Here is a 72,089-nt window from a genome sequence, read left to right on the forward strand (position 1 = left end):
CTAGCAATGCTCAATAACAAGGCAACCAATGCCAAATTAGAGAGCGCAATTACTTAGCTACATAAACTAAGTAATGTGACTAACAAGGTTACACAAACCAAATTAGCCACGCAAGGGAGCTACTTCTATGCTACACAAGCATGAAGGTAATTAGCAAGCTACACAAGCTAACTAATTACAAAAGCAACAACACAAGCTTAATGTATATGAAAGTAAATGCAAGCTTGTGTAACGGAGATGCAAACTAACGGGAAGAACAAGGTTGACACGATGATTTTTCTCCCGAGGTTCACGTGTTTGCCAACACGCTAGTCCCCGTTGTGTCGATCGCTCACTTGGTGGTTCGGTGGCTAATTAACATCACCCGCTAAGCCCGCACGTAGGGTGCCGCAAGAACCTACCCTAGAAGTGAGGGTAGCTCAATGACATGCTTTACTAAAGTTGCTCTTCACAACTCCCGCGGGGCGAGCACAAGTGCCCCTCACAAGCACTTCTCTGGAGCGCCGCACAAGCTTTTTGCAGGCTTCAACGGAGACCACCACCAAGCTGTCTAGGAGGCGGCAACCTCCAAGAGTAACAAGCATCATCGGCTTATAACTTGATCACCTAGTGCCACTCGATGCAACCTCATGATGCAATCGTACTAGAATCGCTCACTCACACAATCGAATGATCACTATCAAGTATGTGTGAGATGGAGGGCTCCTAAGCACTCTCAAGCATGGACACAAAGTCCCTCGAGGTGCTCAACCCCAGCCATGGCCGAAGGCCACTTCTATTTATAGCCCCAAGGGCTAAACTAGCTATTACCCCTTCACTGGGCAACTGTCGGGTCGACCGGACGCTTCGGTCGTGTTGACCGGACGCTGGACCTCAGCGTCCGGTCGCCCGATGACAGCCACATGTCATCTACGTTCAACGGCATTCTTCCGATCTCAACGGTCATCTTCTGACCAGACACAGCAGCTACAACTGACCGGACGCTGGACCCTCAACGTCCGGTCGTTTACAGTAAGGTACCGACCTTGACCGGACGCGTCCGATCGCATGTGATCGGACGTAGCCCAGCGTCCGGTCACACTCTAGCTCCTGCGTCACCATGCGTTAGCCTGATTGGACGCGCCCTGCCAGCGTCCGGTCACTTCCAATGCCAGCGTCCGGTGCATCTAGTGAGACTCTGTCTTTTCTGTGTAGGGCGCCGGTGGCACCGTCGGACTGTCCGTACTCTACGGGCGAACACTCCGCCGGTGGAGTTTCTTCACCAAGTTGATCCACATCAACTCCAACTCCATCTCCTTTGTAAATATGCCAACACCACCAAGTGTACACCACTATGTGTTTGTGTGTTAGCTTTTCACAATCATTTTCCAAAGGATGTTAGCCACTCGACTTGCCACGCCACTCGATCCTAGCGACGATGCAAAGTTAGATCACTCGAGTGGCACTAGATGACCGATATGCAAACAAGTTTGCTCCTCTTGATAGTATGACCATCTATCCTAAACCTGGTCAAAAACTTCTCTACACACCTATGACCGGTGAAATGAAATGCCCTAGGTTATACCTTTGCCTTGCACATTCCATTCCATCTCTTCCAACGTCGATGCAACACATGCACCAACACTATCAATAATGATATGATCCACTCCATATCATCACGTGATCATACTGGTTTATCGATCTTGACTTTACTTGCTCTTCACCGTTGCCATCGTCCATCGGCGCCAAGTCTTGCTCAAGCTTCACCGCCACGCGGTCCATCACTCCAAAGCCTTCGACTTGCCCTTCACGCTTGCAACCGTTCCATCAAGCCAAGTCTTGTCTTTATCTTCTCCACCTTGATCACATGATTCAATGTCATGTCTCATGTGCATTTACGTTCCTTCATTATCACATGTGTGAGCTTTGCAACATCTCCAAGCCATTTTCATCTTCATGGCATATGTTGCTCACACACATGTATCTGTGGACTAATCACCTATGTATCTCATATAAACACAATTAGTCCACCTAAGTTGTCACTCAATTACCAAAACCAAACAAAGACCTTTCAATGGGTACGGAAGGAGCGGCGAAGGAGCAGCCGGTTCGGCGTGGGCCGTGGGTCTTGCACGCGCGCTCGAGGAGCCAGCGACGACGGCGCAGCCTAGGCGAGAGCTCTTGTGAGGTAGCAGGGAGCAAGGAGCAAGGAGCACCAGCGCTGCGGGTGCTTGCCATGGCGGGTGCTAGCAAGGCAGTGGCAAGCAGAGGGAGGGAGTCGAGCATGGGACAACGCGGCTCGGTACGCATGCGAGGGAGAGGGGCATAGGGACGGTGGCCCGGCGACGGCGCTCCTAGGGCTGGGGCGCCTCCTCGGCACAGCAGGAAAGGAGAGGGGGGGGGAAAAGCAGCGCTCGGCTCGGCTCAGAAGAGCAAGCAGGAACAGAGGCAGAGAGGGCAGAGAAGAACGGTGCAGAGAAGAAAAAGGCAAGGAAACTTGAGCGAGTTCGCCCGAGCACGTGGTCCGGTCGGCGAATCAGAAAAGGACTGGACAGTGCAGCAACGATGTTCTGCTTCACAGCGAGAATAGAGAAACTTGATTTGAGCGAAGCGGGTGAGCAGCGGAGCTGGACAACTTGGCGTAGCAGAGGCGACAAGGACAAGCAGAGGCACACATGGATAAGACCGCGGCAGTAGAGACAAGCAAGGCAGGCAAAGAAGTAAACGCAAAGGCCGGAGAGCACGGATGCAGACGGATGAGTAGACTTTGCAAATGCAGAGCCACAACGAGAATGAGACAGCGATCAATAGCAGTGCCAGGCGAGTACGCTACACGCCAGAAAAAATAAACGAAGCTACTGCGCTCTCTCTCGTCAGTTCATGCTTATCAAAATGAACTCATGAGTATATATATACATCGTTCTATTTATTAATGGATTTTATTTTATTTATAAGAGTTGCTTTTCATGCTTAATTTAACAAAACAACCTTACGCTAGCATCGTCGTTCGACGTTCCTAAATATCTTTACGCACTGAATACTTTAACTTGGCGTTGATTCGAATCCACAAAACTAAGTCACACATGATTCCCTTATCACTTCGAGTATGTTTTAAATCAAAAATTCCGAGAACTCGTTTCGAAAATTTTTACTTAGGCCTAAATCGCGGTGTTGAACGAGCTCGTAACACCAGGGGTGTTACACCTCCCTGTACGCAGCAACACGCCTCCTTTCCTCCTCTTTTTTGTACTCCTTTTCTGCAGCCTCCTCTCTGCGTCTCTTCTCCATCATCTCCTTGTCCTATGTCTTCCACCACAACAGTTTCTATATCCATTCTTTGTCTTCAGACTTGATCTTAGTATCGATCCACTGCTCAAAATCACAGAACGGTGAAGGAGTTTGCAACAAATGTAATTGTTACAAAAAAAAAATCATGCAAGATTTCATATGACACAAAATAATTATTACACAAAATCAATTCATCACCATCTTGTTAATGAGGCGTTGACGAAGTGTAGGCTCAAACGTAAAATTGGAACACATCCAGTACCTCTGCCTATACGTGTCCTCGTCATCGGACTTGGCTATCTTGCAAGGATCGTTGTAAAAGCACATGGACACTGGAACACCACTAGGCAGAGGCAGTGGGTCGAAAGCATTTCCGATCATCTGGCTATAACTACAATTTAACCAATTTCGTTCTAAGAACTGAAAGCAATTAACATTAAATCATAAACCTAGGGTTTCCTATTTGATGCACAACAATGAACCCATAATATAACAACATGAGCTGAGGTTATCTTGGTTTGTTAGCTTTTTCACGTATTGGCATCCTACGATTATATAATACAAATATTAAAAATTGCATGAAATTCTAAGTAATGACGATTCTTAGGTTGAAAAATCCGACTAATATATACCGAATCGATACGAAAAAACTAGAAGGGAGAGCGATGATGCCTTGCTCTTGAAGATCTACGGATCAAATCAAAGTTTCCAACGTTCAATATACCGATTCGTGAGGTAGGGACGAAGTGGGGAGAACAAAAACCTGAGAGGAAGGAGAAAGAAAAGGAAAGAATCATCGGCCAGAAATGTTGGGCACTAGTTTAAAACACCACCTTCGGCGTCAATGACCCTACTGCTGAGGTGGTTGCCATGCCACCGCCACGTATGTGTCGATGCCTACATTGACCCAAGACCTTGGCGTCAAATGCTCTAGGCACCGAGATGTGTAAGCTCGATGTCAATAACGTCGTCGAGACTGAGGGTTCAGATTTTGAAAGCATACCTGCAGAACACATATTTGTAAAAAAAACTTTGAAAAAAAAGGGGCAAAAAAACAAAAAAATTCGGCAGCTGAGGCCGGTGAGAAGAAGAGGCCGGGTCCTCGATCTCCCTTCGCTGGCTACTCCGGACGGAGGCGAGGGTTCGTTGCGGTGACTGCTGCTGCGGCTGCGGCGGCAACGACGACGGCCCCAAGCTGAGTGCGGCGAGAGATCCACGTCCGCCTCAGCGCCTGAATCCTGGAGCCTCGACGACAGATATCAAATCAGGTATCCTCCCCTGTCCCCTCACGTTCTTCAACCTCACACGGGATGGAGAGGATTTGACATGTTCATTTTTTATTTTTTTTATTTATTTTTTGCTGAACACGGGTGCAAGAAGTTCTGGCAACATGGTTTACCTGCTGCCTGAATGTTTGTTATTGCCTCAGCATGGCCATCTTGATGTGTTCCTTCATCTTTATCTCTGCCCACCCTACACACAAGTATCAGCTCGCTGGGCTGGACAGTGTATCTGCAACACGTAGAAATGGATGTGAGATGCTAACACATTTGCATTACGATTGCTACATGCTTGGTTAGTGTGATCCCTCAGCTATCATGTTGCTAGGCTGTGATGGTAACAATTTCTTGTGGTGAACTAAATAAGTTACTGAATATTTTTATTCATCTTTGATTTGAAGAGCTCTTCCCTGTCAGATAAGGTACATGGTACGATGGGGCATTTAATTTGTTGTAGTAATAAGTTGAATGAGTATCCAAAGATATCATAATAAATGTCGTGCTACATTGTTGTAGATATATGCAATCTAAGCATCAATTTAGAATTTGTCCTATGTGCTTGTACACCTGCAAGTGCACTGTTCTGAGAATCGCCCAAAATTCTGAATAAGAATATGGAAGCAGCCGTAGATTATGGGACTTGATATAATTCTGGGTCATATGACAGAAATGAGTTTTCATTTATAGCACTTCTCTTCATCAGAACACAGTGATAGATTTGTATAGAAGCAGAACACAGTGATAGATTTGTATAAACCATGTTTCCTGCACCAAGAATATATTTCTGTTTGCATAGTGCTGATGCAATAACTATGCACATCATCTGTTCTGTGTTCCCTCCCTTGTACTCTCCTTAGAACATGTGGTATATAGTTGGACTCATATGGTCCATTCATCTCCTATGTTTTATTTCCGTACATCATTCTAATTTATGCCACCGGATTATCTATTTATATACTATCATTCTCTGAACAATTTAATCTTGATAGTTAAAACTCAACTGAAAGGTGTGTAGTGAGATCATCATGAACAATTTAATTTGCATTGCACATGGTAGCCAAATTGATAATCAGAGTAGGAGGAATATAATCAATGGCAGCCTTTCAGTTAGCAGCAGGTTAGCAGATTTTAAGTAGTAAAATCTATGTGACTGCTAACTTGCTGCTTAGCAGGTTAGCAGCAGCAGAAGCAGGTTAGCAGGTTAGCAGCAGCAGGGCCTTATCTAATCACTGTGCTGTTGATCATGGAGATACTTTTTTTTTTGAATCTATCATGGAAATACTAGGGGTCCGCTTGGTTGGGCTTTTGGCTTTGGCTTTTGGCCCCAAAAGCCAAAAGCCCAACCAAATGGGCTGTTTTTGGAGGCTGCTTTTTCAGAAGCAGCTGCTTTTCCGTAGTACATTTTTGAAAGCTGGTTTGACCCTGCTTTTGGCTTTTGCTTTCTGCTTTTCGAAATTGGTGGAATAAAAAGCTTCTTCCATAGTTGTTTCAAGAGAGATAAAGATAGAAGGTATATTTTATACTTGTTTAACCTAAACAGCTTTCAGCTTTTCTACAGCTCACAGCCCACAGCAGTTTTCCCACAGCTCGCAGCCCACAACAACTTTTTCCCACAGCCACGGTTCAACCAAACACACCCTAGGTAAACTTTGGATGTATCTGAAGTGTGAACCCGTCGTGGCACTAAAATCAGATTTGGTGTCTAATTTAGTAATTTCTGAGCTCAAAAGCTGGAGGCAAATGAGTTGCTCAGTTGTGATGCATCTGAAGTATGAATATGGTCATGTTTGCTTCTAGTGTTTGCAGTTATGAATACCACCTTCTAAATATGCAAATACAGCTTTAGCCCATGTAAAAATGTACCTAGCTGCATGGAAAATAACTACAATACAAGCTCTTAGGTTTACTATCACCAAAGTTTGTTTATTTAGATTATACAATGTATTTTATAACTCTATATATTTTGTAGGTTAGTGGCCGCAACATTTAAAGATCATGCAAAAAATCGAAGCATTTACTGGTGGAGGAGTATGAAGTCACACGATATTATTTGATGCTAGCAGTTCCTTCAACCATCAGTCAACTGTTTTTAAACATTATTTATGTCCTTGTATTTGAGCTTAGAAGAACAGTATGAGCATGCCAACTTTGTTGGATCCTATTTGAAGGAGCTATGTCGAAACGACATGCGAACTTTTTTTGGCCCCTTGCAACGTTGGATATGAATTTTGTTAACTTTCAGGATGAACATGTCTTGTTTTCAAATTTTTTATATGCTCCATGTCATGATTGTGCTTACTGGCTCACTGTTATGTTGTCCAGTAGTCACTGCTGCAGACTTTGGTCATTTGGGATGTCAGCAGAAGTCATCCTTGTGTTTATTTGATGTCACTGCAAACCCAACGTTGGTCAGTCAGCAGACTTCAGCTTCGGACTCGGTCACTACTGGACTTCGGTCATTTGAAACTAGTGTAGGTGAGTAGGTGACACAGCCTTCAGCTTGGGATATGAGCGAACGCGTGGTTATTCTGTTCAACGTAGATAAACTTTTTACCTTCAACCCAAACAGCGGATTCCAAGGGGAAAAAATATACAATTGTATTCTTGTGCACTAGAAATTACACCTGTAAATCAATTACAGGTCAATAAAAATACCATTCTGCCAAACAGGACCTGAGTCTTGACGGTTTGTTTGGCTAGGCCCAAACCCGGCCCATCTACGTGGATGAGACGAATTCCCCTCGTCCGGCTCATTTTCGTGATCCAACGGCTAGGAAAAGCGGGAGAGGGCTGGAAAGGCCGAGCGAGGCTCGATGGCGATCAGGACGGCAGCGCTCCTCTTCCGCCGCGGGCCGCCGCCGCCGCCGCAGCTCCAAAGCCGCTACAACAGTACTTCGCTGGTCTGTCCACCGCAGTGGGGCACGTTACTCTAGACGATGGCGGTCGCATTGGCGGTGGGGAGGAGAACAAGAAGCGGTGGGTGGAGCTCCCTCCCTTCGCACCGCTCGACGCCAACGCCGCCGCTCGAGCCATCTCTCGGGGAGATGGTGGGGAAGGAGCATGCTCCAACGCCACGGCTATCAGGTGGGTCCGGCGTTGCTGCCCACACCTGCCGGCGTCGCTTGTGCAGAAGCTGTTCCGCCTCCGCAAGGTGCGCGCACCACGTTCTCGACCAAATGCTCCACTGCCTATCCTCCTCCTTCAGTTACTGCGCGTAGCTTAGAAATTGAAACATGATAAAACTTCATGTTTGTTTTGTGATCATCCATGATTAGCTCTGTGCTTGGTCCTCGGGGCAGCCATGGATTTCTAGTTGTTTTACTTAGCATGTGCAAAAGAATTCTAATTTTTTTGTACGGATGGGTATGGATGAGCGTGTATACAAAATAAAAGCCTTACATACTGGAACCCCTCTCGCATCGGATGCAAATTTGGACCTCATGCAGAAGTTACACTTGGCAGTATGCTCACACAACCTTTTAAAAGAGGAGCATGAAAAATCATAGAAATTGCAAATATGTCTCGTTGTCAATTAAATACATGCACATCTTTCCAAACGTTACACATTCTTATTCTGCTTTCATCAATATTCACTTAATAGAAGGAAACTGCATACAGCCTAATTTCTTCCAAGCTGAGTGTCCATGTGAGAACACAAATATGTACTAGGGATTTTTTGTAAGCATGTGGAACTTCATGCTGTTCGCATTATTTTCTTTGGTAAACAACATTCTAGAGCATGCTGTTTTGTAGGTAATAGAATCCCAAAAGTATTGATGCTAAATACAGTAGTTTAGCATTCTATTTTTGTGTTTTACTTTTCATGCTAAAAGTTATATGTTAAAAATATAATTGTATGTTTTTTAAAAAAGTTGTTTTTGGAAAATCTAATTCCCCCCCCCCCCCCCCCCCCCCCCCCCCCCCCCTAAACTTTTGAGCAACTAGTTATAGTATTTTTCTTTTATCCCTTGAGTTCTGCTCCACAAAGTTACAGTTTTTCTCCACTAAGAAGATATTTCTTTCCCTGTGTATCCACTGTTGCAGGTGAAGAAGAATCTTGTGACTGCTGATACCTCTTCAACAGACAGTATTGCCCAGCAACTCCGGTTGAGAAGGGTATTTCACTTATATGGTTTTACATAACATTTTTTTGTATCATATGTACTAGTTTGGAAATTGGGATACATCATACATTGCTGGCATATGCACAGTTTTAAGAAAATATGTGAAGTATGATATTCTTTGAAATAAAGTAAATCTGTTATATGAGTGAAGTATAACTTTAAGGGGTGTGCTTCTTCAGTGATTTTCTTAAAATGGTTTATGATCTTAAATCAAAGTGATTAACATTAAGGTGCAGCAATATGTGTTCCCTACACACGAATTTCTGCTCTTCACGTTAAAAATGGTAATTAGATAAAAGATTTGCCTTCATCTAGTATAGGAACCTATATGTGTATGTAGCCATCAGCTTGATTTAGGGCCATTTGTGGTGGTTGTGCTGCAGTGGCAGAGCCAGGACTTTTGTAGAGCCTAGGCGAGATGCAGCATAATACTAAGGACCCGTTTGGCAGGGCTTCGGCTCCTCTTAGGGCCTATTTGGGACAGCTCCTCCACTTAAAAAATGAATCTGGATCTGGGATTCACTGTGGAGCAGCTCCACTAGTAGATCTGAGATCCACCATGGAACTGTTTGGCTACACAACCAGCTCCAGATCCACGCAAGGGCATTTTGAGGGGAATGACCAGATTTGCCCTTGGGATAGGCCCTACGTGTCATTGTCTCAAGAATGCTTCTTCCAGTCTTCTTCCTCCTCCCGCTTGGGCGCAGGCGCGGCAGCCGCCGGGGGCGTGGCCCGGCCGGCTGGGGCGCGGTTGCGGCCCCCACAGCAGGCGCGAACGCCATTCAGATGCAGGTGAGCCGTACCCCCCCCCCCCCATCCATGGAGCGGCCTTGTCGGGGACGGCGGGCGCGGCCTCGTCGGTGGCGGGTGCGCGACCTCACCGAGGGAGGTTGTGGCCAGCCGTGGCGGGCACGACCTCGCCAGGGGAAGAGTGGCCGGCCATGGCGGGCGGGGCCGGGAGGGCGCGCGGTGGCCGAGAGTGTGCGCCCAGGGCCAGGCGGGCTCGCGGTGGCCGTGGGGGTGGGGCTCGCCGGCTACAGTGGTTGGGGAGGGGCGCGCGGTCGCTGGGGCGACATGCGAGCCACGGTGGGAGTGAGGGTCGAGTGCGTGGCCGGGAGTGGCGAGGATGCAGAGATCGCGACGGGAAGAGAAGGAGACGGAGAAAAAAAATAGAACGAAACGGTATCTCTGTGTAACTGGTGGCAGTGGTTGGTAATTTTCCCCAACTCCACCAATGTGAGTTTGGTGGAGCACCCCTTGAGCAGCTCCACCAAAATGCTGAATCTGGCCCTCAGATCCACTGTTTTGGTGAATCTGGATTTGGTGGAGCTGGACCGTTTGGGTAACTTTTCGTGGAGTGGGGCTGTTTTTGGTGGATTTGGAGCTGGTGGAGCTGTCCCAAACAGGCCCTTAAGGTGGCTCCAGCTCCTCACGTGGAGTAGCTTTTCTGGTGGAGCTAAAACCGTTTTGAAAAACATTTGGCAAAAACAGCTCCAGTGATAGTATAATTTGTATCAGGTTTGTGAGCAGGGGCGGAGACAAGGGGGGTGGGCAGGCCTGGCACCCCTAACATTGTATGGTTTTCATTAGTACATCTTATTAGTTCTCACTAATCATTATGAACTAGGTGGTTCCCTGCACGTTGCTGCGCGAATTTAAAGATTTGTTTTAGATGAACTCTATGAAGGAAAGGTTTTAAAAAACAAAAAATACATAGAAAATGAGGTAAGCTATGCGTATCTGTACCTACTAAAACCATAAGAAAATTAATATAAAATTCTTCAAGATGGATCTAATACCTGTAGCCTAAGTTACCTGGAGCACATGGACAAAAGCACTCATGCATGTGTCAGAGTTTGGGTCAGTGGTTCTTGTTTGGTGAGGACACCAACACTTAAGAAGCTTTTGTGTCAATCGTGTGGCTGCGCCTTAGCAAAATACAGATGCCGAACGGACGTATATATCTGCCATGGCGATGAATTGATAGTCTAGAATATTGTTGGAGAAACCCAGCTGGATATATTCACCGGGTGAGCCTGGGCACCAGCCTAGGGTGGCCGGGCCTTGGCTCCGCCACTGTTGTGCTGTGCTGCACTATGCTCGGGATCTTTACTAATGCTAGTAAGGATTTTCTGTTATGGATCCTAAAAAGATGCTCACAACCAACTCTCACAGGCAGATCTAGAAAGGAATAAGTACTTTGGAAAAGGCCACCGCAATGTTAAATGGATCCTTGTTCTTTTGGGTTGGTACACCGAGTTGCTCCGCCAAGCATTGAATTTTGTGGACTTTGCACTCAATCTTTGCACTTGATAATTTGACACTTGATGTATCATGGGCATTTGGTTCATGGGGCCACATGTTAGCGAAACAATTGATTAGTCAATCATCACATCCTTGTTCCCTTCAATTATGACCTATCTTCCCATGGTACTATTACTTAAAAGAGGAACTTAGTAACTTGTCATCATGGTTTATGATTTTGAAAGACACAGTATCAATCACTGACCAAATAATGACATGGATTGGTGATATTAGCAGCAAACTTTCAAATGCTTCAGCTTTTTCAGAAACTTTCATTTAAATTTTAGCAATTATCAGTATTTTCTTTGTTATTTGAGGAAATTTGTGGAGCCACAAATCTTTCACATTGTTTTCTTCTTTTTTTTCGTTCCTGTGACTTTGTGCCTCCAGTATTTTTTACATGGAACCATATTTTATCATCCCATATCACTAAGCCTTGTTATTTTATACTGCATCCTGCATACATGTATCATGTTTTCATGTAGTTATTGGTCTATTGCCAAAGAAAAGATTTGCATGGATGAAGAATGGCCAATTGTATTATAAAGTGAGACAGTCTTCAGTTGTAGTCTAATGAGGTTATAGAGCACAATATTTTACTAGTAACTAAGTCCTCTCTTGCAGTATGTGACCTTGTTTTAACTGTTTCAAAGGTTTCAGCAAAAGATGAACTTGTGCCTGGTGATATTCTCTTTCTACCTGTTAACATTCAAGAATCTTCTGTTACTGAGAAGACGAAGAAATTTGGTAACAAGAATGAGATTGATTTTCTACGCAGCCTTGAGATCTACAAGGTGTAAATCTATATTTGTTTTTCAAAGATATGTTGATTAGCTTGGATGGTAAATGATCTCATTGGCATCTGTATTTTTTTTCAGGATAGGGCCATCATCGTGCTCAACAAACCACCTGGAATGCCAGTGCAAGTAGATAACTTTATACCCTTAAGGCCTTAATAATCTGCAGTTTACAAAAATTTCAGAGCCTATTTGAAACATTTTTGCTTCTTAATTCTGAAGGGTGGTGTTGGCATAAAAAATAGTATTGATATACTGGCCCCGATGTTTGAGGACGGTTCTTCTGAAGCACCTCGGCTGGTGAGTTCTGGGTGCTGCAGTTGCTACTCACTTGCACTGCTCATGGTACATGCATCATATTGTACAAACCTGATATATCACCATGGCTAAAAAAAACTTATGAGAGTAGAAGGGTTAACCAAAATATCATTGAAGAATTCTGAAAGCGTAGTAGATTGGGTATAATGTGTGGGATGAATTGCATTGAGACTTGGGGGGGGCAAGTTGCCTCCCCAGATACATATAGCAATACCGAATTAGAATCCTAACTACCAAATATTACTCTAACATCCCCCCGCAGTTGTAGCGGGGGCATCACAGACAGTCAAACTGGAGAAGAAGTTACAGACTAACGAGTTCTAGGGCCCTTTTTAGAGCTTTATAAAAGCAATTTGTAGAATTTGAACATCCAAACATAATTAGATATTTCATTAATACCAAGTTAAATAATAGCCTGTGAAGATGTTCTGCTAGCATTCTATTAATCCTCATCTTACAGTCACAACCAAGAATGCAATGACATTATTATTAGGTGATAATACATGTGGTTTTAGGTGATAATTTACATGTAATGCTTTTGGAAATGGACATAACAACTGCCAAGAACATCATTATTGCAAGAGTGTTTTAGGTCCCTCCACTATTTCTAGGGCTGGATATCAATGCTAGGAACCTGCTCTCCATGTCAAGGTCGCGAACTCGCATAAGCACTTGAAAGCATGGTAATTGGTTCTTAACTAAACTTCAAACATTGATTCAAGGACCTAGAAGAAATATAGCAGCTATTAGTCTATCATCTCTGTCAACATGTATAGCACTAGCAGCTTGCTTATGTAAGGTACAGTTTACAAACAAACGCACCTTGTGAGGCATTAAATTTGATGTACTAGAGGAGTTATTCTGCTTTAGTGATAAGTCCAGTAATCTAGGAGCTTGCTGTAAGAATCACAGACATGGGATGACACGTGGACCCAAAGACAGGCTTATTTGGGTGGCATTGTTATATAAGCCACAACCTATAGATGGATGAACTGGACTGAAATAATCTGTCATTTTCCTTTCTCCTCCAATTCTTCTACATCCATGTGTTTCTTCTTCCGGATCCTTCTGGTTCTCTCATATCTTATGTTCCTATCCCAAACCTCGTTTTGTTCCCAGTCAGTTTAGCACATCTCTTGTGATATTAAACTATTTGAAAGGAATGGTCTCTTGTGGCTCGTGAAGGTTTTGACAGTTCAAAAGCCATTACTGCAATGAAACAAACAAAATATATAGATAAGGCATTATGGTAGGGATCATAAGAAGCCACCGGCTAGACCAGTATTACAGAATACAGATTCTAAACTATGGTTGACTAAAAAAAAACTTGACCCTGGGGTAAGACCTCCCATGAGGTATTGACGGAAAGGTAGAAGATTCTTTTCCTGTAGGGTCAAGAAAAGGCCATGAACCCTGGCAGGACGTGCCGCTAACGGTGACGATGCGCTTGCAGCCTGCTTATCACACTGCAACCGTTAGTGGACCACGTAGTTCACTGAAAAAAGTACAAGGAGTGGCTTTTTTTGGTGAGAATGGGGAGTTGAACTCCCAAACTGTAGGTTGCACTTCTGCTTCCCTACCACTGCGCTAGGTGCACGTTCTCAACTATGGTTGACTCAGAGAAACACATGATGGCCATATGTGAATTTGTCAAGGTAGAGTAGGTAGATCAATCTCAAATTAGTGAATGCTATGTTCTGGTTCAAACTGGCAATGTCATAATTACCCTCATTTTAGCGTTAAAGTAGCATGCTTTCTGATTATACAAGCTCTCTCTGTATTCTTAGTTCCTCAGCAAAGTGGCATTACATTGGTGCCACTTCAACAACTTGTTTGAAAGTTTATGCATGACTTGCTTGTTTCTTAGTATTCTTTTTTCTTACTTCACAAGGTCCACAGGCTTGATGGGGATTGCAGTGGCGTCCTAGTTCTGGGAAGAACTCAACTTAGCACTTCCATTATGCATGCTATATTTCGTGAGAAAACTGCTGATGCTTTAGGTGATGTAAGTTATTAAAATAATATTACTCTGTTTTGCACCATTTTTTGTATTCTTATTCAACTGCAAGGTTATTATCTTCTATGTATCTTGACAATATTGTCCATTATGTCAAGGGTACTCAACAAGTACTGCAAAGAAAATACGTTGCACTTGTTATTGGAAGACCTAGGCATCCCAAGGGTTTATTGTCAGCTCCACTTGCAAAGGTTTGTATGGATATTGTTACCTTGTCCTTGCTAGTTTTATCTTTTCTTAATTATAGGACAGAAAAATGTGCACAGTTCAGTGACAATGGAATAACCTGAAATTCTCTTGAACAACAATCTCAAACTAGTAGTATTTCTATATCTGAAAGTTATTTGATACTCTACAGATAGTGGCGAGTTTTCCATTTTTTCTTGTTTGTAGTGGTCTCACCATTGTTCACACGAGAGATTATATGAACAACTCATACTTGCTAGGTCATCAGCTGTTATGCATATTTGTCATTTTTAACTCATTTTTGCAATTTTTCCACTGAAAGAAAAATTAACTGTATATGCATTATGCAAATCAGAATCAGGGATACATGTTTGACTTGCCATTGAGATGTGATAAAACAATATAAAAGTGTTATAGATTTTTTTAGGGGAATATAAAAGTGTTATAGATGACATATGATAGCTGGCCCAATTGGCCGCTCGTCTGATATCCTTATGGGTCATGCGCCCACACGTAATTAGGATGGTTATTGGGTAAATAGGAATAGTACCATGTTGCTCACCGCCTATGAGGCTCAATGCAATCCATCAATTTCCATGTCATATTCTTGCTTACAAAAAGTATGCTTCTGACAATATCCCTTGAGGTACACTAAAGTAAGAAAATAAAATAAAATAAGGTTTCCTCTCATTTATATTTGACAATACAGTCCTCCACAAAGTCATTCATTGCCAAAGGACATTTTAATGGTGAAATTGGAGTTATTCGTTTTCCTGGTAGCAGGAATTAAGTTGCAGTTTCTGTGTGCCAAGTTTTTCCCTTTTTTCTTGTTTGTTTTGGTCATTCAGTTAATACTGACAATTTGATAAACTTTGGTTCTCATGTACTCCAATCCATTACTACCTAAATTTCTCATAAAATGATTGCAATTGTATGAATCTTATCAAAATCTTGGTAAGTTCTGTTTCAAGCTAGGCCAATTTCCAGCTTGTTACGAGCTACTTGTTGGAGTTTGACTATCCATGCATTGATAATGTTCCTTTGTTTGCACCTTTGTTCTTTCTTACACTCATTGCAGTCAGTGACCGACTGTTGGAGTGTTAGTACAAGATATAGAAGTATTATCAGATTTTATTATTGTGTCTGTGAGTAAGCTTGAAGTTCATGTTTATACATTGATATCATCAACTTGGCTTCCTAAAGCCTGTGAAGTAGCACTATAGACACTCAGTTGGCATTTTGGTATAACTGTAGACATCAGTTAGCATTTTTCTATCATTGTATGCATATTATTGCTTGAGAATAAGATGGTTGCCCTGGCGAATCAGACCAAAAATTCATAAAGCAACTTGTAGCCAGTAATGTTTTTTATTTGCTTTTCAGAATTTGATCTGGAGCCTGTTGCTTCATTCTTTGTAATATCAACATAGTATTTCTCTTATTTCATTACTTATCTTGGCCATCCCAGTTCAAAAGATTTTCCATTTTGGGTGAAGTATGATGAAAGATATGTAGGTCTCATCCATGTACTTTATTTTCTTTCATCCTCAGTGGAGATACCAGTGCATGCAAACTTGCAGGAGTTTCTTATCTGGGAAAGAGAAGTCCATTTGAATTTTGACATTCTCAACTCAAATTGTGCCTATTTAGCCCAAGACTACAAAACCGTATACTTATGCCCCCTGAGGTGGTTTTTGTCACTTCTGACTGATGAAATGTGATTACTCAGCAAATCGAATCTCTTATGTGCTCTCCCACCTCAAGAGATGCACTCACTGGGCCCCTCAAAACCTTGATGTTGTTCCTGTGTGGAAAAAGGCAAGGGAATAGCTATATATACAACTGAGTCGCCTGATGCCTGTACGACCATGGCAGCATGATCCACTAATCTGGTGGCTCATCCAAATTCTTGTGCATTGAACGAGCCTGTGAGTGCAGTGAGAACAGAGTTGTACAATATAGTCTAATATATAGCAAGGTTCATAAAGGGCCTGCTTGGTTCGCAGCCGTAGTGTGCTTTGCCAAGTCTACGGCGGCAAAAACCTCCTGCCACAGACTAGTACAAAAACTGTGGCGCACCATACTTTACTAATCAACCAAACAGCAGACTTGATAGGTGTGGCAGCTTTACCTGTGGTGGTGGCTCGTGGTGGTGGGCAACCAAGCAGGCATATAGCGTCAAACAATTAAACTGCTCTACGAAGCCCCAGTTAGGTATGCTCACTCATGGGATTAAATATGAGCCTTTTATCCCGTGTGCCATTACAAAAGATGATTCTGACCTACAGGCCACTAAAAAGTTTGAACGCATCCTGGTATTATGACGCTAAACTTTCTTGCCTTCCACGCCATTCCATCCACTTTTGGAGGTAACGTTGGCTAACAGTGCTGAGAAAAGACTTAAATGCCCTCAGGCCTGGCCAGAGTAGCTGAGATAAAGTTCTATTTTCCCATGTGCCACTCTCTAGCTGAGTGTGTGGGCACCAAACTGATTGTCCGTTGACCATTTTTTACCTCACTAATTTAATTGGTATTTAAATTATTTGCAATATTTTTTAGTTTTAAATATCACAAATTTGATAGTTTTAAATATCACAAATCTGGTGTCCTATGTGACAAAAGGGTACCACAGAAGCTAAAAGGCAAGTTTTATAGGACGACGATTAGACCTGCTATGTTGTATAGGTGCTAGAATGTTGGCCTACGAAAAGACGACTATGTTCAACAGATAAGTGTCGCTGGAAATGCGTATGTTGCGTTGGATTTGCGGTCATACAAGAAGGGATCGAGTTCGGAACGATGATATACGTGATAGATTAGGGGTAGCACCAATTGAATAAAAGCTTATCCAACATCGGTTGAGGTAGGTTTGGACATGTCCAACGGAGACCTCCAGAGGCACCGGTGCAGTAGTGGAATCCTAAGCCAGGATAGTAACGTGAAGAGAGGCAGAGGAAGACCGAAGTTGACTTGGGTAGAGGCAATAAAAGGAGACTTGAAAGGATGGAATATACCCAAAGACTTAGCCTTAGATAGGAGTGCTTGGAAAACAGCTATTCACGTGCCTGAACCTTGATTGCTTCTGCTGGGTTTCAACTCTAGCATACCCCAACTTGTTTGGGACTTAAAGGCTTTGTTGTTGTTGATAGATAAGCATTCCATGTCCACCGATCCAGAAAGCTGCAGAAGTAGCGCCTGTGCCTGATGTGACTTGCTCATGCGTCTGCTTTGCTGCGTGAGGCGAGGACTTCTACGCCTGCCGTTCCCAAGGTATTGCTCCACGGTGGCAGTCGTACGGCCACCACCTGTGCGCCGCCGACGAGAGGGCCGCATGCCGCGCTACTCAGGCCGGTTGGAGGCCGCGCGCTGCCCTACTCAAATAGGCAGACATGGCTGCCGCCCACCTCCTAGATGCTGTTGCGATGGTGGTGCTGCCTCCGCAGGAGACCATTCATGGGCCGCTGCGGTGGTCGTAGACCTCTGCCGAGTACACCACCGAGGCGTCGACCTGCACTTGGCTGCCACCATCTCCCCCATTCCTTGCCGCACCAAAGTCTGACGCAGCTACGCAGTACGCACCTTGGCCTCGCCCCTGTTGCCTGTTCGGGTATCCCGGTTACCCGAACAAGAACACTGAACACCCGAGATACTCATCGGTATCCAGCATCTAGTACACACCATGCACGACACGTCTATAGCACCCCAGGCTGGCGAGCTCCTCGGCGAACACATTGCTGAACTCCGGCATGCTCTCTGGTTCCTGCAACAGCGCGCACGAGCGCGTGGGCCCGCAGGTCAGCGGTCATCGGTGAAGCTAGCGCCATCGCCCTCGCCCTTCGTGTCTGTGTCCGCAGCGCCGTCGCCCTCGCGACGTCGCCACAGCCACACCGGGGGAAGGCAGGCCAGGAGGAGGGAGCCGTCAGCTTTGGCGTTGTCGAGCTTAGCCTTTGGGCAGCTGTCCTCGTTCTCGTCCGTGTCCAGGAGCAAGCCGCCGAGGTCGGAGCGCTGAAGGCAGAGGATGCGCTTCACGAGGCCATCGGCGAGGAGCGCGTCCACCACCTCCTTGCAGTCGTAGTACCCGACGCCACCAACGCGCCGACGGGACCCATGAGGACAGCAGCCGTGCAGCCGTCGCTCGCCCGCGGACAACAGCCGCGCCTCGAGCTCCGCAAGGAGCGCGCGCGGGGGCGTCCGTCCTGTCGCCGCGCAGCAAGGCCACGAGGCGTGCGATGGCCTCGCGGTCGACCCACGCCTGGATCTCGCCGGCGACGCGCTCGACCGCCCTCTGCGCACCGCACCGGCGGCACCGCGCGCGCAGGGACAGGGAGCCGGAGCACAGGTCGAGGGAGCACGATGGGTTCTGAGCCGACACAGGAAGCGGCGCAGGGCGACGTGGTCGGGGTCGCCGGCGAGGAGGTCGTCAGCGCTGGCCTCGAGCGCGAGGAGCGCCTGCAGCGTCGGCCCGCGTACCTCCCTGGCCTCCACCCTCCGCGCGACGTCGTACCGCAGCGCTCGCAGCATGTCGAGAGGATAGGGTTAGGGAGGGGGCATTTTGGACATTCTGACTCACTGGACCCACATGTCAAGGCTCCCGAACCGTTAAAACAAAACAGAACATGGACGGAATGGCGTGGAAGGCAAGAAAGTTTAGCGTCATGGCACCGGGTGCGTTCGAACTTTTTAGTGGCCTGTAGGTTAGGACCATCTTTCACGATGGCACATAGGTAAAAGGCCCATTAAATATGTTACGTTCATTCTTATATAGGTAACCTTCTGAAGATATGTATCAAGCGGGCTTGGTGCAAGCGGTAGAGTCTTACCGGGCCTGGTGCAAGCGGTAGAGTCTTACCGCCAGTGACTGGAAGGTCCCGGGTTTGAGTCGCGGTCTCCTCGCATTGCACAGGCGAGGGTAAGGCTTGCCACTGACACCCTTCCCCAGACCCCGCACAGAGCGGGAGCTCTCTGCACTGGGTACGCCCTTCTGAAGATATGTATCACATGTGACTTGCATCTCATTTAGAACCAGTTGATATACCTGCCAGTGAAAATTGCACCTTTCCTGCTCTACTTTATACAACAGGCGATTTTCCACCGGTACTTAAAACTGTGGTAGCCAGCTGGACTCGTATTTTGAACTTCATGTGTTCAATTCCTTTAAAAAGGATAGGAGTGTTCTCACTTCTGATGCATGTTTTTAAAGTTTCATACAGTTATTTTTCAAGACATTCTATTGCCCCAAAATAAAAAGACTTTACTGTCATGCTGAGACAACATATATTTCATTGAAACAGTCTCTTCCATAGTTCCATGATGTAAGATGGTGACGAAATTTGTATAATATATAGAAAATGTTTCTGTTCTATGTACAGGTCAATCAACTATGCGAATTTTAATCATGCATGTGGGTAATTGCATTATTGATTTGTGTTAGGTGGAATATTTTGGTTTCTCTGAAGTTTATCAGTGAGTTTTGGTTTACCTTTTGGAATAGAACTCCAGTATGTCTGTTTGGCTCAAACCTTTCTTTCTTTTCCTACACCTTTTGGAACTCTGATCTATCTTAGAGCTCTTCTTCGTCTTCCATATGGTTTGTTCACCCACTATACTGATTGCTGTTTCCATCAGTATTTTATGGTTGTGCCTTGCACTTTCATAGGTTGTATTACAAGATGGCAGGTCGGAGCGTCTGACTGTTTGCGCTGGTCCAAATACCGCTTCTGTTCAAGATGCTTTGACAGAGTACCGTGTGATTGAGTCTTGTCCTCAAGGTAGGCAAGAAACAAAAATGCATGTTGAGGAGCAAATGCATTTTATTGTTGTACGGATAAGTAAATTATTACTGCTAGCAGTGTCATTTCAAAATGGAATAAGGAGCATCAGATAGTGTAGAACTCTGGGGCCACTAAAGCTGCTGATAAAAATAATGTCAAACAGATATCAAATCAGATGTGAATAGAAACAAATCCATTCAAGGAAAAGTCAGAGGCATTAAACTGTAATATAGTTTTGGTATTATTGATGAACATTGATGATGTAGGTTTATGTTTCCCAGTGTTATAACGTTAGGTGTCCTGGATGATGATAGCCACTGTAAGCTTAGCAAACTAAGTAGATTGCTGAATTATGATGCATCATTTTATTGAATATTGTCGTCCTTTTTTAGTGATGGGTTTGGGATATTGTTAGTAAGCAGCAAAAAATGTGATGCAGTGAAATTGCTTTTAGTTAAGGAAAGTCCATCCTAATATGGTGTGAAATTACTTCACATATAACTGTTATTGTGATTCAATAATATTGAAGTTTGCTAATGATTTTAGGGTACACTTGGTTAGAACTATTCCCTCGAACTGGGAGGAAGCATCAGGTAATTATAAATTTATAATACTCCTATGTTAGTTATCTCTGAACAAACTGGTTTCGTTGTACTTACTTGCAAGGTACCATGATCACACTAACCACTCTGAAAAACTCTCCTTTTTATTCTTGAACTGAGCCAGCTCCGAGTCCATTGTGCGGAGGTTCTGGGAACACCAATCGTTGGGGATTACAAGTACGGACGGCAAGCGCACCAGAACTGGACGCCTCTTCCCATGCCGCAAACAATCGATGAGGAAATGCTCAAGAAAAGGAAGCTTCCCTTTGGGCTTGCTTTGGGCGGTGGAAGCGTAGCTGAGCAGCAGCCACAGCTGCATCTACACTGCAAGCATATGATCCTTCCTGACATCTCAGCAGCAATGCAGCAGCTGCAGTCTTCAGATCCTGACCATGATTTCTCTGATCTGGAGAAGCTGAGCTTTGTCGCGCCAATGCCGTTGCACATGCGTTTGAGCTGGAAGATTCTGATGTCCATAGGCAAGTAATGTTGTCATTTCTTCTTTAGGCATGCCTGCTTGCTGTGCTTTAAGACATCGCAGAAAGCTTAGAACAGCCTGAAACCCTGAATTTCGGCTTTTGTAGTAGTGGATCTCTACAATGGTGAAAGATGTTGATAAATAGAATATTCTTTGTTTTCTTTTATTTTCTGGTTTCCCTCCAGAGAACTTTTCATATAATGCCGCATCATGTTGAGTAATCAATGAACAATGATACAAATTCAAGGATTCGATTAATCTGAGGCAGCCTGCATCATTGTAGCCGTCTGGGAGGTTTTGGCGGAAGCCGCCTCTGCCCTCTGGTGCACTGCAGCCACAGGGGCGAAATGACCCTCTGCTGCAGTGATAGCTTTCCTAGGTTGTTTTCCTAACGTGTGTGCGTTTTGAGTATTTTGACAGAGCGAAACAGCGAATGTTGAATTAGTAACTCCGGTGTGCATTTGAGTGCGTTCTTCTAAGTTGTGGTACTTCTTGATGTTTGTATTTGCAACATTTTTTCCCCTCTGGTTAATATTATATGATATGATACGCAGCAGATTTGGGCCAAAGCCAGTACGAAGGCCTGCGACAGTCAACCTACTGAACCATCTTGCACCTAATTCGTGTCACGTCATTGCAGCAATAACATGTGCCAAAATATTTCACAAACAATGACACGAAGAAAATAACAGTGTCATCGTTAGGTCATCCCACTCTTTTACCTTCCTGATGACTCAGTTTGACATTACCCTGTTCGATTCCATGACTACTTTCCACTGGATAAAAGAACACATTGCAATGCAGACAGAAATAATAGCCCTGATGCATATAATAACTACATCAAGTAATACAACAATTTAATTACATCAAACTGAAAAAGGTCCAGCACAAAAAAGGTTGGATGCACGTCCAGTTGAACATTTCTTGTTTAAACTACTTCAGTGGTTTCAATCCGAGTGAGGCTCGTAGCTTGTTCATTTCTATGATCTCAGGGTCATTCGGGTCCGGAGCATTTCCTTCACCCTTCTTCTCTTTCTTTTCCTTCTTCCTCTTCGGTTCCACTCTTGAGCCACCGTCCTCACCACGTCCTCGAGGACTCGCACTGCCACGACCACGCCTCCTGCGGTACTCTCCATCTTCCCGGTCTCTGTCCCGTCGATCTCTGCTCCTTGAGCGGCTCCTGTGCCTGCCACGGTCTCTGTCTCGGCGCTCCCTTTCCCTACCGTCCCTCTCCCTGTCTCGATCCCTGTCACGATTGTAGTCATCATCTCGCAGGCGGTGACGGTCTCGATCCCTATCCCGGTTTCTGTCTCTTTCACGATCTCTATCTCGGTCTCTATCCCGCCCTCTCCCATAATCCCTATCATAATCCCGATCTCTATCATAATCTCTGTCCCTGCAAAATAGGCATAAAAGTGCATGCAGTTATTATCTACAGGTGTTTAAATTAACAAACATCAATAGTCACTGCAATCACAAGGAACCAAAAATCACAAATTAAACTTATTCAAGATATCAAAATCCCCATGCCAAAAGAATAAGTAGTCCTCATCATCTACCAGTAGAGGTGCAACGAAATTACTAAATCTGCTTTACAAGATAATTAAATGGAACAAGTTTGATTAGCAACATAAATGGAACAAGTTTTTATCCTTAACAGTCATGATTTACTAAAAGCAAACAAAATCATTGATATAACCACTGTTTAGCTGGTCACTAAAAACATACGACATAATCAATATAAAATCCTATACAGTATACATTTTTATACATGACAGAAATAGTTTAGAATTTCACAGAAACAAAAAAAAAATCTAAACTTTCATGATAGCAAACAAGCTTATTACTTCTCAAAGCCTGAAATGTGTCGGTGACATAAGCTGGAAAACATGCAAAAGAAAGGAAAAGAAATAAATGCAATGGGCTAAAAATGTGAACTAAAACAAGAGCAATGAAATTCAATAAGCAAGATATTTGATTCAAGATTATTTATGACTATGTATCTGTTTGGCTCATCATACTTCTCACTGCACACTATCAGTGCAGAGAAACCTGGCAGGGCCACGATTTTCATTGTCGGAAGTGGTATACCTACCAATGGCTCTTGATATTAACATGCCATGGCAGTAACACTGATATACAGCATGCAATGATGCAGCAACAGCTTCCGGTATATGATATATCAAGAATAAGAATCAAAAGCATCTAGACTAGACTTCACAAATTAAGAATGATATTTTGATACATCATCAGAACATCGTTGAAATTTCAGCTTCTTTAAAACCAAAACAAGCAGATATCCTTAGGCTCGCATATTGAATGCAAGACGCAATATTGATGCTAGACGCATTAAGCAGTTCAAGAAACAGTCAGAATAATTCAACAGGAAACTCGGTATATGAGTGCAGTGCAGTTCATGAGGAGTATACCTGTGAATGCCTTTCATGTTTCCTGTCCCGGTCCCGGTCCCTATCCCGTTCCCTTGTAGGGCTCCTTCCACGATGATTATCCTGAAAAGATGATAAAAGCTGATTTCAGCAAGCCATTAATAAACTTGGTAGATTCACTACAGATTCTCTTCTAAATTGCTCACATTTTCACGACCAGTTAGGTTCATCAATTTCCATAGGCTGTTCCTCCTTGTCTTCCTCTTCTTCCTCAAAATCATCCTCAAGTGCACTTCTTCTCGGTTCCAGAGTTCCAGACGCTTCAAGAACCCATCTGTTCAAACAATCCAGAAAATGCCATACATGAGACAAAACTGAGGCATTCAAGACTTTTTAAATATGAGTACACCAATGTAAAATGCCACAAGCAAATGAGTACGCCAATGTAAAATGCCACAAGCAAAATAATTTTCAAGAGCACAGGCTTCAACTAAAAACAAACCTTTTCTGGATGCGAGGCAGGGCTGTATCACAGGAGTAATCCTTGGTCAGCAACTCATCAATGAACTCATCAACATGGGTAAGTGTGAACCCTGAAATGAAAATGAAATACCCATGTAAATGCAGGCCCAAATACTAACCCCTAGTTTCAATTATATTATAACTGTCAGTGTGAAAAATATCAGAGTTTTGAGGAGGAAAAAAGAAAGCTGTAAATTCAGGGGACACTGTAGCATACGTCCATCGCTGAGCTTGTGCCTGATCTTGCGGTAGTCGTTGTAGAGCGGCTCAAGGTACTGGTAGACGTCAGCAATGGTGCCAGTGAGGCGCAGGTAGAAGGCCCCGAGAACACGAACATACCTACAAGAAAACACAGAACAGCAACATCGATGCTGTGTCAGTTAAAAAGCAAAGGAAGTCTTAAGTTATTCGAATGGATTAAAAACACAGTACAGGAACCAATTTCCTACAATGTTAGCGGAGATAAGGAAGCGAGCGTACTTGTAATCCTCGTTCTTGATGAACTCGACTACGATGTCCTTGTCTGGTTGGATCTGCAGCATCTTGAGCGCGAGGCAGAGGAAAGGGGTGGGCTTGCGGTTGCCGCCGTAGGTTCCGCCGGTGTGATCGAGCTCCATGGCCTTGTCGACCAGCGTCTCCGCGGTGAGGCCGAAGCATTGCTCCTTCCAGTAGGTGCTCTGGTAGATCTTGGTGCGCACGATCTTCTCCACCAGGTTTTGTGGGTTCGTCCCGTGGATGCTCTTCGCGAGGGGGTCCGTGCGGTTCGCCATCGCTTAAGCGCCCGCGCCCGCGGCGCGCTTCGGTAGCGGCGACCAAAGGCGGCGGCGGCGGTGACGGCGGCGGCGGCGGATGTGGCTGGGGATTGGATTGGGGTTTGCAAACAAAACCCTAGGAGCTAGCCGGCAGTGCCAGTGCCTGCGTAAAGATGGCAACGGCCCCGATACCCGATGGGTATGGGATCCATTAGAGGACGGGGATGAGATCATATCTTTACCCGCGGGTATCTAAATGGGCAAGAATTCATCCCGACGGGTATAGCGGGTACGGAAACGTTCCCTGTTTACCCGTCTCCGTTACCCGTTGGGGAACCCGACTATTTGAGCTGTCATGCGAGTATTAGGCCCAAAGAAGCGCAACATAGGTATTTTTGTCCAAATCTGAACAATCATATATATAGTTTGTGTGTTTTAGGAACCCTAGTTCATTTTTTCCTCACAATCTCCGCCTGCAGCACAAGAACTCCGGCCTCACGAGCGCTCGTGCCCCTCGCGTCCTCAGTTTGGTCTCTCTACCACCTTTGCTCGTCCTCCTCGCAACCTCGCTCCTTCTCCTCGGCATCTCCGAGACTCCGACACTTATACCCGAGTGAAGAATAAATGTCTCCGATTGCAAAGCTGCGACCCCAAGTGTCCTTGTTTATCGGGTATACAGTACCCGTCGGGTATCTGTTACCCGACCGATACCCGATGGGTACGGGGATGGGCAAGAATCTATACCCGAGACAGTTAACGGGGACGGGGACGGGATGAATTCTCCGTAGCGGGGAAGAGAACGTTCCGGTGATACCCGACGGGTACATCCCCGTTGCCATCCTTATGCCTGCGGCAGGCGAAGCTAAATGAAAAAGAGAGGAATACTCAAAAGAGAAACCGGCCTTGTCGCAGCCCGAAGTCGGTTGGGTTCGACCAGAGCCGAGAGTCGGACCGTTCGCCGATTCGGTGCCATTTGAAAACTTCTGTATTGTGTTTTTCAAAAAAAAAAACTTCTGTATTCGGTATCACCAGAGCTTTATATAAAATATATATTTATTCAGTTTCCAAAAATATAATAGTTGGTTCAGAAACAAAAAAAAGATGCATGCTTCTAAAATAAAAGTTGAAGCTAAATTATAGAACAAGATTTTAAGCCAGTTTTCAAATATAAGAGCAATATACAATGCAAGGTGTGAATGGAAAATAGCAGCCACTACATTGAACTCCAGCGCCGCTCATGGACGGAAGTTAGAGCAACTCCATAAGACTCTCTATATATTTTACTAGCAATTGTTAGGAATATAAATTCTGGTAAAAAAATATCATCCTAGGACTTATTTAATTGGATATTTGAATATAGTTATCCTTTATTTTAGATTTTTCACTGGCCAAAATTTAGAGCGAGGTGACTAATGCAAGCTAGGAGCAGTCTTAGTCCATCAAATGATTTTTAGTGGTAATGCAAATCGTCTACTCGCTGTAAATGATTTTTAGCTTGCTAATCTTTAGACATGCTTAGTCCTAGTCCAATCAAACAGACACTTTGGTTCAAAGCTTGACTACGATGTACGTCTTTTCCCCTCCTTCATATATAACATCACTTAGCAAATAGACGATTTGTATTACCACTAATAATATATCATACATCTTACGACGACCTCATGAGTTAGGCATAACCATAGAGACTTGCACATATTCACAGTGCTCTTTTCCATATCCTCACGTGCAAGTATCTGACTTTTATCTTTGGCACGCTTCATCCTAGAGGACAACCTACATTGGGACACGCCAAACAAGACCGCGGTCGTGAAGGCAACGACCATGTTGTTTATCACGCCCGCACAACTGCACAAGAATAAGGTACAACATGCAACGACCATGTTGTTTATCGCGGCCCTCGTTTGAACTACTTTAGCAGTATTTTTTAGCGAACGAACAATGTTTTTTCCTCACAACAAATTAGCATAAGCATCGGTATAAGTCAAATTTCAGCGAAACGAACAGGGCCCGGAAATGAAAACAGGTGAAATAAATCCCATTACGTTTTGTCCTGATTCTTATACTTAACCCGCTTGAATTTGTATCAATGATTATTCCAACCGTTTTTAGATCTTCTATTTTTGGTAAACCAAAAACGGGATGAAAATGATATGGATGTTTCTTTTACCGTTTTTTGTTTTTTTTTTTGCTGGGATATCCCACTTTTGTTCGCAGAGGATATCCCTGTTTTAAGAAGTGCAATAATACATCACATTCTTCGTCTATGCCACATAATAGTACCCTTGTCATATCATGGTCTTGCACTGTTATACTATTGTCATCTTAGACTGTCTCCAACAACAACGACCTAAAATACAAGACTCATTTGTACTTTGGGTAGCGCTACAGGCAAAAGGTTCCATATCTATTTTTGATCTTCTCCAACAACAAGACCTAAAAGACAACCATTTCTGCAAATAAGTCTCCAGGAGAGAAGATACTCAGATTTGGATTATGCATCTACTGGCACTCAAAATGAATCTTATATATAGGTACTCTATTGGAGGCTATAGATATTACGTTGGAGACCTATTTTATGATTGGCTTTCGTAATGGGTCTTCTGTTAACCTTACGAACCATACGGTATGATTTAGAATTTTTTTATATGTTGGCAGTGTTGCCATGGTCAGTACGTGAAATCATGTTTCTTGGTTCTATATGTCGATGTTCATGTTTTGTTTGTCCGTATCCTGATCATATGAACATGTCTCGTCTGAATTGACCCATTTTCGATTTCTGGTGATCCCGTTTTCGTTTCCATTTTCGGCCTTTCCTATTTCTATTTCATTTCCGTATTAAAATGCAAAAGTAAAAACAATAGAGGGTTTATCCCTATCGATCCCATCCAGTTTCATCCCTAGATGTAATTAATGCCCGATCTTATTTCCACCATGATTAGATGCATCTTATTATTTAAGTTAATGTGTTATGTTCCATCTAAAATCCTGTGAAGAGAATTTTATGCATGACAACAAAACTTCACCTAGACTATATATAGAGAGAGAGTATATTCAATAGCCAGCTACGACATAAGTTATTCTATAGCCACCTCCATTTACGATAATTTTATATACTAATTTACGATAATATCAATACATATTTAAGATAGTTGGGTTACTATAACACATGGAGATATTTACTGTAACGTTATAGTAAATCGTTTAGTAAGGAGTTACTATAATCTCGTAAATTAACATAGTAATTATAGTAATTCAAAGTGGCTATATATATATATATATATATATATATATATATATATATATATATATATATATATATATATATATATATATAACTACTATCCTGTAGCTGGCTACAGAATAACTTATTCTGTAGCCACTTTGAGTTATGATAATTACTATGTTAATTTACGAGATTATAGTAACTCCTTACTAGGTGGTTTAATATAACGTTATGGTAAATATTCCCATGTGTTATAGTAACCCAACTATCGTAAATATGTATTGACATTATGGTAAATTAGTATATAAAATTATAGTAAATGGAGGTGGCTACAGAATAACTTATTTTGTAGCCGGCTACTGAATAGCCTCTCCCTATATATATATATATATATTGACAACCGTTGGGACGTCTTACAAGCAAATTCTAGCAGTTTATTTACGCTTAGTAGAGACTCATAAAGTTTACTATTTTTTCGTTAATTGGATCTGTATCATTATAATTTTGATGTTTTTAAAGCACACCATTACTATTCATGAACTGTGCCAATGTCATTATAATTCTTGCAAAAGCTGAAACATATCATTATATACGTCTGCGGTGTCTTTGAGCCTGCGTGCAAGTGTATGTACAATTTTGTATTTTCGTATGGATCAAAATACTCCTCCACTCTATCCCACTTACATGTGGGCCCAATGTGTCGTCCCTTCCTCTCCCCTGTCCTCTACCCTGAGCTTGGTCGAGTGGCCGCGGTGCGCCGGCGAGCGTGGACGCTCCTCTCAGGCGAACGTGGACGGTGACAAGCTAACGAACGTGAGCACAATCCATGGCAAGGGCACGGCCACACAGCAACACAGAGGCCGTATAGCACCAGATGCCGGCCATCTCCTTCCCAACCAATGATACTGGACACGATGTCCGGCGGCACCCAGCCAGGGCGGCGTCGCCCAACCGCTCGATGCCGATGCCGGCAACAGCGAGCAGCGGCACCCGACCGGAGGAGACTTCGCCCGCACCATCAGCGTCGACGTGACTGCAATCAAAGCTCCGTGAGCTGGACCTTGCCGGTGAGCTCGTCTCACGCACGGATCTGACCGTTGCAGGGCCAAGGGCTGTGAGCCCAGCTCGCCACGCCAGCGCCTGAGACCGAGGGCACCATTGCCGTCACCCAGCCGCGCGGGCTTAGCCACCTCCGCCGCCGTCGTTAGCCGCCAGCTCTGCGCAAAGGCCGGACGAGCTTGCTCCCAGCTGTATTCTGCTCTAGCCGCGCTGCCCGCTGCGCCGACCCCAAGGGCCGCGTCGTGCCGCTCGGTGCTCGCCGACACGCCAGCCCCGTGCGGCGCGACTAGCCCGACGTGCCCCTGCCTGCTCGCTCGGTGGCGGTGGCTGTGGCTGTGCGCTCGCCCGGCTCTGGCGGCAGGCCCCTCGCGTGTGGTGGGTATGACCGGAGATGGAGAAGACAGAGGGAGGGAGGGAGGGAGGCTGACGAATGGGCCCCATGTGTCAGTGAGTGTGAGAGAAGAGAAAGAGGACAATCTTGTCCATACGGATATACATTGTCATTTGTACATCTGTCAGTGGGGCCTAAATCGTCTCAAGACGTGTATATATGGCGTATCTCAAATATCTATAGAGTTATAATGACAGTGACATAATTTTTTAAATAGTAATGATTTATTCTAAAAACGATAAAATTATAATGGCACATATTTAATTAACCTTTTTTTCTTATTTCGATGGTAACGATCTGGGCAGCTGGCCGCCTCTTCCCACAGACAACGGCCACACGAGCAGTGAAAATTTTGCAAAAACCGGCTTTCTTTCTCCTACTTTTCTGCCTCACTTTTCCCCTACTGTAGCAAAAAGCCAGTTTTCTTTCTCTGCTACAGTGGTTTTGTCGGATAAGCCGGAGCCGCTGCGAGCCGTACCAAACGGGCCCTAAATATACCTTTGACAAGATCTTTTCTAAAAATAAACCAAAGTTTGGCGTACAGGAACTCTACATCGAGATATGCGGCTCGACATCGTACGATTCAATATTAAACTTGGCACGTAAGCGCTAGCGTGTGGATCTGGCCGAAGCTGGGCGTTTAGTCAATTAACGCCAGAGACTAGGCATGTCGGCGTTTGATCAATTAGCGCCGAGGCGTTGCACCTGCACAGTACAAGCTAACAGCTGAGCCCAAGTGCATGTAGTCATGTACTTGTCCATTCAAAATTTTGTGAACATTCATAAAAATTTAAATATAAATCGCCTCGAGATCAATTTTATTAGGACCGCAATGTTACCCTCTGTGCGGTAAAAATACATAGATTGATAAAATGTTTGCCAAAGTTTCTAGAAATATTTTTGAGATAAAGCTTGTGCATGAGTTATCAAGTACATTTCGCAGGTTGGGACACAACGCCATTTCGAGTGCCCTCTTGACAGGACGGCTTTGCCTGATTTGCATCTGAAAACAATATTGGTGGGATCTTGAGGTTGTCCTGTAGGTCGATGCGGAAGCATGGACAGGCTATCGCCTCCTATGTTGAGAGGTCGCTGCAAATGGTGCTGCGCTCCTGTCGAGCCGTCAGCCACGGTCAGTTGCCCGGAGAAAGATGCTGCCTGCATGTTGCCTGTAACTACATTCAATTTTACCTGGCCAGGCAACCACAAAGGTGACTGTTTGGTTGAAGTTTATTGCCCGAGAAAAGAGGACTGTGGGCCCCTGGAGAGTTCTCACGTTGATTGATGCCCAGGCAACAACATGCAGCAGCCACGCAATCGATTTTGGTCGCCTGGGGAAGAAGCATATGCCTAGTCCAGGCTGCTATCTAGGGTTCCAACCAAATAGCTTCCAAGCAGACTACATGCTATAGATTTTTCAGGCAAAACTAACCCAGGGCTACGTCAAACACGCCCTAGGAGCTAGCGACGGTGCTAAGCTGACCGGTCGCTGGTAGGGCGTCAGCAATGGCAATTTATAAATAACTATATAGATGTGACATAGAAAATAATAAAAAATAAACATTATAGTAGAGAGTTAATTTTGTGAGTTGTGAGAGAAATGTTTCTAGAAGATCATGCTATACTAGCTATTTATGAATCACTCGTTATTTAATCTCTCTCTAAGATACCTAATAAAATTCTTCCTAGACTAGCCATCTGGGAACCTTTTTTACGTACTCTAAGAATGAAAAAATGCATTCTCCTTTTCATCTTACAGCCTTCATTGAGAACGCGCTCAGCGGGCAGCATGCTCTCAACCCGCCGCAAAGCGGATGAGACCGTCGCCAACTCGCCGCCTCTCTACGTGCTGCACCTGCTCGGTCGACGAACAACAAACACGAAGTAGCAACGAACCACGATAATTGGAACCGGTGGACATGGCCACGCTCAGTATATAGGCCCCGTTCATGTGCTCTTAAATCCGGCTTGATCTGCTTATTTTTTCATCCGAAACAGTATTTTTTCTCACAAATTCATCTAGCATTCCTCCAAACCATCCAGATTCCTCTAGAATTCAGACAAGCGAACATGATGGGTGTGGATGGGGCCAGGCCTATATGAGACCCTGGGTTAATTAAATAAAATGAATTTATTTAATAATAGATTGCTTTAAGATCCGTGCAAATTCTCCTATTCTAAATCATAAGTTATTTTGGTTTTTTTTTTAAGAACATAGAAGTTTGTAGCCTTAGGATCCTGCTCGAGCGCTGTGGCCTGATCAAGGGAGAGAAACGCTCGTCAAAATTGGTGCATCGAGGCACTCAGACTTGACTAGTGCATGTACTAATAGCATTTGTTTGTTTGCGTATGCGTTAAACTTGGAGCACATATGAGCATGCATTGTCTTATGCATTGGATTTTTTTTTTGTGTAAATCTTATGCATTGAATTTATGTATACATCTAACTGCTACTGTCCCTGAGTAAATAGATTTCTAGAGTTATTTTAAGTGAAACTTTTTAAGCTATGACCGATTTTTTAGAAAAAAAACCATAAAGATTTATCTTAAAAAAGTTTAGCTCGCATGGATTCTAGAAATTGATTTACTTAGAGACGGAGAGTGTATTTACTTCAAGTGCATGAAAGTAGCATTAGAAGATTTGAATGTGCAATGCCGAGGCATTGTTGTTAATGACTACTCACTCCGTCCTATAAAAAAGTGTCATTCTCGTTTCTCTGAGATATTAAACATTATAATCTTTAACCAAATATATATAAGAAAATATTAATATTTATGGTATATAGTTAGTATCATTAGATTGATCGTTAAATTTATTTTCATAATAAACTCATTCAAAGAAATAAATGTTACTAATATTTTCAAGGAACATAGTATGATCTTTTAAAGCTATATAGTTATGCATACATCATGGTCATGTATACCACGGTGAAATAGGTGTCTTTTAAAGCTATCTCGGCGTTCAGCGACGGACGACGAGGTGCTGCAGTTGCACAATACATTTTTCATGCAGCAAGGACCATGCTATAAAGTTATTGAAAGCTCTAGTTTGGTTTTGGTGAATTGATGAAACCCTAAGTGCTAATCTAGTTTATCAAGTGATCATAAGATAGGTAGTACATTCCAAGTGGAGAAGCAAATGAAGATCATGACATGATGACGGTGATGCCATGGTGATGATCAAGTGCTTGGACTTGAAAAAAAGAAAGAGAAAAAACAAAAGGCTCAAGGCAAAGGTATAAATTGTAGGAGCCATTTTGTTTTAGTGATCAAGACACTTAGAGAGTGTGATCACATTTATGTTTGATAGCCGTACTATTAAGAGGGGTGAAACTCGTATCGGAATACGGTTATCAAAGTGCCACTAGATGCTCTAACTCATTGCATATGCATTTAGGATCTAGTGGAGTGCTAACACCCTTGAAAATGTTTGTGAAAATATGCTAACATATGTGCACAAGGTGATACACTTGGTGGTTGGCATATTTGATCAAGGGTGGTGAAGTTTAGGAGCAAGGTTAAGAAACTCCACCGGCGCCCTAGACAGAAAAGACGGAGGTCACTAGAAGTGACCAGACGCTGGCCTCGGTTGGACCAGCGCGTCCGGTCAGGTGTAACAGCGAAGACACTTGTGTCGCTTAAATGACCGGATGATGGGTCGCTCTATGACCGGACGCTGGCAGGGTGCGTCCGGTCAGTGCTGACGTACACTGACGTGAGGCGCACAGAGGAGAAGTTGAGTGATCGAACGCTGGGTGAGTCCAGTCGGGCATGACCGGACACGTCCGGTCGTGAAAATTCGCATTTGGAACCTTACTGGAAATGACCGGATGCTGAGGTCCAGTGTCTGGTCACTTTCTAGCTGATGCGTCCGATCATCACTTGACCGTTGAAATCGGGTGATCGGCATTTGAAGCCGATGACATGTGGCGCACATCGCACGACCGGACGCTGAGGTCCAACGTCCGGTCAATCTGACCGAAGCGTCCGGTCGGCCCGTGTTCAATGCAGTGAGGAGCTCAACGGCTCTATTTCGTAGGGACTTCTATTTAAGCCACATGGCCGGCTCAAGCTCACTCTCTTAGCCATTTTGCATTGACATAGCAACCTTATGAGCCTAGCCAAAGCCCTCCCATTCATCTCCATCATTGATTCATCATCTTTGTGAGATTGGGAGAGATTCCAAGTGCATTGCTTGAGTGATTGCATCTAGAGGCACTTGGTGTTCGTGTTTCACTGTGGGATTCGCTTGTTACTCTTGGTGGTTGCCGCCACCTAGATGGCTTAGAGTAGCGAGGATCATCGAGCGGAGGGTGGTGATTGTCTCCGGCTCCGATCGTGGTAACTGTGAGGGGTTCTTGACCTTTCCCCGATGGAGCGCCAAAAGGTACTCTAGTGAATTGCTCGTGGCTTGTATGATCCTCATCTTGTGTTGGTTGTGTGGCACCCTATTGAGGGTTTGGCGTGTGATACCAATTAGCGCGTGAACCTCCAAGTGAGTGAATCGCCACAACGAGGAGTAGCTTGTCGGCAAGCAAGTGAACCTCGGTAAAAAATCATTGTGTTCATCATTGATTCCAAGGTGATTGGTCTTTATTGTTATTCATTCTTGTGATTGATTGGCTCCTTCCTCGACACGACGGTATAAACAAATCGATCACTCTCTTTACATTACCGCAAACTAGTTGTCAAGCTCTTTAGTGTAGCTAGTTGTGAGAGCTTGTTAGTTTGGTTAGTGTGGCTCTTTAGTTAGCCTTTGAGAGCACACTAACTTAGTGTAGTGACATAGCTATTATGTGGATAGAAATTATATAAATTAGAATTGTGGTAGGTGGTTTGCATTTTTAGTAGGCTAGCGCAACACTTGCTTTACCTCATAGTTGTCTAACCGGTTTGCTAAGTGTTGTTGTAGAAATTTTTATTAGGCTATTCACCCCCCTCTAGCCATTAGGACCTTTCAAGTGGTATCAGAGCTGAGGTCACCGTGATTTGAGGCTTAACAACCTTCGGTGTAAAAATGGCTCAAATCAACAACACCAAGAAGCCACCCTAATTTGATGGCACAAATTATCCTTATTGAAAGTCAAAGATGACCACACATATCAAGTCAATCAATAGAAAGGTATGAAAAGTGGTAGAAACAACAATTGAGATTGAAGATCCAAAGAATCCCACCGCGGCGGAAGAAGTGCTTCTCCAAAATAATGACATTGTTCTAAGTGCCATTCATGATGCAATTGATGAGAGAACATTTGAGCAAATAAAAAATATTGAGATGGCTCATGAGGCTTGGAAGAAGTTGGAGGAATCTTTTGAAGGCACTCAAGCCGTAAAGGGTGCAAAGGCATACATTCTCAAAGAGAAGTTTGCAAGCTTCAAGATGAAGGAGGATGAGAATGTGCCGGAGATGTTCCATAGGCTTTAAGTGCTTGTCAATGATCTCAAAGCACTTGAAGAAGAGGTGAAGGACAATGACTTCTCCCATAAGTTCTTGATATGCTTACCTTAAAGATTTGGTACATTGGTCACTATTACAGTGAGGAGGGTTTGGACACCATGACACCAAACTAAGTGTTGGGAGATATAATGACCAATGACACATATAAAGATAATGATGAGAAGGAAGAAAAGAAGGAGAAGAAAGATGAGAAGAAGGATGAGAAGAAGAAGAGCGTGGCATTCAAGGCCACATCATCTAAGGGCAAAGCTAAGCAAGAAACATCTAGTGAAGAAGATGATTCATAGGATGATGATGATAATGAGAAGATGGCTCTCTTTGTCAAGAGATTTGGCAAGTTCATGGTGAAGAAGGGCTACCGTGCTAGAAGAAAGAAGTCTTCATTTAAGAACAAATAAGAGTCAAGAAGTGCTTCAAGTGTGGAAGCAAAGATCATCTTGTTGCTCAATGTCCATACAATAGCGACAATGATGATGACAAGAAGAACAAGAAAAAGGACAAGAAGGAAAAGAAAGAGAAGGACAAGATGACCTTCAAGAAGAAGAAGGGTGGTTCATATGTGGTCACTTGGGATAGTGATGCTTCCTCAAGTGATGATGATGATTGTGATGATCACAAGACCACCAAGAAGAAGGTTCTAGCAAGCATTGCTATCAATGAGAAGCCTTCTCTCTTCGACTCTTCATCATGCTTCATGGCTAAGGCAACTAAGGTACAAACTTGTGATGATAAAAGTGATGAAGAACATGATGATAATAATGAAAATGAAAATGATAGCGATAGTGATGATGATGAACCTACTAAGGATGAATTAATTGATATGCTAGAAGATGCTAGAGAACACTTTAACATCAAGAGAAGGGAATGTAAAAGCTTGCGTAAGAAACTAAAAACCCTTAAGCAAGCCTTTAATGAGCTCAATGCATCTTATGAGAGGCTAGAGGAAGCCAATAAGAAGCTTGACAAAGCTCACAAAAAGCTTGAAAAGGCTCATTCCTCTTTGCTTGATGAGCAAAATAAAAAGAAGCATGTTGATACTTGTGATGTAGGCTTAACTTGTGATTTAATTGATGAATCATTATCTATGCCTATCATTATTGCTCCCACTAACCCTTCTTGTAGTACTTCCACCTCTACCTCATCTGGTAGTGATGGTCTCCCTTGTGATACCTCACTAGTGGTTGAGAATAAAAATCTCAAGAAGGAGGTTAACAAGCTCACTCACACTTTGGCTAAGGCCTATGGTGGTGAGGACCGCTTGCTTATGTGCTTGGTAGCTAAAGAGCTTCTCTCTATAAAGAGGGATTGGGCTATACCCCCAAGAAAGGCAAGGCGGCCTTTGCTCCTCACAATACTAGTTTTATGAAGAACAATGGTCGGTTTTATATTAGTTGCAAGCAAGTGGGTCATAAAAAGCATGAATGCACCAACAAGAGCAAATATGCTAATGTATCCTCCCTTAATCTTGATTCATGCTATATGCTTACTAAGGGTACAAATGGTGTGAATGCTAAATTCATTGGTAAATCATGGATGGGCTCAAAGAAGAAAGCTATTTGGGTACCAAAGAGCTTAGTAACTAACCTTCAAGGACCCAAGCAAGTTTGGGTACCTAAAAAGAATTGATATTCTTTTGTAGATCAATTACAAAGCCAGAGGAAGGCGTTGGGTACTTGATAGTGGGTGCACTCAACACATGACCGGTGATGCAAGAATGTTTAACTCAATCAACACTAATGGCAATGATGGTTATGATAGTATCACATTTGGTGACAATGGCAAAGACAAGGTTAAGGGGCTTGGTAAGATTGTAATATCCAATGACATGAGCATATCCAATGTGTTGCTAGTAGAGAGCTTGAACTTCAATTTGCTATACGCTGCTCAATTGTGTGATCTTAGATTCAAATGCATATTTGGGATAGATGATGTAGAGATCATAAGTGTAGATGGCTCTAATTTGATCTTTAAAGGATTTAGATATGAGAATCTATACTTGGTTGATTTCAATGCTAGTGAAGCTATATTATCTACATGTTTGTTCACTAACTCTAGCATGGGTTGGTTATGGCATAGAAGGCTTGGTCATATTGGAATGAAACAATTGAATAGATTGGTTAAGCATGACTTGGTTAGAGGCTTGAAAGATGTTGTGTTTGAAAAGGATAAGCTTTGTAGCTCTTGTCAAGCCGGCAAACAAGTTGGAAACACCTATCCTAAGAAAAGCATAATGAGCACTAGTAAATCATTTGAATTATTGCACATGGATTTGTTTGGCCCAACACAATACATTAGCATTGGTGGTAACAAATATGGTTTTGTGATAGTGGATGATTACACTAGATACACATGGGTATTCTTTCTAGTGGACAAAAGTGATATGTTTGCAACATTCAAATCATTTGTCAAGGACATTCATAATGAGTTTGAAACAACCATCAAGAAAGTTAGAAGTGACAATGGTAGTGAGTTCAAGAATACTAGAATTAATGAGTTATGTGATAAGTTTGGAATTAGACATCAATTCTCAGCCAAGTACACCCCATAATCAAATAGCCTTATTGAGAGAAAGAATAGAGCACTCATTGATATGGCAAGGTCTATGCTTAGTGAGTACAATATGAGTCAATCTTTTTGAGCCAAAGCTATCAACACGACTTGCTATTATAGCAACCGTCTTTATTGTCACCCATTGAAAGAGAAGACACTATATGAGCTCTTGAATGGTAGAAAGCCCAACATTGCATATTTTCGGGTCTTTTATTGCAAATGCTATATCTTAAAGAAAGGCACTAGATTAGGCAAGTTTGACAAGAAATATGATGAAGGATTCCTACTTGGTTACTCCACTATAAGCAAAGCATATAGAGTTTGGAATTTGGATAGTGGTACTCTTGATAAAGTTCATGATGTTGAATTTGATGAAACCAAGGGGTCATAAGTAGAGAATGAAAACTTGGAAGATGTTAGAGGCATTCAACTTTCAAATGCCATGAAGAACATGGATATTGATAAATTGAGGCCTAGGCAAGTGAATGATGATAAAGATAATCAAGTGCAAGTGCTCTCTAACTCAAATATGCAAGATGATACAAATCAAGTTAGTGCAAGTGGCTCTCATGATAATGAACAAGATCAAATGGCTAGTACATCATCTCAACCTAATGATCAAGCAAGTGCAATCAATCAAGTTTCAATCCTCCAACCAACCAATATTGCAAGAGATCATTCATTGGACACTATCATTGGTGATATTTCAAGAGGTGTACAAACAAGATCAAGATTGGCATTATTTTGTGAACACTTCTCATTTGTGTTATCCATTGAACCAAAAAAGATAGATGAAGCATTGAAGGATGTTGATTGGGTGAATGCTATACATGAAGAATTGAATAACTTTACAAGAAATCAAGTATGGGAATTAGTAAAGAGACCAAAGGAACATAATATGATTAGAACCAAATGGGTCTTTAGAAACAAGCAAGATCAAGATGGGATAGTAGTAAGGAACAAAGCAAGATTAGTAGCACAAGGCTATACACAAGTTGAAGGTCTTAACTTTGGAGAAACATATGCCTTGGTTGCTAGATTAGAAGTAATAAGAATCTTGCTAGCCTATGCTTGTGCCCACAACATCAAGCTTTTATCAAATGGATGTTAAGAGTGCATTTCTCAATGGCTACATCAATAAAGAAGTATATGTTGAGCAACCTCCTGGTTTTGAAGATGACAAGAAGCCCAACCATGTGTACAAGTTAAAGAAAGTATTGTATGGCTTGAAGCAAGCACCTAGAGCATGGTATGAGAGATTGAGGGATTTCCTACTCTCTAAAGGGTTCACAATGGGCAAGGTTGACACCACTCTTTTCATCAAGAAGATTGGAAAAGATCTATTTGTTTTGCAAATCTATGTTGATGATATCATATTTGGATCAACCAATTAAGATTTTTGTGATGAGTTTGGAAAGATGATGGCTAATGAGTTTGAGATGTCCATGATTGAAGAGTTAAGTTACTTCCTTAGTCTTCAAATCAAGTAATTGAAGAATGGTACATTTGTAAATCAAGGCAAGTATATCAAGGATATAATCAAGAAGTTTGGCATGAATGATAGCAAAGTCATTAGCACACCAATGGAAACCAATGGCAACTTGGATAGTGATGCAAGTGAAAATATAGTGGATTAAAAATTGTATCGGTCTATGATTAAAAACCTACTCTATGTGACCGCATCAAGGCTGGATACCATATTTAGTGTATGCATGTGTGCAAGATTTCAAGCCTCACTAAGAGAAAGTTATTTGAAGGCTACAAAGAGAATATTAAGGTACTTGAAGTATACACAAAATGTTGGTTTGTGGTATCCCAAAGGAGCAAAGTTTGAGCTAGTTGGTTACTCCAACTCGGATTATGTGGGATACAAGGTTGAAAGGAAGAGCACCTCGGGCACATATCAATTGTTGGGAAGATCACTTGTTTCATGGTCATCAAAGAAGTAAAATAGTGTTGCATTATCAACCGCCAAAGCTGAATACATATCCGCCAATAGTTGTTGTGCACAAATACTTTGGATGAAGGCCACTTTGAGTGATTTTGAAATCAAGTTCAAGAGAGTGCCATTGCTATGTGACAATGAGAGTGCAATCAAGTTGACCAACAATCCGGTTCAACATGCAAGAACAAAGCACATTGATGTCCGCCATCATTTCATAAGAGATCACCAACAAAAAGGGAATATTTGTGTTGAGAGTGTAGGCACCGAAGATCAACTTGCCGATATATTCACCAAGCCATTGGATGAGAAAAGGTTTTACAAGCTAAGGAATGAGTTGAATATATTGGATTTCTCAAATATGTGTTGATGCACCCCCCACTTATATGACATGCCTCTCATTCGAGTAATCCAAGGTAAAAGTTGATTGGCATGGCATACATTCTTGCTAAGGTCTTGTTTAGTGCATCTAGTCATCTCTCAATTTTATTAGGCTCATTCATGAAAATCAAATAAATTGATGATTGTATGGTACCACTATTGCTTCTATGCTTATTTTGATCTAGTGGTAGCATATGACATGTTTGTGGGCTTGTAAACCTAGTGTTTAATCTAAAAAATGAGCTCTAAGTGTTTAACTCAATATGGTACAAGATAACCCTTATTTGGAGGTGTGAAGAAGCTTATCCTTGGATCAAACCGAGGTAAATATCTTTGGCAAATGATCTAGATTGAACCAAATTTGGGAAAATGATCCTCACCCCATTGATTGACATTAATAATCCTAATCTATCTACCTTTTAAACCTCTGTGGTCATTGATGACAAAGGGGGAGAAATAGTGCACAAAGATAGTAAATAGACACCAAAGCGAGAGAAATAGAGATATAAGTGATAGGGAGATAATTTGACATAGGAGGAGAGATATGACAAAGGAAAGGAATCAATTAAAATTTTGAGCACACAAGTAGGGGGAGCAAGCTCATGAACTTGTATGGTACATTTGAATGTGCATTTCATATGTTTACTTGCATGGCACAAGTTTAAAATTTCGATATCCATGCTTGTGTGGTGTATGCTAGTTGTAGGATTGAATAATGAAATGAAAAACTAGCATGCATAGGTTATCTAGTGATTTCCTTTCAAGTGTTGTTTCAAAGTGGTATCAAGCTAACCATGCTGCTAAGGATGGTATAATGGTGCACTCCGATTGGTATCACGCTTCAAAGGTCTATCTTTTATACCTTAGCATCATTTGGTAGACATTGTCTCCTATATTTTCTATCTAAGCATATATGTAAGCTACAATCCAAACTCTTAGCACATATGTAGGGGGAGCAATTGCTATCATTTGGGGTTCATTAAACTTGTCCATATCCTTTTACATATGGTAAATATGCTTGGGCAAGCAACATGGATTCAATTGAATTTTAATTCATATCTTTGTGAAAGGGTTGTCATCAATTACCAAAAAGGGAGAGATTGAAAGTTCTAGTTTGGTTTTGGTGAATTGATGAAACCCTAAGTGCTAACCTAGTTTATCAAGTGATCATGAGATAGGTAGCACATTCCAAGTGGAGAAGCAAATGAAGATCATGACATGATGACGGTGATGCCATGGTGATGATCAAGTGCTTGGACTTGAAAAGAAGAAAGAGAAAAACAAAAGGCTCAAGACAAAGGTATAAATTGTAGGAGCCATTTTGTTTTAGTGATCAAGACACTTAGAGAGTGTGATCATATTTAGGTTTGATAGCTGTACTATTAAGAGGGGTAAAACTCGTATCGGAATGCGGTTATCAAAGTGCCACTAGATGCTCTAACTCATTGCATATGCATTTAGGATCTAGTGGAGTGCTAACACCCTTAAAAATATTTGTGAAAATATGCTAACATATGTGCACAAGGTGATACACTTGGTGGTTAGCACATTTGATCAAGGGTGGTGAAGTTTGGGAGCAAGAGTAAGAAACTCCACCGGCGCCCTAGACAGAAAAGACGGAGGTCACTAGAAGTGACCGGACACTGGCCTCGGTTGGACTGGCGCGTCCGGTCAGGTGTAACAGCGAAGACGCTGGCGTCGGTCAAATGACCGGATGCTGGGTCGCTCTGTGACCAAACACTGGCAGGGTGCGTCCGGTCAGTGCTGACGTACGCTGACGTGAGGCGCATAGAGGAGAAGTTGAGTGATTGGACGCTGGGTGAGTCCGGTCGGGCATGACCGGACATGTCCGGTCGTGAAAATTTGTGTTTGGAACCTTACTAAAAACGACCGGACGCTAAGGTCCAACGTCTGGTCACTTTCTAGCTGACGCATCTGGTCATCACTTGACTATTGAAATCGGGTGATCGGCATTTGAAGCCGATGACAAAAGGCTCAATCTGACCGGAGCGTCCGGTCGGCCCGTGTTCAGTGCAGTGAGGAGCTCAACGACTCTATTTCATGGGACTTCTATTTAAGCCCCATGGCCGGCTTAAGCTCACTCTCTTGACCATTTTACATTGACATAGCAACCTTGTGAGCCTAGCCAAAGCCCTCCCACTTATCTCCATCATTGATTCATCATCTTTGTGAGATTGGGAGAGATTCCTTGTGCATTGCTTGAGTGACTGCATCTAGAGACACTTGGTGTTCGTGTTTCGCTGTGGGATTTGCTTGTTACTCTTGGTGGTTGCCGCCACCTAGACGGCTTGGAGCAGCGAGGATCGTCGAGCGGAGGGTGGTGATTATCTCCGGCTCCGATCGTGGTGATTGTGAGGGGTTCTTGACCTTTCCTCGGTGGAGTGTCAAAAGGTACTCTAGTGGCTTGCTCGTGGCTTGTGTGATCCTCATCTTGTGTTGGTTGTGTGGCACCCTATTGAGGGTTTAGCGTGTGATGCTAATTAGCACGTGAACCTCCAAGTGAGTGAATCGTTACGACGATGTGTAGCTTGCCGGCAAGCAAGTGAATCTCGATAAAAAATCATTGTGTTCATCATTGATTTTGAGGTGATTGGTCTTCATTGTTATTTATTTTTGTGATTGATTGGCTCCTTCCTTGACACAGTGGTATAAACAAATTGCTCACTCTCTTTATATTACGGCAAACTAGTTGTCAAGCTCTTTAGTGTAGCTAGTTGTAAGAGCTTGTTAGTTTGGTTAGTGTGGCTCTTTAGTTAGCCTTTGAGAGTACACTAACTTAGTGTAGTGATATAGCTATTGTGTGGATAGAAACTATATAAATTAGAATTGTGGTAGGTGGCTTGCATTTTTAGTAGGCTAGCACAACACTTGCTCCGCCTCATAATTATCTAACCGATTTGCTAAGTGTTGTTGTAGAAATTTTTATTAGGCTATTCACCCCCCTTTAGCCATTAGGACCTTTCAGCTATCTCTAGAAATCTTGGAAAATATTTTATCAATCCATACGTATTTTTGTCCTATAGAGTGGAACATTATGGATCTAATAAAATTGATCTCATGTTAAGGGGATTTATATTTATTTTTTATGGATCTTCGAAAGATATTGAATGGACAAGTACATCCACTTGGGGCTCAGTTATTGAGCCTGTTCGCTGGTTGGTTTCTGGGCTGATAAGCTCGGCTGGTGCTGATTTGTTGTAAGAGAAAAATATTGTTGGCTATCTGATAAGGCCTGATTGAAACTAACAAGCAAACACTACGATTAGCTTATACTGTGCAGGGAACACCTCAGTGCTAATTGATCAAACGCCGACATGGCTAATCTCGGCGTTAATTGAGAAAACGCCTGAGCTTCGGACAAATCGACATGCTGCGCTTACATGGTGAGTTTAACATTGAATCGTAGGACGCCGAGCCACATATCTTGGCGTAGGGTTACTGTACACCGAACTTTCTATTTTTAGAAAAGGTTTTGTGAAGGGTCTACTTATAAAATAAGTTTTTTTAAAAGGACTAAAATAAAAAAAATTCACACATGAGCCCGCTTCACACCGCCGACTTCAGAGCTCTTTTGTATTGGGCAATTTAATTTATTGCCACTCTTACGGTTGCCACTCCTCCAGTTGCCAACGTTAAAAGTGCTTCTACATATTTGCCACTGTATGCAATTCACCTTCTATGGATTTGCCATTTTCGTCGACGTGTCATGCCAGATGGACTCGCCAGCGTGGAAGGTAGCCTAGGAGGCCTGTTTGGGCCTAGCAAATGACCTTCCTGCCCCTCGCTCTTTTCTTTTGTTCCTAAGCTGGTCCCGGTTGGGTCAGAGGCACCCCACAACACTCTCACAGCTTCTCTCACCCCCACTCCTCCTGTGTACTATTGATGGAACATGTATATAGAATATGGTGAAAAATACATGCTGAAACATGGTGCATATATGCTGAAAAATGCAAGCTCAAACTACCACAAATTACCATAACAACATACATAACTGATCCAACAACATGCATAGATCCATACATAAAAGGTCCACGGTCATTGACCTTAGTTCTTACAGTAGTGGCACATGACAACCATTAGTGGTACATGGCCATACAAAATAGGTCATTGATCCATGACTAAATAGTTTCATTAAAGTAGTGGCACATGATAGCCATTAGTTATACATGTCCATACATAATAGGTCCATCCAGAAAAGAACACGCATGCAAAATATTCAACACAGAAGCCTTAGTTGGCAGCCTTTGTTGGTGTGGATTTCTTCACCTTGGATGCTAGTTGTTTCTTCCTTGGTGTCATTTTCTTTGGAGCAGCTGCTGGTACTATCTCCAATCCCACCGGTTCCTCTAAGTCCAACCTCCTACATTGAACAAATAGTTAGATTTGTATTTATGGTTTTTTGTCAAGTCAATGGTGGCAACAAACCTCTAGCATGGTGGGGCTACCTCCATTGATGCTGCTACTGGGACAAGAGCCAAACATGGTGGCTGTGCTATTGCCTCTCTTGCTGCTCCTGCTGCTTCTGCCACCGCCTTTGCCTCCCTTGCTGCTGCCCTCTTGGCTCTTGGTGTTTCCTCTCCCACTACTACTTCATTCCTGGCTGCTGCCCTCTTGGCTCTTGGTGTTTCCTCTCCCACTTCTGCTGAATCTTCAATAGTTTTTTGCTTCTTCCTTTTAGGCTTTGTTGTTGTCTTCTTGGTCCTCTTCCTGTACACAAATATTTGTGAAAGTTAGTAATTAAGTGTGACAAGAAACAAAAGAAGTGAAAATGTAATATACCTTTTCTTGGTCCCTGTGAGGCTACACCTCTAGCTAGTTGCTCTATGGCCAAGTTCACCGTAGCCCTTACATGTCACTTGTCTTGTTGGTTTGCCTAACCTCTCAAAACAGCTTAGGGTTCTATTCTTCTTGGTCCTACCTAGTGGTTTAGGGTCCTTCACCACAGGTGGAAAAACCTTGAAACCCTTGTCTACTTTAGGCCATTGTTGCTTGTTAGTTATATGTGGTATGACTCCTGCATAAGCTGATTGCAACTTCTTCACACTGTATGCCTCATGCACATGTTTGCTCATGTCTGGCTGCCTCTCAACAGTAATCACTGCAAGAGCATGTGAGCAAGGCTTGCCACTAACTTGCCACTCCCTACATGTGCACTTCTGCTCTTCAAGGTAAACCACATGCCTTCTAATTTCCTCACCCTGGTACCATACAACAACTTCAGCTTCTCTAGGATTTCCTTTGAGCACTTTTAGATGACCAAGTCCCTTGTTGGTAGCATTTAACTGATGAATTACAGCTGGTAGAATGTCCTCTGACATGGCTACCAAAATCTTCCTTCTCCTTTCCCAAAGTTCCAGAGTCTTGATCCTGATTGCATCAGCTAGTGAGTCTAATGGCAGGACTCTTTATCTTTGAACTCTTTGATCCAAGAATTCGAGGACTCTGGCAGGTTGTTGTTTATGTAGTCACATTTAATTTCTTCTGAGAACTTGCTTCTGACCCACTTTAGTTTGTGATGCTCATTTAACCAAGGCCAAATGTCTGACCTTCCTGCAGTAGCCTTTGCCATTAGCCTGTCAAACTTCTCCTCTGAGTATGCTCTAGCTACTGGCCACATGTACTAACCAGCATAGGTGGAACCACAAAACCTCTTCTTCATGTTCTCCATCAAATGCCTAAAGCATTCCCTTTGCTCTACCCTGGGGAATACTTGCTTAACTGCAGCCTCTAGGCCTTTGCAGGCATCTATGCAGATAGCCAAATGCTCTACTGGCCCAAGTGCCTTAGCCAACTGCTCCATGAACCAAATCCAATTTTCTTTGGTCTCAGACTGAAAGAATCCAAAGGCTATTAGAAACATCCAATTATGACCATCTATACCATTGGCTGAAGGCAACTGACCATTCCACTGGTCATTAAGATGAGTAAAATCTATGTTAATGTATGGCCTGTAGCCCTCTAAAAAACCATCAATCTGAGCTTTGAATGCACAGAAAAATCTACTGAAGTGAACCTTATCTCCTACTTGAACAGTGTCTATCTCAACCACACTTCTAGGTGACCTAAGCTCTACCTCTGCTTTTAATCTATATAACCAATCAAAAGAATCATCGCACTTACCAAAAAGCTTATCTGCAGCCCTTTGCCTACCATACCAGTAAGTCTGGTAGTTGATCTTGACCTTGTATTGCTTCTCAAGTTCCTTCCTGACTGCCTTTGCCCCCATTGAGGGATCATCTCTAAGCAAAGGAACCGCTCTCTCAGCAATCCAGACCTGGGATGCCATCCTGTTGAGTACTCTTGATCTAGAAGCACAAGTATGAGTATTCTTGTTTATTTGTATCTGCAAAAGAACAATGACAAATGTCACATATAAAATTCACATATAAAACAATGATAGAGATGTTTATTAAAAAACAATGGCAAGTTATTCAAAAAACAATGGCAAGTTCGTATTATACCCTGACACTGCCATCAATCTGAGTTTTTGCTCTAATAATCCATTGGCATCCTCCAGATCTGCAGAAACCCCTAAACCTCTTTTTGTCTGATTTTTTAGTGCCCAACTCAAACTCTTTAACTATAGAATGTTGTTTCACTGCCATTCTAAATTCAGGCATTGATGGATAGATTTGGCCTACAGACATATCAGGATTATCTCTGTCATAGAAATACAAAGGCTTAAACTCAGCATTATCATCAACAAGCATAGCTGCTGCATCCATCTCTGCTTGCAACTCAGGAGGAATGCTGGCACAGGTATCTCGGCTAGACCATCACCACCATCTACAAGATCATCTACAGCTTTGAAGCCCATGGCTTCATATATTTTGTCCTCATCTACTAAGACAGTGGCATCCCCATCTAATTCTTCCTCTTGTAATATAGTGTAAGCTGACCAATCAATTCCACGATCATCTAAGTTAGTATGGTTTGGACTGCTACAAGCATCATCAATGCATTCAACATTAGCCTGAGCATTACCTTGCTCTGCTGTTACACCAGATGTGGAATGAACACTACGCTCATTTGGCACATTTGCCTTTCCTGCATCCCATCTAGGTTGTCTGGATAATTCCTTGTCCCTGTCAAGCACCTCACAGTTCACATCCATTTCCTTCTCATCTCATCTGGCCTCTATCATCTCCATGAACTGCTCATTAGTAATAACCTTCCACTCTGTCCCACTGTCTTTGTCCACACTCCAAACAAGTAACTGCTGATCCCTACCCCAAATGATGTTTGTCCTCATTTCTTCCACAAACTTAGACAGGGAGCACTGGGTGCTAAGATCAAACCACACATCATGCTCTTGCTGAACCATTTCCACACTGTCATCATAATCACCAGTGGCTGTGTATTTATCAACACAAACATGGATTCTAAAAGTATTTCCAGGATCAATCCTAGACAGAACCATAAGCACATTAAAAAAATGTAGAAGAAAGGACTGCTGGATCCTAAAATCTACAGCACATGCAAGCTCGAACTTACTAAGGAGGGCAGCCAGTCCTCTTCATCTTAATGCATACGAATCAACAATAACCGTAGTGTGACTACATTGGATGTAACAAAAATAAGATTGAAACCCTAAGTTCAGCAGATTTGGGCGAAATGGTGTTTAGGGGAGTACGATTCGTACCTACTGCTCGTCGTGCGTCGAAGAATGGGGACAGTACGTCAGCTGTGACTGGGGAAGTGGCCGCCGCCGCGCCCCCTTCCTGGCCGCCGCCGTAGACTTGACCGCCGCCACTGCCTTGACCGCCGCCGCGGCCAGAAGAAAAATGGGGGAGAGGAGGATGGAGGCGGGAGCCAGAGTAGGGGTGGCGACTCGGCCCGAGGCCGGCCTGGCTACGCCGACGAGGAGGTCGCCGGCGCCTCCTGCTTGTTTGCCGCCGCCGCCATGAGGTTCAGGGAGAGGGCGCTGCATGAGTTGGAGTAGAGTCGGTGGCTTCTCGGTCCGGGATCGGTCCTTTGCCTGGCCCAGAAAAGAACGTGAGGTGGAGGAGGGGCAGTATGGTCATTTGCCACGCCCAAATAGGGTACCCAGGCTGCCTTCCACACTGGCGAGTCCATCTGGCACGACACGTCGGCGAAAATGACAAATTCATAGGAGGTGAATTACATACAGTGACAAATATGTAAAAACACTTTTTACGCTGACAACTTAAGGAGTGGCCACCCTAAGAGTGGCAGTAAATTAAATTGCCCTTATGTATTTCCGGTCGCGGCTACGCTTTTCCCCATTCGACGCGTTCCCAATCGAGCCGAAATCAATCCCCAGATCCCAATTAATCCTCCCCTCCCTCCAAACCCTAACTCTACCCCTCGTCCTCCCCCGAGCGCAACCGGCGGCGATCCAAGATGCCGGCGACGGCGGGGCGCGTTCGCATGCCCGCGAACAACCGCGTGCACAGCAGCGCGGCGTTGCAGACGCACGGCATCTGGCAGAGCGCCATCGGATACGACCCCTACGCCCCCGAGAACAACAAGCAACAGCCGGGCCGCCCCTCCTCCTCCGTCTCCGCCAACGCCGCCGCCGCAGCCGCCAACGACGCCAACGCGGCCGCCAGCGCCGCAGCAGCTTCCGGGTCCAGCTCGGGCGATGGACAACGCCTACACCAGCTTCCAGGGCCTCCTCGCGCTCGCTCGCATCACCGGCTCCAACTCCGATGAGACACGCGGCGCCTGCAAGAAGTGTGGCCGCGTTGGCCACCTCACCTTCCAGTGCCGCAACTTCCTCTCTGTCAAGGACCTGGACCTGGACGACGCCGACGCCCAGGCCGCCGCACAGGCGGCCGCGCAGGCCAAGTTCGACGAGATAAAAAAGAAGGCTGCTGCCGGTGGGGACGCAGATGAGGCTTCTGATGATGTGGAAGAGGAGGATGAGGACAGCGATTCCTCTGATTCAGACATCGACCCTGAGCTGGAGAAGATAATTGCTCAGCGCGAGCGCGCCAGGAATGGGGGGAGGAGGCCCAGGCAGGAAGAGAAGTCGTCGAGCCACCGCCATAGGAGGAGCAGCAGCAAGAGACAATCAAAGCACACAAGGAGTAGGAGTGATGATGGTGAGGATGAAGACGAGGAGGGCAGAAGAGGCAGGGACAGGAAGAAGAGGTCCAGCAGATCGAAGAAGCATGGAAGATCAGATGTGGATAGCAGCGATGACAGTGACTAGATAGTCACAGGCAAGGAAGAGCAGGAAGGAAGAGGAGGAGGAGCCACCGCAGGAGCGACGACTCTTTGGATGAGAAGGATTTGTCTGGAGGTGAAGAAAGGAGGCATCGACGTCACCGCAAGCGGAGCCATCACCAGAGGGATGCATCTGACTGTGACAATGGTGGCAGTGATTCTGCAGATGACAAGAAGCGATCCAGCAGGCGGAGGAGGCACCGCCGGTCAGAAAGCAGTGGGTCGGATGAGGATGAGGGACATGATCACCGGGGAGCAAAGCGATCTGGGGAGAAGAACAGGGACCACAAGAGGAGCTAAAGAGGAGCATTGAATTGGTAATTCCTATTTGATGATGTTATTGGTTTCCTCTATTTATCAGCTGGTCCGTTGCCTCATCATTAGTTTGAAACATTTGAAGCATGGTGCTTAATATGTGTAACAATATAACATGTTGGTGTATTACTGTATGTCTGTCTGAACTATACTTCGAGTCTATTATGCGTTCATGATTCGATTATTGATATATTGTCAAGGATTTTTAATATTGATGCATTCAGTTAGCCTTCCCCCTCAATAATACTGCATGAGATAATTAGCATTAGAACATTTTTCCTACATTGATGGAGCCAGCTAGCTGCCAATTTTATCGAGATGGACCTTGTAAAGAATGAGAGTATGCCCTTTAGGAACTGCTTATATTATGAAGAGACACTTTTTTTGTGGAGTGATGGCTTATATTGGTTATAGCATATTGCGTTATTGGTTTTCCATGTCAATTAATTCTATTCTATGCAAATTGCTTTTGAGGTATTTGTAAAACTCTGAACAATCAGTTTTTGGGACAGTTATGTTGTTCTTATATGAGAATTTTTTAGGTGACATTGTGTTGCTACAGGATTCTGCATGTGTTGTGGTGTTTGCTGAGTTTAATGATCAATATAATATGGTGCTTGTAGTGTGAATTTCTTTCCTACTCTGCTCAGTGCACACATTAGTATGTTGTAGGATGCTTTTATAGCATGATTAGGATCTTTGTTAGGGTTTTGACATGTCTAGCACGGCTTTCCAAAGTCTCCTGTTGAGCTGCTAACTGATAGTAATCCACTAACCCCTCTTGTTCATAAATGAACCTGGAACATATTACAACACCTCATGCTGCATTCTGTCTTGATTTAGGGGCTGCAAGGCAGGACAGGTTGGCCAGTTGGCCCCTTCTGCCACGATTTTGGCTACCAAAAAAAGACTGGTCATGCATTCATGCTGCCAATATATGCTATGTTCTCATGAAATGTTTCTCATCTTTGCCTCTTTTTAGCTGACACTTAACATGTTGTTTGTTGCCTGAAGTTGCTTCATAATCAATGAATTTGGTCTCCGCTACAAAGCTACTTCCTGTCGGCATGGCAGATTTTAAAATGCTACAAATATCTGCGCAGCGTTATTATTTGTATTTTGGTCTCTTAATGTTGTGTGACGATGTGATAGATGATACTGTGCTGTGAGAGTAACGAGTATTGGGTAATTAATCATCTCAAGACTAGATATGTTTCTCCTGTCTCAAGCTCGAGCTGGCAATTAGCAATCTGTTTGCTTGCACGTATCTGGCTTATAAGCCTATGGCTTATCAGTCAAAGAATAATATTTTTTCTCACACCAAACTAGCCAACAGTATTTTCAGCCATGACTTATAAGCCAAACCAGCCCAAACGAACAGGGCGTAGAATGATGTATTGCTGTGCATCGCTAAATCCTGATTAATTAAGTGTGCCGATTCCTCATCTAGATTGTGTTGTGTGGTATACATTTGAAACCGAGTTATTTCATATATATTGGTGTATCTTGACTGCCATTTGTGTTTCTAAAAGTGCTGGATGCTTAATTGGAGCGATGCATCAATAGGCGCTAGGCGGGAGTGTTTATCACTTTATGAACAGTTTTTGCCGATATCTATCTGATCGCATGCAAATCCTCGGTTTCTTTGGCCACTGTGAGAACTAGATCTCTTAATATCCAGTATCTTATGATCTTGACTAGCATATGTCCGTTCGTTGCTACCGTCTCAAAATTTTCAACGAGAGTATGGATAAAATAGCAGCACTGCTAGCGCCCGGATGATTGGACGGACATGTGCCTCTGGATGCCCGGGCTTGCTACATGACCGCAGCGCTTGCTGCACGTACAAGTAGGGGACCACCCGCGTCGCTCCCCATGCTTCTTGCTTTCAGTAAAACATATACAACATCCAGATGAAACAATTGCAACATACATATCAAACACCTGAAACACTTAAATAAACACTTGTAACTGCATGTTATGCAACATTCAGATCTACTTATGCAACATTCAAATGAAACACTTAAAACGTACGTTTGAAACACTCGAAACGTACGCTTGCAACATGCGTATATTGTCATTGCAATATATGCAACATCTTAGATCTATTTTTGCAACATACGGATGAAACATTTGTCGAAAACGTCTGAAACACTTAAAACATGGTGTTGCCGGCAGTCACGGCCTACCTGGTGAGGAACTGCAATAGCCAGCAAGTTCGGGTTAGAGGGACGTCGAGAACAACGGCCCAGCGTACACCCAAGTGCAGGCGCACCGGCGGCGGCCTCCTCCTGGTGGCGTTAGGGTGGCGGTGGCGCGATGAATGCCATAGCCGTGACAGAGGGGCGCGGTGCAGGATTAGGGCGGGCACGGCACGGGATGGGGCGCGACGGAGGATGGCCGTGGCGGCGAGGCAAGGTGGTTGCGGGCGGACGGCCCACTGTGACTGTGAGGGGTGGATTACGCGGTGAAGGTGGCCGCTGTGGACGGACGACTCGGTGGAAGCGGCTACGATGAACAAGAGTGGGGAAATATTCTGCAGGAGTTGAGAAGGCTAGAGGCCGGTTGGCTGGGCCGGTACCTAAGCCCAGTAAGCAAAGCGTCCGTCCGTCACCCTGGCCCTATCGTTATCGATAAAATAGGGGTCGATATCAACGTACAAATAATTTTACTCGGCTTAACAACATACTATTCTATAAGCCTCATCGATAACAATGTCAAAAACCAGTGCATGGCCAATAAGTTCTCCATAACTGTCTTTTTTAAAAAATTCAACCAATTAGAGGAGTATGAAAAAAAAATCATTCGACACTACCATATATATCTAATCCAAACATGTTTTGAGCCACGGATAGGCATGAGCATCAATTTAAATGGGTAAAAGCAACCATTAACAATTATGTTTGCTTCTCTATCCCATTCCCTTTGGTGCTAATTTGTGGTCGTCACTAAAATTAATGTACTGTGCCACAAACATACCGTCTTACCATCCGTGGGTTAAAAATCCAACTGAAATCTACGATCCACATCCAGCGACCCAAAAAAGAAGGCAATGGGCAGTGTCCCCGTTGTCACATATACTGAAACCCGTCCATCCCATTGCTTTCTTCCTCCTGGCTCCTGTTGTTCCTCTTTGCACAGCTGCTTCTAGGTGGCAGCTACAGCACCAGAGTCACAGACACTTAGAATTTTACTAAGAGTTCTGCGTATCTTAAATTTTCCTAAACCAACAAGCATACAGTTGCCCATAATCAGTTGTCACAAACAGTGTTCAAGAACCATTAAGAATGATAAATGGTCCACATTAATAGTTATTTAGTATTTACATCACAGGGCTCAATCCTAAGTTCATCCATAAACAAATTACATGAGTTTTCTATTTCATGGGTGAAACCATGCAATGATGCAACCTACAGTGCTTAATCGGCAAGACCTGGAAATAATTAATTCAAATAGCTTTCTAATTTTGTAACTCGAAGCCAAAAGAATAATATTCACCAAGGTAGCATAACTCCGATGATAGCAACACACATGTTACATTAGCTCTGAATTTCTAATCCTCTCAAACAGGGGAGGGGTGGGACTCTGAACTTCTGAACATCGAGACATTGTGCAGACTGAATGTCTTCTGTCTGGAAAATGAGCCTGCTGGTGGGTGGCAAAGATCTGTAGAACATATTGCTCAAATCAAGAGAAGTTTGAGAGTATTAATTAAAAAGATGTTCATCCTATCAAAGCATGCATATGATTTAAGCATGTATTTGAAAGATTGTTTGAAATAGGCAAGTAGCACAGAAAAGTTTAAGTCAATTAAACTGGGAACAAGCCAGCAGCTTACAATTAAATAAAAAAGATTAACTCAATGGAACACAGAGGCAAGAAATAAGTAACTAAAGATTATCACATATAAAATGAATTCATGCAAAGCTGTAAAAAAATCAAAGGAAAATGGTTAGCAGTACATTCGATCTGTATGTGACCCATGAGTAAAAAGAAAGAGAACAATTATCAAATCCAATTTTTGCAATAGTAAACAAGATGGTTCCTAATTTTCAGGGACTGTAGTTCACCTCCTCTGTAAGGCCAGTGTGTTTGACAATGGAATTGAGTGCAAGAGAAAAATATGATGGTTCCTTGCTAATCTGAATGGAGATAAAATTAATATTGCATGCACATCAGGGACGATCTCCTCCACAAATATGCCATGGAATAAAGGAATGCAGGATATGCCTACCTTTGCATGCATTTATGATATTTGCATCCAAACATGAAGAAAAAAAGCAAGAGCTGGATACCAGGATCTGATTGAAGGTACTGCTGGGGTTGAGACATTGAGCAGCAAGGGGCCAGAGATTCTATGGAAACGGTGGGTCAAGAACATTTCCTCACTGTCCTCTCTGCCTAGAAAAGGAAAAAGTTATAACTTCACAACACGAAAAATAAAGAAAGTCAGCTCATGAGAGCTGAGAACCAAGCAATGGAAGACATGTCAAAGAGTGATTGGTCAACTAAGTTCTTTCATTAAGTTTTCTATATTGTTAAATGAATAGAATATTCAAACATGAAAAGGAGTGGGAAAACGCCATCTGACCTAACGATGATATATTTTGGCTTAAGATTAACTGAATAGAATATTTGAATAAAAAGGAGGATCCTAAATCCCCTTTGTATAATCCGATAGACATACCTTAAAAGGTTTAGGTGTATATCTTTCTTAGAAATATAGACCCCCATGGAAGCTATGTAAGATTTCTTTTCTGCTTCCTCCTTTGATAAGCCTAGCACTGTGGTGTGGTGTCAACTTGCTGCAGACAACAAAAATAATAATAATAACTTTTGTTCACTTTAGTTTAATACATGAGACCACTAAAATTTGTGCACCCAAAGAACTACAGGAAGTTAACTGGAATGAAGAGAAAAATCCAACTTACCATTGCCTTTAATTCGTCTCCTTTTGGTTTCTCGCTGAAGGGAATAGTTCTGCTAGTGTCATCTATCTTCGTTAGGCCAAAATCAGATGCCTGGCTGACATAGAAAAGAAAGTCATTCCTGATCATCCACAAGGAGACAAGGTCCAAAAGGGGTATGGAAATACATGAAAGAATTTAGCAGATGCTCAAAATCAAGATTTTGTCTGTACCATATCAAAGAGAATATAATTAATCTAAACATCTTCTATGGAAAGCCACTTGAGTAGTCCTGTACAGTGACTACTGGATACTGAAATGGAAAGAGAGTTACCTGCCATCAATTGGCAAACAACATTTCTCAAAAAAAAAAAAAAAATCAATTGGCAAACAACAGATGCTGATGCCTGCACCTCCTTGGCAATGTCTCTGCAAGTGAAATCACCAAAAACCAATTTTAAAATGTATGTATTATTAAAACAATCTACAAAGTACATGTAGTCCATGCGGTAGAGATGGTCGCCAAAGAATCAACACATCTTCAATGTCTTCAGAACCTAGCGCTCGTCATCCAGCATGACTGCTTCTGCTTGGCTGCTGCTGTTGTGAATTTACTTAACAGAGCACGTTACCACAGTGCAAAACCCAAACTTTCAGGAAACATATAAAGTAGCACAAGAGCAGCATATGGCTGCAATAAAGCAACACATTACTATTCTATGCAAAAATACAATCCAGCCCTTGGATTGGTTCAGTTAGTCTGGTGGAAACAATTCCTCCAGCCAATTATATTTCTAAAAGTATGGCAAAAGAACCGATCCAAGTTTGTTCACACAAATAATCCAAAATAACCCATTCCTTTATACTTTGTCATATACACAAACTTCACCTTACATGACTATTGAATATATCTTAATGTTTTTTGTGTTACCACAAAATCTAATCTACAGTCAAATTATTTAATCAGACGCAAAAAGAAGACAAAAGGAAAAATGAAACAGAGCCTCTCTTTATGTTTCAGAAGGGAACAAAACAGAGAGGCAAAGGTAAATACACTGCTTGGCTACTTACAAGATTAATACACAAGCTATTAACTTTGTGCACCTTTTGATTTGATTGCCACATACTCTTTTTTTTCTCGAATACGCAGGAGATCTGCTTATCATTGCATTATAGAGAGAAAAAGATCAGCCCCTTACAAGCACCACCACCTCACTGCTGGCCAGGCTGTGAGGGGTTGTTTCTTTACATCGAAGAACTTAAACTAAAAGAACTGAGAAAGAGGTGAGACCTGATCACAAAGAACACCAACCAACTAAACCAAGGTAATCTATCCTAGCCCAACACCATGACCCAGACCTAGCGTGCGCAGGCCATGCGCTCCCGCTAAGCACCAAAGGTGATATTTGTCTCTGAACTCTTCAAGCAGCCTGGTGATGCAGGGGCTCACCCCTCAATAATGCAAGCATTTCGGTGCTTCCAAAGGATCCAAGAACCTAGAATGATCATTGTGTTCAGCCCCTTCTTCTCCTTTGGAATTCTCTTGGTTGCTTTTCGCCACCAATCAGCGAATGATTTCTCTCGCCTTGTGGGAGTCCAATCTTGCAGTCCCAAAGGGGTCAGGATCCGTGACCAAAATTCTCGAGCGAGGACACATGTAGTAAGCAGATGTTGGACTGTCTCATCTTCCTGATCACACAAGGGGCAGTGGGTCAGGTGAGGTAATCCTCTCTTGGCCAATCGGTCCGCTGTCCACATACTCTAATTGTCCAAAACAAATTTAGACAGGTTCAGAGCTGGGGACTAACTCTTACAAAAAAAGAGAGTTCGGAATGAATAATAGTACTTGAAGTTACGCCGGGAGGGGGGGGGGGGGGGGGGGGGGGGGGGGGATAAAAGAGCGAAGGCTGAAGATAAACAGATAACAGAGGTACATCTATCCCTTTCCTATACTACTAATTATATCATGTTGGGTTCGTATGGAAGCTCCTAATGTCAGTTTAGTGAACTATTGGAGAAATTGGCAGTCGGTCATGCCAACCCTACAGAGAAACTTCGATTTAATTTGATTAGTGCAGAAAGGCAACAAACAAGTGTCCTTAATTACATCATTTCATACAAAATTTATGAGGATATTAAGGGTGCGTTTAATAGGGATTTAGATTCTCATAGAAATTTTGGATCTAGATTTTGTAAAAAAAGTGATGAATTAGAATCAACTTATGAAATCATTTGACTAGTAGACTGAATTTTGATTCATAAGGATTTTTTTTAAAAAAACATATGAATAAAAATATATTTTAAAAAATCCAAACTTTTTGTAGGCGAAGAGCAACTTAAATATAACTCTTGTTGCACCAACAAAGGATTAATAAAACGAAAAAAATACAATTGGTAGCACATAACGGAGCAAAAGAAATGGAAAAGAATAACTTTGAAACCACACTTGTAATCTTGGTGTTAGAGCACTTAAGGTCTTTGTGACCTTTCTTGCGACGTTGTCCCTCCGAACTTGGTGTGGAGTAGCGATGACTTGGTGTGAAGGGCTTGAGAGGACCCTACCATCATGGAGAAGTTTCATAGTGGCCATTGCCAAGGTGACAATAAAAGGCAGGCACAATGGTGAGACTTAGTGGCTTAGAGCATTTGCTTTGGTTGCGCAAACCTTTGTGGCAATCTCAACACTACGACTGGAGAAACCTATGTAACTGGGAGCATACTTTAGTGCACGTGGACTAAGGGGTTGTGTTTTGTCCATGATACCATATAGGATACCATCGGAATTGTTCTCTCTTGACTTGCTCTTTTACTTACCACATTTAAGCTTATGCATTGTGCTTGTTTTGTGTGGCATTTGCCTTTACTAGATTAGCATAGGCTAGTTGCTAGAATTGGCTCTAGGTTGCAAAAATCTTTATGGATTGAGTAGGTTAGAGTACAGTAGAAAGCCATAATTGTTAGATATTATGGGCTTGACCCATTTATTTAATATCTCTATTAAACTCTATGGTCCGTACATGTACATTAATGGTTTTTATACCATATGAGAATTTAATCGAGAGACGACTCTACTTAAATACCTGATCACTGATCGATCTATTTGAGAAGTAAAAGCGAATCACCTGGATGCCACACGCGCGCGCGCGCGCCGCCGCCGCCGCCCGGCCCGGCCCGAGCCCGTGCCCGTGGGCGTGGGCGTGGCGTGGCGAGGCGAGGCGAGGCGAGGCGAGGCGGGCGGGCGGGCGGCCTTTATTTTTGAAACTCCGTTTCCTGTGACGAATTGAAGGGAGGAGTTTCTGTTAACTCCCGTGACTTCTGGCTCTCCGTCTCCGTCTCTCCCACCGCAGAAGGGAGGTGTGACCCCTCGGTGCCGTCGGCTTCTCGTCTTCTGGCCTCTGGTTAAGTTCTCTTGGCGAAGTACACCACTTTCCAGCAGCGCAAGTTCTTCTCGTTCCACCTCCGGCGAGCACCAGAGATGGAAGAGTAGGCCTCCGGAACGCGTCTCCGTCGTGGGCTTCACCTGCTCGGGTGAAGACGGGCGATTATGTTTTTGGGGAGTGTCGGTGGTGGCACGACTACTCGCTGGTGAACCTGTAGCGGTGCCTCTTCACGGCGTCCTTTTCTGCACTGCATCGAGCGGAACGACTACAACAACAAAGCACCATCATGGCTTTTCCTGGTGGGAGCGGCTCCGTCGCAGGGTATAATCTCCTTCACCCTCTTCTGAGTTTCATCATCAATATCATGATGTTCCTAGGCAATACTGCTTTCATATTCAGCATGCTCTGTTTGGTTGATCTGAATGATTATGCTAGTACTGGTTTTCTGGTTCCTTTTATTTTTGTGATCATCATGATCTTGATATTTGAGAATACATCTTTTATATTTATAATCATGTCTGTGATGCTTCAGCTATGTAAAACAATGTTTCACATATGTTTCGGCTCCATAATTTGTCTTATCAGCATGTTAACATTTGTCATGAATTGTCTCTGTCTTTCTATTTATGACTTCACTCTCATTTTTATTGCGTTGTTTTTATGGATTAAAATAAATATGAAAATGCCTTATTTTTCAACATTCCAAAAACGTAATTTCAGGCCATTTTCATCTGTTGGCTTTGCGGGCATGCTAAAGCCTACGCCGTTTGAGGGCACTCACTACAAGAGGTGGCGTGAGAAAGCCCTTCTGTGGTTGTCGGCCATGCGCTGTGGTCATGTGCTCAATGAGCAGCCTGCTACTGTGAGATCTGATGAGGATGAGTAGGCTTGGGGACATGCTGAGACCATGTGCAAGGCTGCACTGTTGAGCATCATCAATGATTCTCTGGTTGATGCCTACATACCACTCCCGACTGGCAGAGCTGTGTGGGAAGCCCTTGAGGCCCGGTACGGTCTTTCCGACGCCGGTTCTGAGCTGTACATCATGGAGCAGTTCCATGACTACAAGATGGTTGATAACCGTCCTGTAGTCGAACAGGCTCATGAGATACAGGGACTGGTGAAGGAATTGGAGCTGTACGGCTGTCCTCTCCCTGACAGGTTCGTGGCAGGGTGCATTATTGCTAAGCTGCCACCTTCCTGGACTGATTTTGCTACTACCTTGAAACACAAGAGGCAGCAGTTTAGCATTGCTGAACTTGTTGGCACTCTTGATGTTGAGGACAAGGCAAGAGCAAAGGATGTTAAGGGAAAGAGCAAGGGCGGGAATGGTGAGGCGACTACTAGTGCACATGTGGTGCAAAAGTTTCGTCCTAAGCCACAAAAGAAGAAGCCCCAGCAGGAGCTTAAGCAGAAACCCACTACCTTCTTCAAGAAAGGTAATAATAAGAAGATGGGATTAGACAAGGCAAAGATGAACTGCTTCACTTGTGGGAACACTGGGCACTTCTCTAGAGAGTGTCCTGAGGCTAAGTGGAAGCCTCCACCAAAAGCGAAGACAGTCAACACCATTGAGACTGATGCAAACGCTGCTGGGTACGGTAATTTATCTGCATTTACAGTTTGTTCCTCACCTGATTGGTGGGTTGATACAGGTGCAAATATACATGTGTGTGCTGATAAGTCCTTGTTTTCTTTTTACCAGGTCGGGAGGAGTGGAGCCTTGCTGATGGGGAATGGCGCGCGTGCTGGTGTTCATGGTGTTGGTACGGTGGATCTGAAGCTTACTTCGGGGAAGACCGTGCAACTCAAGAACATGCATCATGTCCCCTCAATAAGGAAAAATCTTATTAGTGGCTCTCTGCTATGTCGAGACGGTTTTAAACTTGTGTTTGAGTCGAATAAATGTGTTATGTCAAAGTATGGAACCTTTGTTGGAAAAGGCTATGAGAGCGGAGGCTTGTTCCGCTTGTCTTTGGTTGATACTTTACCTCTTGTAGTGAATAATGTCGTTAATAACGTTAATGTTGAGATGAATGTTTGGCATTCTCGATTATGTCATGTTAATCTTGGTTGCATGTCCCGCTTAGCTGGTTTGAATTTAATTCCTAAATTTGACGTTGCCAAAAGCTCCAAATGTCATACATGCGTTGAGGCAAAACAACCTCGCAAGCCTCACAAGGCAGTTGCGGCGAGAGAGTTGGCACCACTTGAACTCATCCATTCCGATATTTGTGAAATGAACGGAATTTTGACAAAAGGTGGTAAGAGATACTTCATAACGTTCATAGATGATTGCACTCGATATTGCTATGTGTACCTAATTAAAACAAAAGATGAGGCATTATATTATTTTAAAACCTTTAAAGCTGAGGCTGAGAATCAACTTGAAAAGCATATCAAACGGTTGCGGTCCGATCGCGGGGGAGAATATTTCTCTAATGAATTTTCTGAGTTTTGCGCGGTGCATGGTATAATTTATGAGAGGACACCTCCATACTCACCACAATCCAATGGGATTGCTGAAAGAAAGAACCGCACTCTAACTGACTTGGTGAATGCCATGTTGGAGACAGCTGGTTTATCTAAGGAATGGTGGGGTGAGGCAATTTTAACTGCGAATCATATCCTAAATAGAGTGCCCACAAAGAACAAAGAAATCACTCCATTTGAGGAATGGGAGAAAAAGAGATTAAATATTTCTTATCTTCGCGTTTGGGGTTGTTTGGCCAAAGTGAACGTGCCAATAAACAAAAAGCGAAAGCTTGGACCAAAAACTGTAGATTGTGTTTTCCTAGGCTATGCCATTCATAGTGTGGGCTATCGTTTTTTAATAATAAATTCTAGTGCTCCTGATATGGCTGTTGGAACGGTCATGGAGTCTAGAGATGCCACGTTCTTTGAGAATGAATTTCCAATGAAAATAGGTGCATCTAGCATGTCTAGTCATGATCCTATTCCTGAACTTCATGAATCAAATATACACGCTGATGATAACACCCATGAGCTTGAGCAAAATCCTGAGGAGGATGATAATACTGTCACTCGAAGGAGTAAGAGGCAAAGAGTTGCAAAATCCTTTAGAGAAGACTTTATTATATATCTCGTGGATGACACTCCCACAACCGTTTCTGAGGCATACTCTTCTCCTGATTCTGACATGTGGAAGGAGGCAGTGCAAAGTGAGATGGACTCCATTATGTCCAATGGGACGTGGGAAGTGGTTGACCGTCCATTTGATTGCAAACCTGTGGGCTGTAAATAGGTGTTTAAAAAGAAGCTGAGGCCTGATGGTACAATTGAGAAGTACAAAGCTAGGCTTGTTGCTAAGGGTTATACACAGAAGGAAGGTGAAGATTACTTTGATACTTACTCACCTGTTGCTCGATTGACGACCATTCGTGTGTTGCTATCCCTGGCTGCCTCACATGGTCTTTTCATTCATCAGATGGATGTTAAGACAGCCTTCCTAAATGGAGAGCTTGAGGAAGAGATCTACATGGATCAGCCTGATGGGTTTATTGCAAATGGTCAAGAGGGTAAAGTTTGTAAGTTATTGAAGTCCCTGTACGGCCTAAAGCAAGCCCCCAAGCAGTGGCATGAGAAGTTTGATAAAACTTTAACATCAGCCGGCTTTGTTATGAATGAAGCTGATAAATGTGTATATTATCGGTTTGGTGGTGGTGATGGTGTGATACTATGCCTATATGTGGATGATATATTAATATTTAGCAACAATCTAAATGTGATTAAAGAAGTAAAAGATTTTTTGTCGAGTAACTTTGAGATGAAAGACTTGGGAGAGGCTGATGTTATTCTCAACATTAAGCTTTCAAGGGAGGAAGGAAATGGTGGGGTAACTCTTATGCAGTCTCACTATGTGGAAAAGGTCTTGAACCGATTTGGGTACAGTGAGTGTATGCCTGCTCCTACTCCGTACGATCCAAGTATTCATTTGAGGAAGAATCACAGAATTGCAAGAGACCAATTGAGATATTCATAGATAATTGGTTCTCTTATGTACCTAGCTAGCGCAACCAGGCCTGATATCTCATTCGCTGTAAGCAAACTGAGCCGGTTTGTGTCAAATCCGGGAGATACTCACTGAAATGCTCTTGAGAGAGTGCTGCGCTATTTGAAAGGGACAATGAGTTACAGCATTCACTTTTCGGGGTATCCGAGGGTACTAGAGGGTTATTGTGATGCTAATTGGATTTCTGATGCGGATCAGCTGTATGCCACGAGTGGATACGTGTTTCTACTTGGAGGTGGTGCTGTTTCTTGGAAGTCTTGCAAGCAGACTATCTTAACAAAGTCTACAATGGAAGCAAAACTGACCGTATTGGATACCGCTAGTGCTGAGGCAGAGTGGCTCCATGATCTCCTGTTGGATTTGCCGATTGTTGAGAAACCAATCCCGGCAATTTCCATGAACTGTGATAATCAAACTATGATCACTAAGGTAAACAGTTCTAAGGATAACATGAAGTCCACAAAGCATGTGAAGAGACGTTTGAAGACTGTCAGAAAACTGAGAAACTCCGGAGTAATTGCATTGGACTATGTCCATACATCAAATAATCTGGCAGATCAATTCACTAAGGGTCTGTCACGCAATGTGATAGAAGGTGCGTCGAGGGAACTGGGTTTGAGACCCACATAGAGCCATCAACAGTGGTAACCTATCCTATGTGATCGGAGATCCCGTGAATTAGGATGGCGAAACAAGCTGTTGATTGCCTGAGGGAGAGACCCCTTAGATTATAGCTCAGTTCGTTGGAGATGCACCGTCTCTCCAATACTGTTAGGCAGGATGATTAAGTTCTTAATGTGATCCGAGCGGCTTGGTATAGCGGGGATGTTGTCCTACAGAACATCCTATAAGGAACACACCTATATGAGCTTGATTGCTAGTCACAATCTATGAGATGTGGGTAATCTCTAGATGCTCATGAAAAGGCCTCGAAGTGTGACTTATATGCTTCAAAACAGAGGGAAGGCACTTGGCAGCCTAGTATCAGTTAAGAGGCTATGTGAAACTCATCTCACACAAAACTGTCAATTCAAGGTTTTGTCCATTGTTCAGTTGTGGATGAGTGTAGCTAGCTTTCTAGATGGATGTTCAACTTAACAGTCTCCATCGAAACACTGGTATATAAAAGGAATGTGGTTCTGAGAACTTCAAACTGCGTACCCTAGAGTTTGGTGGGGATTGTTAGATATTATGGGCTTGGCCCATTTATTTAATATCTCTATTAAACTCTATGGTCCATACATGTACATTAATGGTTTTTATACCATATGGGAATTTAATCGAGAGACGACTCTACTTAAATACCTGATCACTGATCGATCTATTTGAGAAGTAAAAGCGAATCACCTGGATGCCACACGCGCGCGCGCGCCGCCGCCGCCGCCCGGCCCGGCCCGAGCCCGTGCCAGTGGGCGTGGGCGTGGGCGTGGGCGTGGCGAGGCGAGGCGAGGCGAGGCGAGGCGGGCGGGCGGGCGAGGCCTTTATTTTTGAAACTCCGTTTTCTGTGACGAATTGAAGGGAGGAGTTTCTGTTAACTCCCGTGACTTCTGGCTCTCCGTCTCCGTCTCTCCCACCGCAGAAGGGAGGTGTGACCCCTCGGTGCCGTCGGCTTCTCGTCTTCTGGCCTCTGGTTAAGTTCTCTTGGCGAAGTACACCACTTTCCAGCAGCGCAAGTTCTTCTCGTTCCACCTCCGGCGAGCACCAGAGATGGAAGAGTAGGCCTCCGGAACGCGTCTCTGTCGTGGGCTTCACCTGCTCGGGTGAAGACGGGCGATTACGTTTTTGGGGAGTGTCGGTGGTGGCACGACTACTCGCTGGTGAACCTGTAGCGGTGCCTCTTCACGGCGTCCTTTTCTGCACTGCATCGAGCGGAACGACTACAACAACAAAGCACCATCATGGCTTTTCCTAGTGCGAGCGGCTCCGCCGCAGGGTATAATCTCCTTCACCCTCTTCTGAGTTTCATCATCAATATCATGATGTTCCTAGGCAATACTGCTTTCATATTCAGCATGCTCTGTTTGGTTGATCTGAATGATTATGCTAGTACTGGTTTTCTGGTTCCTTTTATTTTTGTGATCATCATGATCTTGATATTTGAGAATACATCTTTTATATTTATAATCATGTCTGTGATGCTTCAGCTATGTAAAACAATATTTCACATATGTTTCGGCTCCATAATTTGTCTTATCAGCATGTTAACATTTGTCATGAATTGTCTCTGTCTTTCTATTTATGACTTCACTCTCATTTTTATTGTGTTGTTTTTATGGATTAAAATAAATATGAAAATGCCTTATTTTTCAACAATAATTGTATATTTTTCTAGTTAGTTTATGACTTCTCTAGTTTAGATCAAATTAAGCCTTAGGTGTAGATTTTTTATGACCCAATTCACCCCCTCTTGGGCTCAAGTGTTCCTATAGGAGCTGGAGGGGGGATCTAAGGGCCTCCTTGCTCTAGGGGCTTGAATGGAGCCTATTGGAGTTGTGTTTTCTGCTTGAGTCCACAAATTTGAGTTTAGGAGCCTCAGTACGAGCCTTGTTGTAGTTGCTCTAAAGTGGGTGCAAATCTTTCCCTAAAAATTGTACTTGTTAAGCGTGCCTACCAGGGAGCATCAAGTTTACATATTATCCCACATGTATTTGGCCCTTATACAATATAATTGTTCATGGGCCTCGACAAATTTATACCGAAGCAAAAGTTTGATTAGCTCTGAAAAATGTAGTGGACCCTAAAATATGAGTTAAGGGTAAAACCATACTGCAAATGGTTGGGAATTTGAAGTTTCCCTTTGTAAAAAAAAATGAGAAATGAGATTCCACAACGCACTCCTTTATCAATACATGCTCGGCAAAGCTCTTGCCAGTAGCTCTTTGAAAAAAAGAAGAGAGATTCCACAACACACAACCAAACCTTGAGGTTGGTGAATTCATGGAAAACAAGAACATTGCAGCAGTGGCAAAGCGAGATTGCAGAAGCGCTGACACCGTGGATTCGGGCAATCAGCTCTGGTGGTTGATGAGCAGTGGCAAAGCGACAGACAGCGATAGCTAATTCTGGTCTTGCAGAAGGTGCAATAGAATCCGAGTTGTGCCTGTGCATACGACGAATGAGTAATGAGGTGCTAGTAGCCAGTCCAGATATCACTATCATGCAGCAGTCACACAAAGACCAGGCACAGCCAAGTATATAATAATCTGGACCAAGAAAAATACAGGTGAACATCAAAACCTCATGGATAAAAGGGCATTATGATGCTTTAAGACATTATTACAGGGCAGATTAGCCCGGGCTTCTCAACTTTTACAGGGCAGGTTATGAAGCTTCCAAGAAGAAAGATGACGCTTTCCTCGAGAAGAACATCAAACCCCTGCAGCGTCAGATGAAGGTTACATTAGAGATAGTATTTCAATCTGTAGCGCAACCCATTGCTTAGACAAAGGAAAAAAAGAGGATGAAAACAAGATTGTCATATCCAACTTGCCCTTCCTTCAGCAAGCCAAGGGTTCCTCCTCCCGCTGGAACCATTGATGAAATGGGTCATCTCTTAAGAATCATGGATGTGCTCTGGCAAGTCACAGATATACTCTCCAGTCACCACAGTAAACATCACCATGATAACTATTGTCATGTGCAGCATGTGAGAAGTGAAAATTGACCTGTTGAGACGCCCTGTTCTTGAAATGCTGTTGCCTTTCTTGATCTGCAATCCATTCTTCACTCCAGAGTTTTGTTATGGCAATCTCTACAAGATCTGATCGTCACTAAGTCCAGTACACATGCATTCGTAACAAAGGTCTTGACAAACTTGACACCGCGTTTTTTACCTTGATACTCCATCCATTCCAAAGTATAAGTTGTTCTGTCTTTTCCAGGTATGTAGTTTTTTTGATATGCACCTAGATATATGTGATGCTTACTACATAGCTAGAACTATATATCTAAAAAAGCAAGAACGACTTATGATTTGAAATGGAGGGAGTAACACTTTACTACAACTTTTTTGAGATGCAGCTCAAGGCATTCAATACACTTTAGTTTATCATAGTCTCCTGCACTTCCGAATTGTCTCAACACCTGAAAACAAATGGAAGCATAATTAGTTTTTGAAGAAAGTGAGAAATAAGCATTGATATACAACAACAACAACAAACTACTAAAGTAGAATGTAATAAACAGTGAAAGAGAGTAACTCACAGAGACATAGAGCTTCTTCAGCCATGGAAAACGTGTCAAGATTTTGTTGAGGACACAAATGTGATCAACATTTTCCAAAGACAAAATCTTCACGGTTCTCAGTGTTGTTACAAGACTGCATGCATATGAATCACTGAACACGTCTCTCAGAAGAAAGCTTTTCATTTCACATGGTTGACATGCGGACCTGGTAGGCTTAATGACCATGGCGTCAATTTCAATCTTTGAAATGGTCTACAAAGGCTTCCCAATGCCCTGAGTTTTGGAGCTATAATCACCTTAGGTTGGTAGATCTATAGCTGTCCTTGGAAGTTACACAATTTGTTAGGAGTCCTCCAATATATATCAGTTTAAAGTTCAAATGGATGATGTGATCAAGTATCTTCAATTTGTATTGGAAGTTTCAAAATCCAGATTGGGAGTTAGTTGATTTATTAAAAAATCACTCGTTTCAATGCAAAAGATGAAGTTATTTATTCAAAATTTCATAAGACAGATTTGAAAGTTTAATTAATCTATTGATTCTATTTTGAAGTCTAGATGCATAAGGTATGTATCCAAAAAGACCAAAATGTCTTATGTCTAGACATTTTGGCATACTTTATGTCTAGATACATAGTGAAAGTAATATGCCAAAATATCTTATAATTTGAAATGGAGAGAGTAGATAGGAATGTTTGTTTTGAGCTCTACAGTTTGGAATAGTATTATGAGATAAATAGTGTTAGATAATCTACTGCTTCCTTATGTGGTACTGTAAGGGAAGGTGGTGCCGAAAAGGCTCCCTGCTGTGGTACTGTAGCCGCTGTAGAGGCAGGAGCCGAACGACTCACTTGCCGTATTTAGCCACATGCAGGGACAGGCACAGAAGTCAGTCCTATTATGTTATCTAGTCACTGTTGCAGCAGGACAGCTGTACTAAGACTAGATAGATAGAGTTCAGTTTTGCCATCTCCTATACAGGGCTCCGGCCAACGCTGGTGCTTGTACTGTGTGTGTATGCTCTGTTCTTCCTCTTCTTCAACCTCTAGCCATAGTGTGTGTAGTCGAACAACGCTTGTTCGTGGTGGGCTTAGCTAGTGAGTGCTCGGTAACACTAGCGGGTGCTCAGCAAGACTGGTGAGTGGTCGACTCACCTGAGTCGGTGATCCTGTGGGCTAACAAGTGGTATCGGAGCCGTACAAGCGCCGTCGCCGGACTAACTGCTGGCGATGACGAACATTTCAGAAATGGGCGACAACAGTGGCACTGCTGTGGCTACCCAACCACGACCAGAGGTCGTTGTTCGCACGGTGTGGGAGGTCAGCAACACCAGTTGGCCGACGCTGACTCGCACCAACTATGGAGAGTGGTCGGTGACTATGAAGGTCAAGCTCAGAGCCCGACGGCTCTGGAATGATGTTGACAATGACACCGACAATGAGGAAGATGATATGTCAGCGTTGAAGGCTATCCTCACTGCTATACCGGTGGAGTATAGGGAGCCGTTGGGGGCGAAGAGCTCTGCTAAGAAGGCGTGGGAGGCTATTGCGGCGATGTGCGTCGGTTCCGACCGCGCAAAGAAGGCGATGGCCCAGCTTCTGAAGCAAGAGTACGCCAACGTCAAGTTCAAAGATGGTGAAACAGTGGAGGACTTCTCCCTCCGCTTGTAGACGCTCATCAGCAAGCTGAAGAGCCACGACGTCACCGGCGACGAAGAGGAGGCGGTCTCCAAGTACCTCCACTCTGTGCCGACAAAGTACATCCAGATCGCTCTCTCCAAAGAGACGATGTTGGACTTGTCCAACCTCACCATTGAGGATGTGACAGGCCGTCTATGGGTGGTGGACGAGCGCCTAGAGCAGGTGACAGCAACGAAGGACAGCGATAAACTACTGCTGATAGAAGAGGAGTGGGCTGCTCGGAGGAACTCCGAGAAGGTAGCCTCCTCCAGCCACGGTGGCGATGGCAAGCGCCGCTATAAGGCTTCTTCAGAGAATAAGAAGCAGGTCGACCCCAATGCCTGTTGGTGCTATGGGAAGACGGGCCATTGGGCATGGGAGTGCCCAAATCGCAAGCAGGAGAAGAAGCCTAAGGCTCATCTGGCGCAAGCTGATGATGATGATGAGGCCACTATCCTGATGGCGATGTTCTGCGCACTGCACGACGTTGAGGCCGAGGAGAAGGAAGAGGTGACGATGGTGGAAGGACCTGGGAAGGCCCTGAAGGCTGTCAACCTCGACGAACCACGCGCCCAAGTCCACCCCGGACGTGTGGGCGCTGACCAGGAGCAGCGGTGGTATCTGGACTCTAGTGCTAGCAACCACATGACGGGCTCCAAGGCATCTTTCTCCGAGCTCAACGACGATGTTACCAGTACGGTGAAGTTTGGTGACGGCTCAAAGGTGGCAATCTAAGGGCGTGGCACCATCATCTTCAGGTGCCAGAACGGGGAGCACCACGCGCTAACGGATATATATTACATCTCACAGCTGTGTTCAAGCATCATCAGCATTGGTCAGCTGGATGAGTGCAATAGCGAGGTACTGATCAAGGGTGGAGTCCTTAGGATCAGGGACCAGGAGCTACGACTTCTCGCCAAGGTGAGGAGGTCCCAGAACCAGTTGGACCTACTCGACCTGAAGGTAGAGCAGCCGGTGTGTCGGGTTCATAAACCTGGGGTCCCTCGGGGACCAGCTTCCACGCCTAGGCCTGGCCCAGGAAAACAACATGTAGTTCATGGGCCAGCCTAAGAGTCTAAAACACAACGGGCCAGAAGGGCAGTCCGGTCGCCGACCAGAAGGTCTACCCAAAAGAAGAAGCGCCCGCTCGTCAACTTCTTCGGCCCACCTCTCTGACCGGAGCACTCGCTTTGGGCACCAACAGCCTCCGAGAGGTCTCTCCAATCGGAAGGCCTAGCCCAAAACGTTGCTTCCTACTCCGACCCCACGACTCCGACCCCGTGACCGGGGCTCGTGGGAACCCTGCTCACCGCTCTTCTCCGACCGACGCACTCGGAGCCGACTGGAGCCATCCGACCGGGGGCACCCCATTCGGTAGGAACCAGAAGATGTGCGGAGAAAGGCAAGGCAAGGCTCACAAGTCAAAACCACTGTACCAGGGACCATACCCTACACAAAATAATACTCTGCAGCCACTTTGACACAAACAGTACTGTAGACGCCGACATCTCCCCCTATAGTATTGTAGGGGCCGCTAAAACTCCCATACGATAGGCCCCCCCGCGTGTCTCTAGACATCGATCGTAGTATGGGCACCAGGATTTTCTGTACCGGGTGAACATAGCATGGCTCCTCACATGCCACTAGGCATCAAATAGTATTTGCAAGTACCAGCGTCCATCCTTCCTAAAGAAGATAACATGACCTCCCGTGCGCATTTGACATTCTACAGCGACATCAACAGTGTTGGAGGCGCCTACCATTATCCAATCTTCATCAGTGTGGGCAACAAGGCTTAGAAACATCTATACTCTCTCCCTCTCACCTGTAAAGCCATCCCCTTTATTTATAAAAGGGGATGCGCTCCCTCCAACAAGGAGAGGTCAACTTCTTCAAGTTCAGACTCACTAGATTGATAGTTAACAAACCCTCAAGCACACGCTCGAATACCTAGCTCGTAGCAAAGTTCTTGTCACTCTCGGCCCTTCCGGTCGGAGCCGATCGGACCTCTTGTACACCCCATCTTTCTCCCTCTCATTTGTAACCCCACTACAAACTTTGAGCACCTAGGCTCAGGAATAAAGTCACCGACCGACCCCGACTAGACGTAGGGCATATTGCCCGAACCAGTATAAATCCTATGTCATTGAGTGCTAGGCCACCTCCGATCACAACGTACAACAAAACTACAAATATTCACTAGTTAGTCACTTTCTGCACCGACAGTTGGCGCTGTCCATGGGGAAGACGCTGTACATTCAACACTTTTTGGTCATCGAATGACCCATTTTTCCGCCACCCCCGCCGTGGCGGGCTCGGGCGATACGATTCGCTTTGGCTCGTTGGAGTTTCCCGCACTCTCACCCACCGGGATGTGGGTTCCACCCGTCTTCGAGCCATCCCAGGCCTTCCTTTTCGAAAGCCTGGACTTCATCACCGACCGACTCGGCGTACTCCACCTCCGCGAGAAGGCTCATGACCCGGTACCCGTCAGAGGGACATCCTCCATCGACTCCGGGATGCGCAACTCCGACATCGCAGCATCTGCGCTTCATTCCAAGCAAACTCTCTGCTCAAACCCCGCTATGAGTAACATACACACTGTTATGTACTCACTATTCTCTATCTTCCACCGATTACCCGACGGAACCCTGTTGTCCCTAACGCAACCACCGTACGGCCAGTTCCCCTATGGCCTCGCGTCTTCCACGGATGCATACACCCGGGGGCTCCGAAGGATGCTCACGCCGCCTCCTATCGCATCTGAATTCATGGGAATGGCGAGCTATGCTCCCACCTGTTTCTTCAACCTCATGGATGATGATGGCGAGAGCGACGGCTCCAGCATTGGTGACATGGCACCTAGCCACCATCCATCCTGGGAATGTGCCATGGTGGACCCTTCGGGACACCCACCGACGGAAGCGGAGTTCTCACGAACTCACGCCCCTTCGGCTCCTCATGCGGAGGCCCCCGAGCTCACACATGAGCACAGGGAGGAACTGCGACAACGATGGCTGCATGAGCCACCGACTGCACCAGTGCACTCGGCGCACCATACTACGCCCTATGCGCATAGACCGGCGAACGGCGCTCGGGGTTGCGTCTGTCATCCCTAGTGCAACGTCTCGGTTCGGGGGACTAATCCCCCGTAGTTTGCTCGGGCTAGTCAGAACGTTGCCACCACGGCAATGCTCCTGCTGACCTGCCCGAGCCGAACAACCCTCGCAAACGGGCGATCCACCAGAACCTCTGGGCACTGCTAGAAACCACTGCCATTCAACAAGCGGAGTGCTCCATATCACGACGCCGACTCACGACCTCGCTCCTCGTCTGGTGAACAGGGACACAACAGATGGGGCACTACACCCTATCACCGCAACAACCACAGAGTGCGGCACAGGAAGCCGCAATGATACCTCACCTCACCTTGACTTGACGACCGTCCCATGCCGACCGCCTATCTACATGCAGCTCGGGCTGAACCAAGACACGCGCAGCGTCGATTAGAGTCCCAGCCCCGATCGCTTGGGACCATAGACCTTTGTCCAACACCCCCAGCAAGCGCTATTCCCACCATGCTTCAATGGGGGCCACGACAAAGGTAAGGCCAAATGCTAGGATCAAGACAAGGGCCCCTCCACGTAGAGGGGAAAAAAGAACAGAAAGGATCACCGCCGACCAGCCAACCTCGCATTGGTCGCCGTGGCAGACTACATAGGCACTCAGCCCCAGCAAGACCCTCTAGGCCACTTTCATGAGCTCATGGAGAGCCCGTGCACCAACCACAACTATCCCGTCAACCATCTCTACAAGGACCGCCTGCTCCTCAAGCGCCTACTGAGGTAAGCTGATAGGCCAAAGGAAGAAAAAGGCGAGGGAGCAGCAACCGAAGAAGGGAGCGCAGTGGGCAAGGATCTAGACGACTGAAGGATGAAGTGATCCGACCGGATGCCTACCGACTGAAGGACAACAACGACGATGCTCTCTCCGAGCACCTTGGAACAGCTATGTCGTTTCTTCTTTTCCTAAGTTTTAGTCTTTCCTTTACTTAGCGAACGCTCCTATAAAAGCACCCCAACCCAAACACTTTTTGGCTCGAGGCGCTCAGGGGCTCCACTAGGGGCTCTAATACCCCTCTATTTTTGTTTTTTACTTTAAGTACTCTTTTACTTTCATATGGAGAAACTCCTTCCTACCCAAAACAAAAGGATAGTTTTGTTCCTTTGATTTACCTTACGTAACTTTGCTTTAGAACATTCCGACTGATCGCACCCCGCCTTTTCCTATGGTTATGACTAGCCGAGCCTCGTAGGCCATGCCTCAGGCTCGCAAAGTTGTAGCCTACGGAACAAACGGGCAGGTACAAGAAAGAAAGAAATTTAAAACAAAATTATGCTAAGGAAAAACTAAGGAACGAAAGGGAACAAGCTTCCCTGAACGGAGCAACTCCATCACAAAAACACAAACCGATTGTAGTCATTAAAACACACACGAACGTTTTACAGGGGGCTCCCCCATGAACTTAAACTCTTTACGTTTACTAAACTACTTATATTCTGCAAGCT

General features: G+C 44.0%; 2 protein-coding genes, 1 long non-coding RNA gene and 1 pseudogene across 3 annotated transcripts; 3 read left to right on the plus strand and 1 right to left on the minus strand.

The window, feature by feature from the left end:
* Positions 1-4,330: 4,330 nt before the first annotated feature.
* On the plus strand, positions 4,331-6,812 carry LOC136541760 (uncharacterized). The gene is made up of 2 exons (XR_010780459.1): positions 4,331-4,535; positions 6,517-6,812. It is a non-coding gene; the product is annotated as an uncharacterized lncRNA (long non-coding RNA).
* A 533-nt stretch (positions 6,813-7,345) lies between these two features.
* Positions 7,346-21,396, plus strand: LOC136541759 (RNA pseudouridine synthase 4, mitochondrial-like). Its single transcript, XM_066533839.1, is given in 11 exon segments — positions 7,346-7,394; positions 7,397-7,698; positions 8,592-8,663; positions 11,629-11,769; positions 11,854-11,901; positions 11,995-12,072; positions 13,982-14,095; positions 14,206-14,298; positions 19,950-20,061; positions 20,611-20,657; positions 20,791-21,396. Coding segments are annotated over 11 exon segments (1,404 nt in total). The 5' UTR covers positions 7,346-7,360; the 3' UTR covers positions 21,154-21,396.
* A 420-nt stretch (positions 21,397-21,816) lies between these two features.
* Positions 21,817-24,972, minus strand: LOC136545909 (pre-mRNA-splicing factor 38-like). The gene is given in 7 exon segments (XM_066537877.1): positions 21,817-22,543; positions 23,578-23,654; positions 23,738-23,749; positions 23,751-23,865; positions 24,034-24,124; positions 24,271-24,392; positions 24,534-24,972. Coding segments are annotated over 7 exon segments (1,173 nt in total). The 5' UTR covers positions 24,824-24,972; the 3' UTR covers positions 21,817-22,077.
* Positions 24,973-48,070: 23,098 nt separating this feature from the next.
* LOC136545910 (CAX-interacting protein 4-like) lies at positions 48,071-49,527 on the plus strand (annotated as a pseudogene).
* The last annotated feature ends 22,562 nt before the right edge of the window (positions 49,528-72,089 follow it).

This window comes from Miscanthus floridulus, chromosome 3 (genome assembly GCF_019320115.1).
Source record: "Miscanthus floridulus cultivar M001 chromosome 3, ASM1932011v1, whole genome shotgun sequence".
NCBI lineage: Eukaryota > Viridiplantae > Streptophyta > Magnoliopsida > Poales > Poaceae > Miscanthus > Miscanthus floridulus.